Genomic DNA, 72089 nt, shown 5'->3' with positions numbered 1-72089 from the left:
CGTACTGGCAAATAGAGCTTTCCTGACCAAGAGAATACTGTTAGTATCAAATGTAGGTCTTAATTTGAGGAAGAAGTTTCTCAGAATGTACGTTTAGAGCACAGCATTCTATGGCAGTGAGATATGGACTGTGGGAAAACCGGAACAGAAAAGAGTCTAAGTATGTTAGATATGGTGCTACAGAAGAGTGTATAAAATTAGGTGGACTGACAAGGAATGAGGAAGCTCTCCGTAGAATCGGCGGTGAAAGGAATGTATGGAAAACACAGATAAGAAGAAGGAGCAGGATGATAGGACATCCGTAAAGACGTCAGAAAATAACTTCCATGGTACTAGGGGGAGTTGTAGAGGGTAAAACTGTAGGAGGAGACAGAGATTGGAATTCTTCCAGCAAATGATTGAAGACGCAGGTTCCAAGTGCTACGTTGAGATGAAAAGGCTGGCACAGGAGAAGAATTCGTGGCGGGCCGCATAAAAGGAGTCAGAAGACTGATGAGTTGAAATAAAACTATCATGCACTTTAAAAATATATATTCTGTATTTCAAATTTTCTTTACTGCCAGTAGAACTGAGGAGGTAAAAGTAGTAGCAAATTTGTGCATAGAGCCACAGTACTCAAATGAAATCACTTATGTCGTCGTTGAACGGGCGACTGGGTTACCTGACTTGGAGAATATAGAGGTGAAGTGGTCAAAGGTGATTGGCGGGCCGGTGATTCGGAATTGTTGAACAGAATTGTACTCAGAAGGGCGAAGTGCAACGTCTTCCCTATTTTTGTATGTGTTAATCATTATATTTCGGATTCCACAGTTCCAGTTGTTATCGGTACAGATCTATTAAGTTTCCTATTTTATGATGATCTACTCCAAATTCATCTTGAGATAGAATGTGAATTAATTTACATACCTCCTGTTGGTACACTACTGCCTCGTACTGCCTCGGTAGTGAGGAACCTCGTTCCGACAGAGCACACACGACTGAACCTTTTCCTTTGATGTACCAAAAGTTGGAACTTGTTCGTTGTTGCTGGGCAACAGGCAGAATGATGCGGTTTGTCTTCCGTACTGGAGGCACCGAACCTCTCTTTTTGGTTTTCCGTGGGGCAGAGCTGCTCGCACGGTGTAGACGGCTGAATGAAAACGTCATCATTTCTAGCATCAAAATCACTCCCCAGTCTCGCCGCAGCCACTAGAATTCTGTGTGGCGTACGGCGGCGCCACTTGTGTCAAAATGAGGATATGCCCATTTTATGCAAACCACATGTTTCTATCTGTTCCCTGTCTTGAGAAAGAGAACTGGAGATCGTAGAACTTGATTGCACCTTGTGCATCATAATGTAAAACAATGTGCATGTATTAACCAGAAAAACGAACTGGATGCCTAACCTGGATGACGGATGAGTTGTTTTTACACTCGAAATTCATGGGGAGATGGCAACACAGTATTCTTACAAATAAAGCGCTGTCACGTCTGTACGCCAATGACCTGCACAAAGCAACTAGTAAACGTTTTTCTTTAATATTATTCTCCGCCCATTTTGTCAATATTTATTCACAGTGCAATGCGTACCATAATACGTATCGTTTGAACAAACAACTGACTTACTTAATTTGCAAGTTTTATTTTTCGCAAAAAAAAAGGACGGTAGTCTTCTTCACTCTCATGACGACTCCTCTAGTCTGGCACTTTTTAAAACCAAATCTCTTAGAGAGAATAACTTTTCTCAGAGTTTCTTTTCTAACATTTAAGTCTTGCTCTGTGTTTCTGTGTGACAAAAGCTGTAAAGTGCTCACAATATTGATAATGCACAGAATTTTTCGCCAACTAACACATTCAACCACTCTGTCAGTGGGATATTTATTTGGTGTGCTTTCCTTCCAAACACTCGAATTGCGTTCCTCTCAGCATGGTGACCATGTTGCTATAATTTGCATTCCATCGACATACTAGACTTCAACAGTTTTCTTGCACGTTTCGTCACCTTCTCTGTCGGAACTGTCACATCGTTCTCCCTCTTACAATCAATATCAGCGATAAGGCATTGCGGCTACCCAGAAATGCATTTTCCTCTCACTCTTTCTACGCTTGTACGGCGAGGTAACGAGTACTGGGGTTTGGCTATACCTAATCATGTGACCGAGTTAGTTCTCGCTAGAGATGGGTTAAACAAGGATCGGCCACTGCGTGCAAAACTTCGCGCGTGCCCAACGTGCTGCACGCTTGGCTCGCTCCATCTCGGAAGTACTCGGCACAGCCGAACATTTCCTTTAGCAGTGCGATGCGACACTGTTTCTTCCGGCTTTGGCGGGGAGAGGGGGGTGGGGCATTTTGCGGTGGGAACCGCGGGCGGTGAAACTCATATAGGGACTTCCAGTAACATGAAATTGGTTCACTGCCACGCCACTTGGACCTCTGCACGTTTATCAGTCTATCATTTCAATTTCTTATTGGGTGGTCTAAAGTAAATGTATCGTAAGTGTATTGTTCATATTCTACTTTAGTTTGCACCAGTTTTTCGTACTTTCTCGCATTTCATTTAATGGAGAATTCCTTGTTAGCAGCTTAAGACAGAATTGTTATTCAATTTTTGTGCTCCTCATCACGGAATGATTCTGTATTTCTGCTTTGAACTGTGTTACTTCTTACAACTGAGTATGCTTTGTAGTATTGCCGTATGTAGTTATTGTGCCAAGTATTATTAGGCAGCAAAAGTGCACATGAGATTGTGTGATATAGTGTGAATGTACTTCCATCATACTGAATGCTGCTGCATTTAGTTAACTTTGGTTACTGGTTACCCAGAATTCACTAGTAGAACTAATGGTGAAAGCAAGACAGTATTTTCACTGGTCTGAGAGGATGACTGCAGCACTCTGATTTACGTTAAAATGCTTTGTTTTAGTACCTGTTAATAACGTGCGAACACGTTTAGATAACTGCTGTTATAGTCGTAGCATTTGTATGGAAGAATGCCTTAGTCACTAAGACTACACAGCACACCCAGCTGCAAGAAGCAACACTCAACCCATGACAAGATGTAATACAGTCTGCTAACATTTTCTCCATTACATTCGACAAAGTACGAAACAAAAGTGCGAAATAAAGCAGAATACGAGCAATGACTCATAACACAATTAAATCGATCAGTTCACATACGGGTTCGTGAGCACAAAACTATTCGACAAAACCATCTTCTGTTTTATGTGAAACAAAAACAAAATGGAATTATTTACTTCACCCAAAATTACGGATAGGTGCAAAAATAAAGCATAATACGAGCAAGATATTCACAACGCATACAATACACGCAAGAAGACTTTGTCAGGAACGCAATGATATAATGAGCTTTTGTGACCTGTTGTGTCATGTCAGATAGTTTTTACTTTTCGACATGTGCTAAAATGCAATTATTTCCACTTGATAATGGCCACACGGTCAAAACTGGGTTTTACAAATAAATAATTTTTCAGACAAATGGCGATCACGTGGTCTTTTACAAAATTTTACATGACTGAGAATCACAGCTACGGGAAGTTAATCTTAGTTTTTGATTCAGATTTCTTTTACTTTGCAAGGGTCACAAACACCTTTCGGATTTCAGGCACGCACTTGACTACCACCCACAAAGTATAAGTGAAAAATACTGGACTCTTAATTGCGCATTTCGAGTGAAATGAAATGTCGCGTGGCTAGCGTCTCCTGTCAGGTAGACCGGTCGCCTGGTGCAAATCTTTTTAGTTGACGCCACTTCGGTGACTTGTGTGTCGATGGCGATGTTATGGTAATGAATACAACACAGCACACATTCCCCGAGCGAAGAAAATCTCCACCCAGCCTGGAATCGAACGGGGTCCCTTGCATGGCATTCTGCAACGCTGACCCTTCAGCTATCGAGGTGGACATTTCGAATTTAAAAAAATAAGGATTTTCGCACCACATTTTGTCGTTTTCAGAGTTCACTGTCAGGCCACTAAGGAGCACTATTGTCGTTCTCTGTTTCCGTATCGCAACATGGGCCTCGTACTCCTGATACGTCGGTGCTGTGTCTTCGGCACAACTGTCTTCAGTTCCGCAGAACCGTAGAGCCAGCACTGTTAGTCATTTGCTATTTATTCGTCGTATAAAGGAAGGTCATAGGTTCAGTGGTTGAATGTTATTATGCTACTTTTAGTTGTTACTTGTGCCTTTTAGCACTCTTTGGAACAGTCGAAATAACATTATAACAATCTGTACTCGACTTAGTCACAAAAGAAGCTTAGAAGTACAAACTTATTCCAGCAGATGAATCATGGCGTTGTATGTAATAATACCGATTTTAGTTGTTACTTGTGACTTATACTATTCTTGAAAACATTACATAGTCGACGCCTGATAGAGCGCACAGTGTTTTTGCAAAGAAGTACGAAGTTCGGTCAATTGATGCGACATACGTTAAATGCTACTTTGAATTGTTATTTCTGAATGAAATCACAGCCGAATACTTAAAACTTATTATTATGAAAACTGTGATTCCTCAATCAGTTGTGATTTGTAACAGATACGTGATTCCTTGCCCACTGATAGTTGCAGCTGTGGTAGGTATACAGTTCGCTTTGTCGAGTAAGAAATGCCGTCTGCATACAGTCCTTCTGAGTTCATATTCTCAGTTTTTCCTCTCCTGAGCACGTTTTAAACTATCGTTTTTCCTCAGTTCCTCTCTATTTTTATCAATGAGGAACTCAAGATGCACGTTACGAGGCGGAAGGTGGGTCTTAAGCCCGTAGCAGAGGGGCGGGCGCCGTGAGACGAATGGCGCACTGGCCTCGCCGGCGGCCGGCCTTCACTGGTTCCGTTAATATTTACCGAGGACAGCGATACAAATAGCTTCCCCGCAGGTCACCTCATAAATTGCCAAGGAAAGCAATTTGAGGGCAGTCACGATCTATGACGTGATAGCCGCCTCATCCACGCATTTCTTATGTTTTTTTTCCTGAGACATAGACCTAAACAGGGAAAGCCCCACACGATAAGATTATGTAACATATATTTCTAATTTACATATTTGACGTTATTGAGAAAACTGACCCTTTAATCTAGTTTTCAGCCTTCGTTTAACTTAGTCCGTTACTGAAAGAAACGCAGAGATTCGAGGAGTTCAAGTTTCCAAGTCTGACGCACGAAAATCACGGAAGAGATAAACTACGTTCTGATTTTCAGCAGAAGTGGTTCTTTTCGTTTTCAACGATAATCTAAATATAAAGTTTGATACTTATTAAACACACGTTTATGCGGTTGCCGAAACAAGTACAGGATGGTCATAAATGTTTGAAAAGTTTGTAAGGGTACTGCAGATTAGGTTGTGTTGAGAAATAATCGTTAAAGGAAATTCGATACGTAGCACCAACTCCGACTTAGTTAGTACCGAAATTAGCCAGTCGGTCCGATGCGCGCCCAAATTCAAGCGGGGCAGCCAGATACAGTTAGTGTCAGTTGTTCTCACAGCGTAGATGACGTCTCACGAGACGGCTCAGACTTTGGCACGGGTTCGATGCTTACTAACGCCCCATGTCCAGTTTTTGTATTACTATCTTGTTCGGTTTTAGGAAATATTCGAAGACACATTTGGCGACATCATTTCTGACGGGCTGCCTGAATTTGGACGCAACGACATGATTTGTTAACTTCAGTGCTAATTAACTCGGAAACGACGCACCCTATCGAAATTTTTTCTTAACAGTTATTACTTACCAGGACCTAACCTGCAACACCCTTACAAGGTTTTTACACCTTTTATGATTACCATGTGCACAACAACCTAAATGATGTTGGAACATAGGAGTGAGTTGTATTGCCCCAAAAATGTAATCTATATTATTATTACTGACTCTAAGTGACACCCGGTTCTGGTACAGAGTTCATGGTTCACAGTCCCAGTTGCTGCTTGCCTATCTAACGGCTTCTAGGGACATAAAAAATTTGATTTTCAACATTTCATGTAATTATTGACCACAATCAAAAATTTTAAATGCTGTCTTGTCTACTCGTAAGATGTATAACTCTACTTTGAAGATGTAAAACAGCAAGTTAAGTATTAGAGTTAGAAACTTTTTATATGTCTCGAGGCACCATACCCCACTGTGCTCAAAAACTCAAAATGTATTCATCCATGTATTTGGGAGTGAGAGCACTTAAGGCCCTGCATAATTTTTTATACATATTTTCAAAACCTTACGAAACTTTTTTCTCGCTGAGACATCTCTCAAAATGATGAATGGAAAAAGTTTTATCATTTATATTTTAGTTGTTCACGCAGTAAAACTTCAGCATCAGCCATGACGTTTAATTTATCACTTCTTCACAACTAAACCTATTCGCAACACATTTTACAGACGGTTTCATGTATACCAATGAATATACCTGCAAAATTATATCACTGTACGATATATAATTCGGGAGATATAAACACTGAGGCGCGGGAAAACCAGCTTTTGCTTAAAACCGAACACAAATTACCCAGACCATATTCAGCTCGCGTTAGGTAAAGAGAGCACTTAGCAACTTCCAGCAAGCTTTGAACAAAATTTGGAAATTTTCTTAAACTTTTTCTCTCCTACGCACTTAATTTCAAATCTTTTACAAATTAGCTCATTTGTAAAGTAATCAGAAGTTTGAACCTGTTTTATACATGGGAGTTCCAGTTCTTCAAGAATCAGGGGTTTACTGGTATCTAAGGAAACAGAAACTGTCTTTTACAGTGGCAGAGAAAGCGCCGTAAACTGCTTGCAATAACATGAACTGCAGAATCCGTCCCCAATTTTAAGAGACCTAAAAATGTGGTTACTGGAAATAAATGGTCATCTTCAGTCCCGTCCTTAGCAGGGTGCGACAACGACGAACGACACGAATCCAAAATTTGTAATTATTTTATTCTTACTCTAAGGCCTTGTACTTTGCTTGAAATCACAGTCGTGCGCGCCATATCCTGTGACAAAATCTGAGGCAAAAAAATCACAGAACAGATGAAGTTCGTCCTGACTTTAAGTCAAAATGGAACACTCTGTTTTCAAAGAGAATGTAAGTAAAGTGCAGGATCTTATTTTCAACTGTTCGTATATCGTGATTTGCGATATGGGAACGAGGTACAAGTCCGTTATCTTCACATAATTTAGAAAACCACCATAAAACTACATTCAGGTTGGCCGGTTAACCAAACGAGTGGTCGTTAGCCCGGCGAGCGAATTCGAGAAGGTACTGCATCATCTCAGTAACTAGCGACGTAGCACTCTGTGGGCTCGTAACGCACAGCTCAACAAAAAATGAACTATTATTTATTTATTCGAGTCAGAAACAAATAAAGCACATGGTAATGACTATTAAAACAAAAGAGAGAATGAGTTACAAAGCTACACTACTGTTGCCCAAAATCTTGCAACATCAATTGCGCTCGGAGTCGCGACCAGAAGTCTTCTTCGATGCAAGATGGAGGGCATGGTTGGCACCCCAGTAGGTGTTCCATAATGTGTTCTCCTCCGCAGACACAACCGGTCGTATCCACAGGGAAGTGCCATTTCTGGAAGTTACTCCTAATCGAAGGCAGATGAGTGACCTCCACACGCTACGGTTCTCTTCATGCACAGGTGGGAAGGTTTCCGAATGGGGTGGACAATTCAACTTATTCCGATGTTGAGAGATCCATAATTGTTTCCTTGCTGTAACCGCTGTCCTTTGCAGCACTGAAGTAATCTTAATGAAACTTCTGCATCTCACCCTCTATTAGAAGAGACTTCCTAAGACAAATTTATACTACCTATTAACAAATTCCTCTCTTTCAAAAACGTTTTCCTTGCTATAGCCCGTCTGCACTTCATACCCTCTCTACTTCGACCAACATCAGTTATTTTGCTGCTCAAACAACAAAACCCGTATATGGCTTTCACTGTCTCATTTCCTAATTTCATTCATAAAAGATCGTCTGATTTAGTTCGACATCAATCTATTACACTTATTTACTTTTGTTGGCGTTCATCTCATAACTTCGTTTCAAGACTTATCCACTCCGTTAATTGCTTTCCAAGTCCTTGGATATTCCAATAGAATTACAGAGTCGTCAGAAAACTTCGAAATTTTTATTTTCCCAGCCTCAGCTTTAGTTCTTTTTCAAATTTCTCTTTCGTTTCCTTTATTGCTTGCTCAATGTGCAGATCGAATATCATCGGGAGGCTAAAACACTGTCTCACTTCCTTCTCAGCCACTGCTTCCCTTTCGTGTCTCAATGTCAAAGATTTTATTGGAGTCAACATTATGAAATGCTTTCTCTAATTCCAAAAATGCTATTAACTTGTGACTTCTTTTAACCTGTCGTCTCAGATAAATCATGATCTTCCTCGAGGTCTGCTTTACCAGTTGCTCCAATATTCTACAAATAATTCGTTTCAATGTTTTGCAATCACGACTTATTAAATTTATGGTTCGATTGTTTTCACACCTGACAGCACCTACCCTCTTTGGAATTGAGATTATTGCATTCTTCTTTAAGACTAGCGTATTTCATACAGATATATCTTACACGCCATTTCCTCTTCCAGTCACCTCACTAATTCCGAAGGAATGTAATAAAGTCCCGGGGTCTTGTTTTACTTAGGTCATTCAGCGCTCTGTCAAATTCGTCTCGTAGTATCATATCTCTAAGCTTGGTTTACTTCCTCTTCCTCACTATAATACAAGTATTATCCTTTCCTTTCTGTATATTCCTTCGTTTTTCAGCTTTCCCTTCTTCGCTTAGTACTGGCTTGCCATCTGAGGTCTTGATATACACGAATCTGTTTCTGTCTTCGAGAAAAGTCTTCATGCATGCTTCTACAACCTTGAATTTGTCCTCTAGCCATGCATAAGCCATTTTGTCCTATCTCTCAATGTAATTTTTAGATGTCTGTAATTACTTTCACCAAGTTCATTTGCAGAATTTTTATATTTTCTCCTTTCCTAAAATAACCTCATCATCTGCTATGTTATTCAAGGATTTATACTAGAACTTGACTTTTTACCTATTTGATCCTCTGCTATTTTCACTATTTCATCTCTCAAAATTACCTATTCGTTTTCAGTTGTATTGCTTTTCTATGATCCAGACATTGGAAAACCTGTTATTCTGAACAGGAAGTCATAGTTAGGGTAAAATTTTGTGTGACACGCTCCCTTACGTGAGAAGCGTGAAAGCAATAAAAATTTACTACTACTCTCCAATCTACTGATCAATGTCATTCTCAGTGCTAAGAGACTAACACTATGTACATGAGAGAAAAAAAAACATAAAGTAAATACCGACAGCGGAGCACGATTGGGGCGAAGGCCTTTTTTTCAAGATACGGCATTACTGTGTAGTCCCTTTGAAACTCTGATTTCGATATGGTGAACGTGGAGGGCATGAACTGCAGCTGTGAGTGGCACCCTTGACTATTTCAGAATATCTTAATGCCCACTTTTCTTCCGTTTCATTTACATGTCACGTCTCACGTTTTTAGGTGTTCACATACATTACTGTTAGCACCGCTAATATTTAGGTTGGCATCATGAGCTAGCGGTGTTACAGAGTACAACTGTTGCAATTAAAACCTACCCATCATAATCTAGCAAAATCTAACAACGCTAACGCAAATCACGGTACGTGGAACAAAATTCACGAATTGACCATATCATACCGACTTAACTGACGCTGTTTGTTGATACAAATACGCCCTTATTACATAAATATATTGCGAAATTATAACAAGATTTTCGATGAAAGATAAAGAAAATCACTAAACTATACCAGCTGCAAATTATGCTAATCTAAGAAATTAACTAGGCAGAACATCAAAGTATACCGAGACAAATCAATGGAATCATTGTCCTCACTGGAGCGATTTTTTAATAACTGCTTTAGTTATCAGTCCACCGACTGATCTGATGCGGCCCGCCATGAAATCCTTTCCTGTGCCAACCTCTTCATCTCAGAGTAGCACTTCCACCCTACGTCCTCAATTATTTGTTGGATGTATTCCAGCCTCTGTCTTCCCCTACAGTTTTTACCCTCTACACGATGAAGTTACCCCTGATGTCTTAGCACATGTTCCGCCCTGGTGTCCCCTCTCGTTCTCATTGCTTTCCATGTGTTCCATTCTTTGCCAGTTCTGCGCAGAACCACCTCATTCCTTACCTTATCCGTCCATGTAATTTTCAACATTCATCCGTAGCACCACATCTCAAACGCTTCAATTCTCTACTGTGGTTTTCTCACTATCCGTGATCCAGCACTACACACACTGCTTCAAACTTAGAAAGTTCTTTCTCAAATTAAAGTCTATGTTTTGTACGAATAGACTTCTCTTCACCAGGAATGCCCTTTTTGTCAGTACTTCTCTGCTTTTTATGCCCTCCATGCTTCATCTGTCATGGGTTACTTTGCCGCCTAGGTAGCAGTGTCCCTTAACTTCGTTTACTTCGTGATCCCCAGTTATGATATTACATTTCTCGCTATTCTCGTTTCTTCTACTTCTTATTCCTTTTCCATTTTTCCGGTTTACTCTCAATCCATATTCTGTTTTCACTATACTGTTCATTCCACTCAGTAGCTCCTATAATTCTTCTTCACTTTCACTGAAAAGAGCAATGTCATCAGCAAATCTTATCACCGACATCCTTTCACGATGAAATTTAATTCCATTCTTGAATCTGTCTGTTTATTTCCGTCATTGCTTCTTCAATGATCAGACTGAACAGTAGGCGCGAAAGAATTGTTTCTGTCTTATACCCTTTTTAATTCTAGCACTTCGTTTTTGGACTTCCAGTCATTTTTCGCTCTTGGTTCTTGTTCATATTGTATACTACCCGTCTTTCCCTACAGCTTACCCTAATTTTTCTGAGAATTTCGAACATCTGGCACCATTTTACATTGTGAACGATTTTTCTACATCGACAAATCCTATGAGCACCTTTTGATTTTTCTTCAGTCTTGCTTCCATTATTAACTGGAAGGCCAGAACTGCCATATCTGGTTCCTTTACCTTCCCTAAAGTCAAACTGATCGTCATGTAACAGATTCTCAATTTTATTTTCCATGCTTCCGCGTGTAATCCTTCTCGGCATCTTGGATGCATGTGCTGTTAAGATGACTGCACGATAATTCTCGCACTTACCTGCCCATGCTAGGAGGATGACATTTTTTCGAAAGGCTAATGGTACCTCGCGGGACTTACAAATTCTGCACATCAACATGAATAGTCGTTGGTTACCACATCCCCCAATGATATTAGAAGTTCCGAGGAAATATTATCTATCGCTTCTGCCTTATTTGATCTCAAGTCTTCCAGAACTCTTTAAAATTCTGCCTCTAATACTGGTTCCCCTATGTCTTCCACATCGATTCCAGTTTCTTCTTCTATAACTTCAACAGACGAATCCTCCCCCTTAAAGAGGCCTTAAATGTTCTCTTTCCACCTCTCTGCTCTCTCCTCTGCGTTTAAGAGTCGAATTCCAATTGCACTCTCAATGTTGACACCTTCGCTTTCAATTTCGTCGATGGTCTTTTGATTTTTCTATATGCTGAATCAGTTCTCTAGACGCTCATTTCTTTTTCGACGTCTTCACATCTTTCCTGCACCCATTTCGCCTTGGCTGCCATGCACTGAGTGTTGCTGTGTTTTTGAATTTCCCTGGACATTTTTGTATTCCCTTCTTTCATCAATCAAGTTATTTCTTCTGTTACCCAAGGCTTTTTTTCGGAACTGCCTTCCTTGTGCCCATGTTTGTCTGTCCAAAATCTGCAATTGCCGTTTTTAGAGATGTTCACTCTCCTTCAACTGAATTGCCTACTCTGGTATTCCTTACCGCAACATCCTTAGCAAACTTCAAACGCGTCGCGTCATTCTCAGAACTTTAGTATCTGATTTCCCTCCACGCTGATTCTTCCTGATTATTCTGTTAAACTTCAGCGTATCTTCATCATTACTAAGTTGCGAACTGAGTCTATATCTGCTCCTGGGTGCACCTTACAACCTAATTTCTGATTTCGGAATTTCTATCCGACCGTGACGTAATCCATCTGAAATCTTCCCTTGTCTCTGGTTCTTTTCCAAGTATACCTCCACTTCTTGTAATTCTCAAACAGAGTATTCACTGTTACAATCTAAAATTTATTGCAGTACTCATTTAGTCTTTCTCCTCTCTCATTAATACTTTCAAGCCCATATTCTCCAGTAATTCTATCTTCTGTTCCTTTCCCTACAATTTGAATCCAACTCCATGATGTTAGTTTTTATCCCCCTTTACGAACTGAATTGTATGTTCAATATCAATTTCCTTTCTCTATCTCTTCACCTTCTGCTTGAAACGTTGATATATATACCTTAACTATAGGTTTCGGCATTGGTTCGCTGTCGAATCTGATAGCAACAAATCTATCACTGAACTGTTCGCAGTAATTCACTCTCGGCCCAACTTTCCTATCAATAGCTAACTGCATTCCTCTTATACCTGAAGCGACAGAATTTCACAGTAGTTCAGATGAATACAAAATAAAAATGTTCTGTCTTAATTTTTACCAATCAATGAAACAGTTTTGAGCTTCTTAGATCAATCCTCAGGTAACTAATTGCTGGGAGAACATTAGACAATAGGTAACACAGAAGTTACAATGATTACGAATAAAATGTTGATCTCTCATACACATTTTTACAAAACAAAAAATAAATTTACAAAATGAGTAAATAAACTGTTTGAATTATCTAGTTTCTTCATTAGCGTAGAAATGTAATTATAGCTAAATTCACTTTAATTAGTTTCTAATAGGAGATCGAATTCTCTGTCAAATGGTTAAAGTGTTTTAATAGTTCTTTCTCTACTTCTCAACATTCGCTATTTTGGTAGGAGACTATTTATGAAGTCACCTTTCTTTGTCATTTTCTAGCAATATTATCATTACTGAATTTCTCCTTCACATGAATATCGTTCTAGTCGTTTTCTGTAGATTGCTTCGTTTTAGTTTTTTTGCACCAGCCCTTTACTTTACTTCTAAAAAATTGCGCTTCATTAGATGTGATTTTCTGCGTGTACATTTCATTCCTAAATAGGCACAATGTTTCTGATATGAACTGTGGAAAAAATAATGAAGTGTAAGTAAGTTAGTTAAATAGTTTCATGTTCCATGGATCATTTGCATGACAAATCGTAATGATTTAAAACGAGTCATTTTACAATCACATCGCAAATTAATTTATAAATAAGGCTACATGCTGAACATTTATAAGTTCTTTTTTAAAAAGTAAAAAAGAACGTAGACTGATGTTAGTAATTCCTTCCCAGCCTTTTACACAATGCACTAAACTGTTCTATGGAATAGAATTTTTTTCAGTTTGTTTTCAATCAGTTTGTTTTCAGATTTGTCTTTTAGACATTTTATGTCACTAGGCAAGTCATAAAAAATTTTAGTGGCAGCATCGTCCATTCTTTTTGGTGCTAAAACAACCTTATTGTAAAGTAGTGAACGTAATTTTTTCCTTCTGCTATTGTAATTGTGTATATCATTGTTCCTTTAGAAATGTCGTTGATTATTTACAACAAAATTCATGAGGAAAGAAATAAACTATGAAACAGTAGTCAGAATGCCCAATTCGTTAAACACAATCTACAAGATGATCATAGGTGAGCACCACATCTTATTCTTACAGGAAGTTTTTGAGCAAAGAATTTATTTATTAAAGTTGAGTCACCCCACAACACTGTTCCATAAGACATTATTGAATGAAAATATGCAAAATACATCAACTTACGGATTTGTCTTTCCTAAAGATTTGCTACGTTTTGGAAATTTTGTCTCTTGAATTCCTTTGTTGTAACATGGTTCACACCCGTTTAATTGCTGTTTTCACTTCTGTGAGATGTCTATGTGGTATCTCCCCCGCTCTCACTCTTCATCACATTTACTTGCGAAGGTAACGTATTCTTACGACATGGCCCATATTTTATATTCTATAACAAATGGACAGTATGACAACTGCTAATACTACAGAAAGAGAACAAACATTTCAATGACCGAATGGACAGTTCATAATGATGTAAAAAATAAATTAAAAATAATAAAAATAAATGGCATTAACGAACTATGAACATGAGTCGTCTGTTCAGCAGTCCAACACCATGACCACTTAACCACGGGGACGAAACTTTTCCAGTTTGCTCGATGTTCCACTTGTTAAGGTTCGACGGTTCACTACTTCTACTTTAATTTTTTTCATAGTTCAGTACACTTTCTTCCTGTCTTCGTGCTTGACCTGTGTTCAGGTTTTGTCGGGCTATGCACTGGGACATATTATCAATAAATCTGAGGGGGTGCAATGCGAAGTTTCCCTTGAAGTAGAGCAACTCTTCTGAAATCCAAACAGCCAGCCGCTGTACGAGCGGTTCTAAGGGCTTCAGTCCGGAACCGCGCTGCTGCTACGGTCGCAGGTTCGAATCCTGCCTCGGGCATGGATGTGTGTGATGTCCTTAGGTTATTTAGATTTAAGTAGTTCTAAGTCTAGGGGACTGATGACCTCAGATGTTAAGTCCCATAGTGCTTAGAGCTATCTGAACCATCTGAAATCCAAACTGCGATTTAGTCAGGATGTTACTGTTCCTCAGGTGAGATACTCTTCTGGAATACGTCACCTTTTCAAACATTTTGGAGAATGATAACAGCAGTGAAATAGGCCGTTAGTTATTGACATCTCTCCTACCACATTCCTTAAAAAGGTGTTTGGCAAAGGCATATTACAGTTTCTCTGGAAAAATGCCTTAAGTTAGTGATACATTATATATTTCAGGACTTACTACATGGGAACAAATGTTTAGACCCTACTGAAAAAACCATCAGATCCAGACGACCTTTTATTTTCGAGAGACTACATCACTTTATTTTCAGACGAAATTGGTGATACATTCATATTATTGAATTTTATGAGAGTTTATTTTTCAATGTGTCGATGTGATTCCTTTCGCAGACTGTCTCCATACTTTCAGCTTTATTCAAGGAACGATTGTTAAATGCATTTTCTACCTGTGACTCATCATTTACAGCGCTTCCAGAGTTCACTCGTTGCGTTGTTGTGTTCTGTGGATGGTTGTCCTGTCTCTACATTCCAAGTAGTCTTAAATCTGTTAGAAGAATTACTGGTATTTGACATAAAGTGCATGTTCCCTGATTTTTAATAACATTAATTGTTAGTAATTTTAAGTAGTTTTTGTAGTGTGCAACTACTGCAGGATGTCTACTTGTTCTTGGCAACACACACATTTCCGCTTTGCTTCCACGAGATGCTTTAACCCGTCTAGTGATCGATGATTTTTTGCATGGCTATTTAACGCCCTTTCTGATTAGTTTCTGTGGAAAGCTTTTTTTAAATCCTGATATGAATTTATCGCAGAATAGTTTAAATTTTGTGTTAGAGTCTGGTTCGTTGTGAATTTCATTCCAGGTCACGTCTTGTAAACTACTCTTAAAAACATTTGTCATGGAGTCATTAATTATTCAGATTTCCACTTAATAGTATCCATCCTGTAAGACACTACCTTATTGATCCTAATGTCATCGTGATCAGAGAGAAAATTTGTTACTGGCAAACAGCTATTTTCTTGCATTGAGCTACGCCAAATAAAAATTAGGGCCCTACTGTCTATTTACTCGTGTTGGAAAATTAATTGCTGAGATCATGTTAAGGCTTTGCTGCAGAATCCGAAACTTCAGTGAGAAGCATTAGAGCAATGGAGTATAAATAATGGTTGCCACTTAAACATTCATAACACCAGCAGCCCAGGCATCCAGCGGTAGGGCAACGGTTGCGCGACGAGAGCGAGGCGTCGCGCCGGTGCTGCCACCTGTCCGCCGCTTTTGATTACAGAAGGGCGGCGCCTGCGGAGGCGCGTGGGAGGCCACAGACCGCTGTTGACAGAGGCCTTGATTAAATCTGCACGCGGCCAATGCATTATTCCGCGGCAGATGAAGGCCTCCTGTCCAAAGCGACGCCATTCCCTGCCACCCGCTGCCTTCTCGTGCGCACGCGCTTTGCGAGACCCAGATAAACGGCCTTTGCACGAGGCGAGACAATTTACTGGCAAATGACTCCCTGTGCCAGTCTTTCTGTGTCCAACACCCTCCGTCCCTCTACTACCTCCCACACCTTCCCTCATACATGTATCACAACATTTACAAGCGACTGGACACCTTCGTTTACTTCCACACGCCACAACCCTACATAACCTCCTTTTCTAATTACTATAATTTCAAACTGTAGGTCCAACTACCACGAATGTACAGCGTTTATTCTCAAAATTTCGGAAACATTTTTCTTAATTTATTATTTTTTTAAATTTTAAAACGAGTAAAATTTGTTTTTAAATATTATATCATCAAAAAAAATCATGTTTTCAAATAATTCTAAAAAAACTGCATAATATGTAACCATTTCAAATATATTGCATTGATTTGTTCTTTGAAACCCAATACTCCAAATAAAGGGATATTTGTGCTGTCGATAGTCCATCCCCACCCGCATGGGGTGAAGGGAATGAAATAAAGACAGAAAAAAATATATGTTTAGTGGAAGCATCTACTGTGAAACTGAAGGGCTGCCAGAAACGTAAGAAAACTGCAGAAAGGACAAAAAACGTAAGTAAGTACAAGCCTTGCCCTCCACATCCTACGCAAGAAAACGATCGTCACGTAACGTCTGCGGTGTCTTTGCTACAGTCAAAATAGAACCTCATAATCTGATAGACAGCTGTCGAGATCTGAATAAGATTCCAAAAAATGAACTTTTAACCATTGCAAAACAATATTTACGCGAACTGATCTATTTTTTATAGATACGTTTATCAGTAGAAGTGAATTACAATCATAAAGAGTTGGATACTTCTACTGAATCACTTCTGTTAGGAACTGAAATGACTGAGTTGTGGTACTGAATGATTTTTAACTGAATTTCGTTATGAATCTTCACGCATTGTTATATTTTCACACTTTCACGGTAGGTCAGCAATGGTAATCCAGTATGACTGGTCTGAAAGTTAACACAGACGGTTTCACGGCCGAATACGCATAATATTTTGCTAATTTGTAACGATCTGGGGTACTTTGTCTTAAAACCGTTATGTTATCTCGATAAGCTTAAATTCATTTTTATTAGTACAGTTCATACTAATTAGCGTTTTTTCTTTCATTTATATCTTATATTTACGTGTTGTGTTTAACACACTAATCAGCATTAATATACTCTTACACATGACTGAAAAAGTCTGACAAGTTTCGGATAGTTTGTCAATTTCACGCCTGTGCGTAGTGTGTTGGTAGCACTTCATTGCCTTGCCTGTTATGCTGTGTAGCAGACTTTAAATCAGTGCGGCGAGCGATCTCGCTCGTTTTGTCCACAACTGTACATATAGCCTGCGGCCGCGAGCTCGGCTCCAGTTCACCACCGGCAATGGAGGGTAAAGCTTTGACAATGCCAGCCACTCGTGCTGGCGAAACGTCAGTGAAATCTTTAGATGAATGTCGGCCGAAGAACCCGAGATAGAAGCCAATAGGCAGTTTGTCATTTGAACAAGTCTTTTTAAATTCCAAGAAACGTTGTTTATTGACATCATGTAAAATAGTGGCAGCAGAAAAAACCCAACTCTGGAACTATCTCTCTGATTACGTCAGAGAACTGAATAACATCATATACGTAGGGTTAGTGGCACATCTACTATAATAACAAGATCTGTCTCTGACCTGTTTGGAGCCCTTATCTTATTACAACTAAGGACTCTTTCTTCCAACCACATCTTCCTCGTTTCCCAAAGCCTGTAGCTGACCCAAACGTCTCAATTTCTCGACCTCAGGCTCACTATATTAGAAAATACCACTCTTGTACACCTATAAAACATTTATCTGCTGCACTTGCTCTCATTCTTATTCTTATTATTGGTACTAGTAATAGTAGTACCATCGTTACTGACTTTATTAGTTCTTAGTCAATACTGTTATTTCTCTTATCATTAAAAGACGTTTAAATAATTTTTTATCCTGTTAATGTCATTTTAGACTATCCAGTCACATTAATGTGACCAACTGTTAAAAGCCTGAATACTCACCTTTTGCAGCCCTATCGAGGTGTCCCACAGATTCGCGACTGGATTTAAATCTGAAGAGTCTGGTGGTCAGTGGTGAACAGTAAACTCATGAGGGTGCTCTTCAAACCACGCATGTACACTGCGAGCTGCGTGTGATGGTGCTGTACGTCTGTGCTTACGTCTGTTGATCCAGAATGACGAGATGACTCCGGCCTGGGTCTTGGTAACAACTGCTGCAGGTTGTTTGCTTTCAGATGTTTCACACCGTATGTGCCAAAGGCTGTCTGTCCTATGGAGCATGAAACGTAACTCATCTAAAAAGGCCACCTGTCGTCAGTCAGTGAACATTTAGTTGAGGTACTGGCGTGCAATTTCCAGCCTCCATCGCGAATGAACAGCTGTCAGCGTGAGGCCATGAACCAGGAATCTACTGCGGTAGTCCATACGCGGCAATGTTTGCCAATCGGTTGTTGAGAAGACGCTGTTAGTAGCCCCTTGGTTCATCTGTGTGATCAGTTGCTCAACAGTCATACGTCTCGGCAGCAGCCGTTCACCCCTATCATCTATGGTCCGTGTTGCACCACGCCTTGATGCCAGTTTTGGACAGCATCATTTTGTCGTCACAGTATAATTTAACGACTGTGGCTCCCGAGCAGTTTACGAACTTAGCCGTTTCGGAAATGCTTCCACCCTTGGTCCAAAAATCAATGATCACGCCCTTTTGGACACCAAATAAATCGCTGCTTTTCCACAATATTTTCACTGCTTTCAGTATTCCTCGACATGCTTCATATACCTTCCATTGCTAGTGCTACCACTTGCCGTCTGTGAGTGCTTATTGCAGGTTGACGTCGAACATAGGTGGTGGTCACATTAATGTGACCCGACCGTGTATTACCATTTATCAAATGTCATTTCTGAAGCAACCGTGATCCAAAAAGTACTGAATTCTCGAAGCCCGCATCAGAAGGCCTTATATGCAAAAGCATGTATCAGCCAGGAAGTGAATGAACCATATACATTGTTAGTTATCAAAATTGTTTTACTCCTATTTACATGTTTTTACAAGTGTAACTACAGTTAACAAACTGTAAGGTACAATCATTTACAAAGTCTCTATAGAATTAAAATAAGATCAAACTTGACTCCAAACAAAATGTTTGAAGACGTTTCTCCATGTCTTGCGTGTAATGCTTTATTGATTTCTTTATTCATTTATTTAACCTCTCCATATTAGGGCCTTCAGAAAAGGTGTTATGTGTATAGTACTTTTTACATCACAGTTATTTAAAAAACGGCAATATTTTTAGTCTATTACAGACTAAACAATAAAATTGGATAATGTGAATAATGGCACTGAAAGAGAGAGAGAGAGAGAGAGAGATTATGTACAACCCGTCAAGGGGAAAAAGACACACCTAACGGGCAAAATGAGATGTGAATACTGTTCAGTTTGTCGGTCTTTCAGCATTAACCATTACTATGACTTAAGTTAATCATTTACGAAAATAGTAACTGAAAAACTGCTAATCAAGGAATTGCAAACTACTATTGATCTTTCACCCAGTGGATATATGAGGGTGATATACACTGCTTTATCTCTTTGTTGCCTCCCCAGCATGCAAAAAGTGTACTTCTATTAATGAGAACCTATTGACAGACTCCTGGTCTGACACATCTGATTTTTATTCCATAAATACCATTAATCTCAATTACAGTCATCTATCTACGACTTCATTTCTACTGGATGTTAACAACAGTAACGATGTCAGTGAATGTATTTATAAACCTTCTCTATTTTGAATTGTACGCGGGATAGTAAATTTCACTTGTGAGCCTTGGTCTGATGCTTCGGTTTTATGACACAGCAGAGGCTGCGGGCTGAGGATCCTGCAGAGACGGAGGTGACTTCTCAGACTGACGCCGTCTGGAACAAGGGCAACGCCTCTGGCCAGCTGGGGCGAGGTACTTCGCCGACCAATATTTTTCTTTACGGCACCGTTCATGTGGACTCACACACACATTTCTTCCATGAACAGTAGAAAGACAGTGCACAAGGCATGGTTTGGGCTAAAAACGAGAGGATAGTGAACAGTGGAGAGTGTCGCTCGTAGTAACCAAATGGCCGTTTCACAACTATGGCCCATGTTGGTGAAAAGATACTTCGTAGAGGCCACTGAACTAAGCACGGTGACTTCTCGGAAGACAGGTGGAATGGGAAACAGTTTCAATAGATTCCTATCTCATATTGCTCTGTGAGAACAACGCCATTCAGCTTTGTTTACTCCGTTTTCGGTCTTCAAGAGCAAATTTCGACAGCTTGACACTATCCATAGTGCTATGAGGATTTCTTCCTCCAAAAGGGGAAATATTTTCTTACTGGGCGCTCTTAAGACTCAAATATCTGAGATTAAGAGCTGAATTTCTGGAAATTTCCTATGCGGGAAAATCAGGGATTGGCGTAAGTTCATAGATGGATTGATGGGGTTTAAATGCCAAAACTACGAGAGGTCGTCAGTCCCTGAATCTTACGTGTGTCGAGCCGGGAATAATCCCCAGAGAGGAAGAACACAAAAGACAAATCAACAAAAGCAAGAGACAGAAGCAAGAATGGTGAGAGAGCGGGAGAGTTCGTTCAAATGCTTCAAATGGCTCTAAGCATTACGGGACTTAACATCGGAGGTCATCAGTCCCCTAGACAGAACTGCTTAACCTACCTAACACAAATCCATGCCCGAGGCGGGATTCGAACCTGCGACCGTAGCAGCCGTGTGGTTCCGGATTGAAGCGTCTAGAACGACTCTACCATTGGAGGGCCCCAGAAGACGTTGTGCATCGGAGGGCGCACCCTCTGCATCCGGCCAGTGCTTCTAACCCCTCCATTACCAAAATAAAACTAACTAAACGGACAAGTTGAAGAAGTCTCGAGAAGGAGAACAACGACGACGAGACAATAATCCAACGGCAGATGTAAAAGAGTAAGTGTAAATAAAAAGACGAAGAGCAGGTGCCAGGCCAGACCACCGAGCAAAGGCGACGGGGCACCCCTCCAATGTCTTAAGCGGCCAACTAGGCTAATGTGCCCCAGCCGCAGAGAAAAGTAAAAAAGAGTTTCACGAGTAAAGCATAAAACCAGAGCAGCTACTTCGTCATCATCTACCATCACCAGACGTAGCGTGTCAGTAAGTATACGTTTTCACCATAAGATGGCTAAAGTAGACCAGTCCTGCAGAACGTGGGCCACCATTCGATGGGCACTGGTGTGAATCCTTTCGTCGAAGGATATGGGCGTGGGTCAGCTGAGTGTGGCCAGTACGAAGCCCACAGGAAACAATAGAATGGTTCAAATGGCTCTGAGCACTATGGGACTCAACATCTGAGGTCATCAGTCCCCTAGAACTTAGAACTACTTAAACCTAACTAACCTAAGGACATCACACACATCCATGCCCGAGGCAGGATTCGAACCTGCGACCGTAGCAGTCACGCGGTTCCGGACTGAAGTGCCTAGAACCGCACGGCCACTGCGCCCGGCGGAACAATAGATTTTCTGTGAATATCACGAAAGGAAAACTGCCACATGATCGTGGTCTTCTTTATGGTCCGCACTTTATTCGGAGAAATCAGGGTACACCAATCCCATTCCAAGCTTACAACAACTGACGGCGTGGAGTCGACCGAAGGTCTCGTTTCAGTACCTTCATCTCCAAAGGCGGCATCCTGGTAGCCAACTTGGCCAACTGGTCAGCATGTTCATTCCCAGAGATCCCAAAGTGACCAGGGGTAAATAGAAAGCCATCTGTCGATTATGCAGCTTGATTGAGTTCATATAGGAGAACCTGGATAGTCACAACCAATGGGTGTCGAGGTAAGTACTGGTGGATAGCTTGAAGACTACTCAGGGAGTCACTGCCGATTAAGAACGTCTCGCCAGTGCAAGAACGAGGATCGCTGATCGCTCATGCAATGGTCACCAATTCTGCATGAGTACACTGCATCGTTTCGTCAGGGAGTGTCAGCAGCTCGTGGTCTAGTGGCTAGCCTTGCTGCCTCTGGATCACGGGGTCCCAGCTTCGATTCCCGGCCGAGTTGGAGACTTTCTCTGCCTGGGGAATGGGTGTTTGTGTTGTCCTCATCATTTCATCTTCATCTTCATCATTAGTGATAGTGGCTAGATTGGACTGTGTAAAACTGGGACTTTGCATGGGCGCTGATGACCGCACAGTTGAGCACCCTACAAACCAAACATCATCATCGGCAGGGAGTGTAGTTCACTGCACCTCGCATGTGTGTAGGCAAAGCTGTCCGTCCATTAGGTCTGGTGGACTAAGAAACAAATCGGTTACTTAGGATAGCTAGGTAGAATGCTCTTGAACGGCGTCGGCGGGAAGCTGGCTGGTGAAATCTTTAACCTGGTATTAAGTGAAGGAATATACAGGGCCTTAACAATTATCTCATTGGCCGGAATTCAGGGCATCTTTCTTCACTCAGTGAGTGTGATTTATGGCGAGTACGAGTACTTCGCTCAGAGTGGGGATAGGAGGTGGGTTGGGGAACACATCGGGCAAGGACTGCGAGGAGAAGACTCGATGCTAAAATTTCGAAGAATACACTCGTTCGGTGTTAACACTGGAGAATTTAGGGGCTTCAGTGACGAGATACAGCAGCGAGCAGAATTCCTGCTCTAAGAGACAGCCCGTGCATTGCCTGACGAGTGGTGGCGCAGCCATCTGGACCGTATGCTGCTCGCAGCTCTACACATCGATTACGGCGAGTTGTCTGGGGGCGTCGGCTGGGGGGCCGCGTTTCCCGCTATTAAGTTGTTAGGATGTTAACTATTTCTGAAATTCCCAGTACCTTTTCTGACAGCTTTTTTGAGATGATTGGTGATTGCTCTGTTTCATTAATTTGTCCTAATTAATTGTTGATTTTTTTTTGTGCCCAATAAAGAATCATGTTAATGTTACGTTTGAAGAATGTGCTCTGAGAATAGTTACAATAAACTCAGATTCACTTGGACCAAGACTTTAACTCAGTAGTTAGTGAACCCCTTTTTCTCGGCTGTGTACTCTTAACAAGCCCACCGCCCCTCATCTATCTACAAATCCGTTGCACGCAGTTATTAATCCAGAATGTGAATTGTTTGGAGAGCGATCTGACCTATCCGTACTCCAGCTGAAGTAGGCTCCTATAGCTATCGGAAGAGTCGCGTTCATAGATCCGTTGGCGCTTCTTGTCACTTAACCTACAAGTGTACAACGAAAATACAGAAACACATCCAATCATTTAAATTTGAATGTGATCTGCCTACGAGTTTGTCTCATTAGAATTTAGTGTTGATTATTCGAGGGTAAAGACGATTGAACAAATAGCAAACATACTTCGTATACATGGGATATAACGATGAAACAGTGGGTACTCAAGTGGGTAAAATACTAGAATATTTTACATTCTACACGAACAAACTTTGTTTTTGGCTAGTAGCACCATGTGCAAAAGGAAGAAGGAATACCATATTGGTGTCTCGTATAAATAAAACATAAAAAATTAGATTTTACATAAAAAGTAGTTTCTCAAGATAGAAACGATTGAGCTTCCCTAGTATACTGCACACAGTGTGTCTGTTGCGAACGCTAGGTGTTTTCTTTGATTTAACGAAGGCTTTTGACTGTGTTGACCACAAAATATTTTCCGCAGCTCGTGGTCGTGCGGTAGCGTTCTCGCTTCCCGCGCCCGGGTTCCCGGGTTCGATTCCCGGCGGGGTTAGGGATTTTCCCTGCCTCTTGATGACTGGGTGTTGTGTGATGTCCTTAGGTTAGTTAGGTTTAAGTAGTTCTAAGTTCTAGGGGACTGATGACCTCAGATGTTAAGTCCCATGGTGCTCAGAGCCATTTTGAACCACAAAATATTACTGCAGAAGTTGGACCATTATGGAGTAAGGGGAGTAGCTTACAATTGGTTCGCCTCTTACTTTAAGAACAGAAAGCAGAAGGTAATTCTCCGCAATATTGAGAGTGGTAGTGATGTTCAGTCCCAATGGGGCACTGTTAAGTGGGGCGTTCCCCAAGGGTCGGTGCTGGTGCTGCTGCTGTTTCTTATTTATATAAATGATATGCCTTCTAATATTACAGGTGATTCAAAAATACTTCTGTTTGCTGATGACACCAGCTTCGTAGTGAAGGATCTTGTGTGTAATATTGAAACATTATCAAATAATGAAGTTCATGAAATAAGTTCGTGGCTTGTGGAAAATAATTTGATGCTAAATCACAGTAAGACCAGTTTTTATAGTTCCTAACTCACAATTCAACAAGAACTGATATTTTGATCAGACAGAATGAACATATTATAAGCGAGGCGGGACAGTTCAAGTTCCTAGGCGTTCGGATAGAGATAGTAAGCTGTTGTGGAAAGCCCATGTTCAGGATCTTGTTCAGAAACTAAATGCTGCTTTATTTACCATTAGAACAATATTTGAAATAAGTGACAGTTCAACACGAAAAGTAGTCTACTTCGCATATTTTCATACGCTTATGTCATATGGTATTATTTTTTGGGGTAATTCTTCTGATTCAAAAAGGGTATTTTTGGCTCAAAAACGGGCTGTGTAAGTTCGAGAACCTCTTGTCGACCCCTATTCAATAGTCCGGGAATTCTGACATTGCCCTCACAGTACATATTTTCTTTAATGTCGTTTGTTGTTAACAATATTAGCTTATTCCAAAAAGTTAGCAGTTTTCACTCAGTTAATACTAGACAGGAATCAAATCTGCATGTGGAATGCACTTCCTTGACTCTTGTGCAGAAAGGAGTGCACTATTCTGCTGCATCCATTTTCAGTAAGCTACCACGAGAACTTAAAAATCTTAGCAGTAGCCCAAGCGCTTTTAAGTCGAAATTGAAGAGTTTCCTCATGGCTCACTCCTCCTATTCTGTCGAGGAGCTCCTGGAAGAGCTGAAAAATTAAGCAAATTCCAGTGTTACATTGTTGATTTTCTTTATTTAAACTTATGAATTGTCGCCTGAATACGTTTCTTGTATTTCATTTTATCTGTTTCTACTATCGTGTTATAATTTCATGTATTGACTCGTTCCGTGACCATGGAGACTTCTTAATTTGATCCCACGGAACAATAAATAAATAAAATGTTTTATTCTTGCGAGACACCAATACGGTATTCCTTCTTCCTTTTCCACATGGTGATATATATATTTCCTGTGATTTCCGTACCTCATTCGATAAAAAGGGAACCCTGTTAGGAGCCACTTTTCCTCAGAAACGGGTAAAGGCATCACGATTAACTTTATTTCAAATACTACGGTCTATGGAACTTTGGCGGTGTAAAACATTTTTAAGGCCCCAATTCAATGTAAAAAAAAAAAGATACGAACATTGATGACACGTATTTTGATAGTCGCGAACTCACTCATATAAACCTACGGACGAACTCCCTATATACATAATTAAGTATTTACGCAATCTTCAGAGCGTGAACCCTACCCACACTTGTCCAGTTTTTTTTTTTTAAATTGTCCACAACTGAAATTTGTTTCCAGTTCTACATAATAACATTCTTTGATAAAAATTGTTTTCCTCCAAGTTATTTCTTGTAGTTAGGGAATATACGAAGGTTGGAACTTTAATAGTGGCAACTATTTATTTACAGCTCGTACAAAATAAATACGTGTTTCAGAGTTTTACTGACCTTCAATGTAGTCGCCAGCATTGTGTATAACACTTTGCCAGCGATGTGGAAGTCGTAAGATATTCTTAGCAGTACCAGTTGTGTTGGTAGTTCGAGCGGCGCGGTCTATGCCCGACGAATTTGTAGCAGTTCTGAAGCGAATGCCGTGAAGTGTTTCCTTCAGTTTAGAAATCGAGTTGAACTCAGGAGGGCATAGGGTAGTACAGTAGGTGGGATAGCACCTAGCAGCCGCATCAGTCAAACAAATCAGCTTGCACTGTACGTGCTTGAGCATTGTCCTGCAAAATTATGGTCAAGTCCTGCAGAAAATGTCATCACTTCTGTATCTATGCTGTTCATTTTAGGAACACAACCTACGACCAGCTTAGAGACTCTGTCCTCATCAATTCCTCCTCTTTCCATACACATCTCTAGTGCATTCCTTGCATCACCTTTGGCTCCCATGCATCTCTGACTCCTTTCTTTACATCCTTCCTTCCTCATCAGCCCCAACCTCCTCGTCGTCCGTCAAACCTCACTGCTGTGATCACAAAACTCAGCCCTGTGATCATGGAGAAGGAGGTTTTGGCAGAACTGAACGCCTACCACGTCCTGGAAATCTGCTCGACCTCCCATATTTACAACTCCTCTGGCCCTACCTTCCTCATGCGCGTCTTTACTGAGTCCGTCTCCTCCATAGATCACCTCCTCGCACAGGGACCCCAGATTTTCACTCACCTCCACTCCGTTGACCTGTCCCATTCCCCTTCTCAATCCTACCGTTGCCAGAGCTGTCTCCTGTACAAAACCTTACCCAAAACTGTAAGAACTCCTCCCCCAATCTGCCCCCATTGTAAAGTCTCACACTTCCCTAAACAGTTTCCTAACCTCGCCTCTCCCCCTTCCTGCAACACTTGCAACGAACCTCACCCCCACTTACTCCTCCAAATGCAAAGCCAAACACCATCCCACCAACCCTGAGCTCACTGTCCCTGTTCGACGCATCGACCAGCCCATACACCCCAACAATTCCTTCCACTCTCCTCCTATGGCTGAAGACATCAACCGATTCCTGACCATCATCCTGCAGAACATCCACCCCTTCCAACATCCCCACACCCTCCAGCAAATTTCCCTTGCTGCCTGCTGTTTTCCATTTGAATACCTACATCACCTATTCCCACAACCAGACCCACTTTACTTTCACTCACCTAGACACCCTCAGTTAAGCCCCTCTCTCCTCCCCCAACTTCCTCCCCACTCCCACCTCCTAGTGTGTCAACAGTATTGTCTCCTCTACCACAACATTTGCTCCCTCGCTGCGAATAAATACCTCTTCATGCATACCCTATCCCAGCACCAGGTCGACTCCTTCATCCTTAATGAAACCTTCCTCCAAACTCACCATGTTGTCCAAACCTCTCTCTATCTCCTTCACTGCACTGGCAATCCCCTTCCTCTCGCCTGAGGTGGGGTCGCTATTGGCCACCTCAAGCATCTCCCTGTCCGGCAACAACCTCAACTCAGTGACCCAACTGAACACCATCTCCTCAGCATCTTTTTTCCCTCCCTCACCACACCTGTGCCACTATCTATATCCGTCCCGCAGCTTCCCTCTCCTATGACTTCATTTACCATGTGGACCATACCTTCTCCACCTCTGTAAATGCCACCTGTCTCAACATCCACAGCCATGAACCTGCCACCCTTTGGCGGTGGCATAAGTTCCTTGCCACCCTCCATGGTGACCTTGTTCCTCCCCCAAAACACATCCATCCTGAAAGCAACTCCACCATGGATGTTATCCTTGCTTCCCCCAACCTCCTCGGTCATATTTCTGTGGACATTGGTAGTGACCACCCGCCCATCCTCACTATCTCCTCCACCAGGGACCCCCCTCCAGCCCCATGCTCAGCTGCCCTCCAAACTCTGTCCATGACCACTGCCACATCAGTTGGGATGCCTCTGAGGAATCCATTGCCTCACAAATTGACAGCCGTCCCCTCACCTTTCACTGTCCCACTGACATCATCCATGCCTCTTCCTTCCTTCAGAAGATCATCACTGTTGCTGTGGAGGCCCATGTTCCTACCAAACTCATCCACCCTCACAGCCCTATGCTTCCTCCACAGGCCGTCCTTCTTTGTGAATCCTGCAGGCTCTACCACTCCTTCCTCCGCACCTGTGACCCGGATACACTCATCCACCACCGGTAGTTACAGCAACGCATCTGGAACCTCCTTACAGCAGAGAAACGCCGGGACTGGCGCCAGACAAGCACATGTCTCAACTCCACACTCCCTGTCAACTCCTCCAAGCACTAGTAAGCCTTCCACCACCTTACTGGAAGCCATCCCACCCCACATTACCCTATTCTCCATGACAATCGTCCCTTCCCTGACAACCTCAGTAAGGCTAACCATTTTGCTTACCACCTATCTGAGGTCTTCTCCATTCCTGACGATCCCCATTTTGATTACTCCCTCTTCCCCACCATACTTGAATGTACCGATATCTCTGTCCCACCACTCGCCCCTAGTTTCCAGTACTTGGATCAGTTACCCCCTAAGAAATCAACACTCCCATCACTGCACATGACATCATACTCATCCTCTGCTCCAAACGCAACACCATCCCTGTATATATAAGTATATATAAGTATATATACTTGAATATTTCTTGTATCTCAACTGCAGATTTTTCAGCGCTCATTTAGCTTTAGGACTCTGTATCTCAGAATGAGCAGAAATGAACTTGTACCATTATTGAAATAAACCCTTCATATATATACTGAAACACTACCTTACAAATCCGACAGCAGTAAAGCAGCAGTACTGACAATAACAACAGTTACATATTTCTCCACGCAACATTTCGGTAAGCCTGCCATAGAAAAATTTCCAACAATACCCACCTGTGTGACAGGACATGTCATGCGCTATATAATATGGTGGCCTTCGTCTTATCCACATTGCAAACCAGATTATCATTTCACATCTACTGGCTGTAACCACATCGTAAAACATAAAAATCTTTAAACTACATACCGTGCTGTTCTCAGCTCACGTTTTAAAACATTAAAGCCTTTTGTTCTGCATTAATCTCCAAAAAAGGCAAATTCTTATTTACCACTTACTGTGTGAGCCTAAGATAGCAGATGATAGGGCTTGAATCTTACAAAATTTTGAAATTTTCAGTGGATGTTGACACGTTGCTACGAGTGTGATAGACGCAAGTCGTATTGTGGCATTGCTTTGGTTTTATTATATTGCGTGGTGTAGTATAATTATGCGTGTGAAAATAGATATATGACTGTAATGCAATGTAATTTTTAACGAAGATTTGTGCTGTCAAAAGTGGTCTGGTACTACTGATTAAAAATGCAAGTACAGTTGTAATTACGTATGAGGCTGTCGCATATCAATACTCTACGGAGGTTATAAGAAGACCAATGTGGCACAGTTTTTCGGTTTGCTACGTTCGGGTGGAAAGAACTCGTCCTGTATACTTGTATGTCTACCTTTTTGTATTCATGTAATGGTTTCTAACGATGAATATGAACATTTGCTACTCACAGGTACATGGTGGACTGTATGATTACACTTACATTTAAAGTATGTAAAATGCGTATTACACAAATAAAATATTTTGTAATGCTTTACGTTACGTTCAGTTTATATGTACAAGTGTGGAAGTACATTGTAATTTCACCTTTGTTAACACCATGAAATCTTTTGTGTGCTATGGTTTGAAAATGGACACGATGGTCCGAAATTAGTCACCACAAAGAGATGATTATTATCGCAACTGTGACGGATATTTGGAAAAAATAAAAATATTTCGGGCCGTTGTTGCTGGTCCTACCCTCCATTATGTTGGAACTTCATTATGTAGCTTACCTTATTGTTCATATTATAAACCGTATAAGTTCTTACCTAGACAGTCTTGGAACTAGAATGACCACGTCAAGACAGCGTCTGACACAATAAGCGTCTAAGCTTAACCGTGTTTAACCTGTATAAAGAGAGGTAACATAGTATTGCAGATATACCAGCTGTGTTTACAAACCTATAAAAATAATAAAAACAATACTGCAGCTATTTAACATAAATCAGTAACTATCAACAGACGTTATAAAGTAAATAAAAACAGTGATATATTATGCGAAAAACGGATCACTGAACGTTCTGTGTGGGAAAATAGGTGGGTAATGTGGTACTAATTAAGATTACATTAACTGTACGCAGTTGTGCAGATCACACCAATCTCAAGAAAGGAAATAGGAATAATCAGCTGAATTAATGTCCCATATCACTGATGTCGGTTTTCAGTAGAATTCTTGAATATATACTGTGTTAGAACATTATAAATTACCTCGAAGAAAATGATCTGTTGTCAAGCAGTCAGCGCGGATTAAGAAAATGTTTCTCTGAAATACAACTTCATTCAGACAAAGTAATGACTACTGTCGAAGAGTATGTCAAACTAATCCTATATTTGTAGATTTCCAGGAGGCTTTTGACATCGTTTATCACAAATGACTCCAGATCAAATCCATGCCTATGGAGTATGTCAGTTGTGCGACTGGATTCGTGATTTCCTGTCAGAAAGGTCACAGTTCGTAGTAACTAACTGAATATCATAGAGTAAAACAGCAGTAATAAGTGGCCTTCCCCGAGGAAGTATTATGGGCTCTCTGTTGTTCCTAGTATATATAAACTCTCTGGGATACAATCTGAGAAGCCCTCTTATATTTTTGCAGATGATTTTGTCGTTTCGCGTTTAGTAAAGTAATTAGAAAATCAAAACAAATTGCAAAATTATTTAGACTAGGTACCTGCATGGTGTGAAAGGTTGCAACTGAATCTAAACAATAAAAAGTGTGAGGTCATCTGCATTAGTAATACAAGAAACCTGTTAAATTTCGGTTACACGGTAAATCACACAAACCTAAAGGCCGTCAATTCAACTAAATACCTAAGGATTAAAAAACGAACAATTTAAATTGGAACAATCACACAGATAATGTTTTAGGAAAGGCAAATCAAATACTATGTTTCATTGCCAGAACTCTTAGAAGACGCAACACATCTAGTAAACAAACTGCCTGCATTGCGCTTGTCTGTTCCTTCCTGGACTACTAATGTGCCATATGAGGTCCTTACCATATAACGGAGAACATCTAAAAAGTTCAAAGAAGAGCAGCTCGTTTTCAATTATCGTAGGGGGGGGGGGGTGGAGCATCACGGATATAGTACATGATTTGGGGTGACGATAGTTAAAACAAAGGCGTATTTCGTCCTGGCGAGATCTTTTTACGAAATATGAATCACCAATGCGAAAACATTTTGTTGACGTCCACATACATAGGGAGAAATTATCATAGCAATAAAATAAGAAAAATCTGAGCTGACACGGAAAATTTAATTGTTCGTTTTCCCCGAGCGCTGGTCGAGAGTGGAACGGTAGAGAAATAGTCTCTTACTGTTTCGATGAACCCTCTTCCAGGTACTTAAATGTGTATTGCAGACTAGTCATATAGATGCAGACGTTCTCGAGTCCGAAGTCGCAACAGTATAGTTTTCGAAACAAGTGGCAACATGTGTGTTTTTTCCACATGAAAGAGTTGCATTTTAACTTCAGTTAGCAAGCAGTCTTTACAATTATACGAACTCATCTGTAAACGGCCAGCAAGCAGTCGTACTTAAATGCGAAGTGGTCTAAACTACATTGTTCCACATAATTTCAGTAGATTATCTAAATGGGTTATAGGACAGTTCACTAAATACGAATACTATACTCTTGCATTTTACTTCTTAAGAATGGCCAACTTCCGGTATTGTGCACGCTAATTTTATGGTCTAATTGCAGCCAGTGTCCACAAAAGGAATACGGTTGGAAGTGCTTGCAACGAAACAAGTCACAAACGAATACAGTATCGCGCACGCGGGCCAGCTTTTATCCGATTTGTCGGCAAACAAGCATCATGAAAGCCTCTGTATTTTCAGAGCAATTCAATACCGAGTACTTCAACTAAGAAATTATATGCGTATTCCCGCAATAGTGGCTCCAATTGGTCATACATACGCGTGCAGTGTGTGTGCGTGTGTGTGTATGTGTGTGTTTGGGCCACACGCATTAGCAGCTGGTACGAAATTAACGGTAAGCGATGCAGACAGAGAGACAGAAAGAGCGTTCATTGTTTTACTCACCACCACGGACACATTCAGAAGTGCATCTGACCACATAGACTGCGTTGCGTAAAGTAAGAATAAACGTGCAACCAGCCGGTCAGTAGTTACCACCGATCTAAGTTGTTAATTTTTTTCATAAGAAAGTGGGGAGTGGAACGGTAGAGAAATAGCTCGAAAGTGGGTCGATGAACCTCCTGCCAGGCACTTAATTGTGATTTGCAGAGTAATAATGTATATGTAGATGTAGGAGTTAGATGAATTGATGTAGAGAAAGAAAACCTTACGCGGAAGGCGAAGAGGATTGCTTGTCCCTCGGGAATTTCAAAAAACTTGTAAAATTTTGGAGAGTTAGAGATCGAGATTACCATTGGTGAGGATGAGACAGATTAGGAATTTTTGTCTGAATACAATTATATATGTAACCCCAGGTATAGCCAGCTATTAGCTAGTAGTTTCTGTAGTTCTAATCGGTTACGGCTCTTCGATGGAAGTTTCTATCAAAGGCGAGTCCTAGTTAGTGTTATTAATAGAAACGGATCGACTGACGATGGAGAAAAGCAATCTGGATTATGTAGGACCTGGGCGAATATATGTGCGCGACACTTGTAGTTCGGGCTTCGACGCTGCCAGATCCATTGCGTTTAATTATTATGGAGATTCAGCGCCGTCGTCGGTTGTCAGAAAGACGTGACTGATGACGCGCGACGAACACATCAGTATCGTGAGACACTGCTGTATACTGTCTTGCAATTAAGGTTTAATCTGCTTCATAATTTTTCTTGGGCTTGTTTAAGGAATATGTTAACTTTACTGGCTTCGTTCCAAATTTTCGACAGCAGTGTTAAATCAATTCTTTGAAAATTCGACGCTATTCAAAAGCTGATGTTACTTTCGTTATAACTTGTCTGTAAGACAGTCTCTAACGATATAACGCCTACTATTTTTCATAACTGCAGGCATAGCGGACTGTTAAAGAGACGGTAAGAACTGAAGACAATGACAGTGTCAACGTGATAAAAACCTAAATCAATCCAAACTACTTGGGAACGTCTTGGTAGGTTGGGAGGAAATATAAAGTAAATTTAGTAAAAACGTCACCTGAAAACAAAAATAGTACGAATAAACCCATTATGTCTATTCTTGCCAAACCTAAGACCTTTAATGACAAAACCCATCTGGTGTCTTGATCGTCGCAGAAAAGAATCAGAAGAATTTAATTATCAAGGTTTCCAATGTTGAGACAGGTAACCACGTGAAAAATGTGTACCTGTCAGTCTCTTCTCCGGCCGGCCGTTGTGGCCGAGCTGTTCTCGGCGCTTTAGTGCGGAACCGCGCTGCTGCTACGGTCGCAGGTTCGAATCCTGCCTCGGGCATGGATGTGTGTGCTGTCCTTAGGTTTGTTAGGTTTAAGTAGTTCTAAGTCTAGGGGACTGATGACCTCTGATGTTAAGTCCCATAGTGCTCAGAGCCATTTGAACCATTTTTTCAGCCTCTTCTCCACACAGGAGAAGCAAAAGAATCAGAAAACAATGTAGCATCGTGAAGGACAGGAATAATCTCATATCAGAAGAGCAAATAAGACAACAAAAGATGTGAAAGTCGTGATTTAAACTAAGAACGGATTGTTGTGTATGAATTATCACTTCCCCTGGCATTCACTGACTTTCAGCAACATTTTATTTCAATTTATACAAATTCTGCAGTAGCAGTTCTTGAGATCCTCGAGGAACAAGGCATTGGCTGAACCTAGTAAGTTAGTACTCTGAAGGATATATACATCAGTGCTATAGCCATCCTTAAAGTTACATGGGATAGTGGAATACTCAAAGTTGAAACACAGCTCAAGTAAGAAGACTTCACATCACTAAAACTGTTACTGAGAGCCATACAAAAACTAACACACTTTAAAGGAAAACATCGGCATCGCCTCTGATTTACAGGTTACATTATAATGTACTACTGAAAATAACGAAATGAATAACTTAACAGAGCAATTCGAAAAATCATCAGTAGTGCAAATCGACAGTTAAGTCACAGAACCAGTTGACAAGTTGTCATATTCAGGCAACTAGAGACAACGACTAGATCGAACGTAAAGAGATAAACAGAGTAGTAAAAATGGTCCAGTGTTTCTGGTAAACTAACACAATTTTTAAAAACATGGCTTTTGGTTTGGCTGAAACTGAAAATTTACAATGAGTGTGTATCAAACTGCTTTCACTTACAGCAGTGAGTCATGGACTTTCAATACGAATATTATGATAAACTGATACAGTTGTGTGTGGCTGTTACACATATTAAGACAGAACAAAAAATCTAAAAAAATGAGACAAGTATAGCTTTTAGTGATCAGTATACGGAAGTATGTGCACGTGAATTAATACTGAAAAATAATTTACTTTTAACTGCAACTGTATATACATTCTCACTGTGAAATTTTGAACTCTTTATGACTAATCTGGATTCCTTACTTTGCTGTATATCAGACAGCAGCAAGCAGTTAGTAGCCTGTGGCGACCTCAGTGTAGATATTCTAAAGGATTCTGATAGGAAAAATGATTTGAAAAAGTTATTTGGACCCTCCAACTTGATCTCAGTAAACAAGTTTCCAACACAGGTGGTTTAAGACAGTAGGACCCTAACTCATAATATTTTCTTTAGTGCAGTTCAAAGAAAGAAAATAACCGTATACCGACTACCGAATGCTGTCTCTGATACTGGTACACAGTTAGTTAGAAAAAACAGCATTAGTACTCCTCAGTGGAAGTCTGACAGGCAACTACGTAAAATTAAAAAACTGAAAATTTTCTCCCTGACAGCTCCTCCTATTCCATAGAAGAATGTCTATTATTAGACTGCGTAATAGGTGTAGGAAGGAATTACTAACCCATATTTGTAACTATATTTAATATAAAAATGTATAAATATTCAGCATATACCCATACCCACAAAATAATTTGCAGTTTCAATGACTCGAGCCGCATCATTATGATTTGCAAATGATCCATGGGACACGAAAGTAAATCGTAACTAACTGGTAAGAATTATTAGAAGGGTCAGTTGCCACGGTATCCTACGTTTACTGTTAGTGTAGTTGCTCTTCCAAACAGTATCCCATATGAGCAATCCAGTCGTGCCTTTACCTGTGGTCAATCGTACTTTACCTACTCTGGGCTATACACGGCTCTTTTTAAAAAGAATAGCTCGACGGAGTCATAGGATCGAGGCGCATACGTCTGCTTTTATGTCCACAGCTAATTCGCTGCAACTATTAACCTGTAGCTGTGATCCTTCAGTCTAATAGTCTACTCCTTGGCTAGAAATGCGAGCTATTATACAGAAATACAAAATAAAAGGGAAATTATGTTTTAACATCCATAATTCATGCAGATAGTAGAGAATTATGTTGAATAACGTTTATTCAAGATATGACCTCTCAAATAAATGGGAAGTAGCCCTATGGTAATCGTTAAAATACAGACAGGAAATATTCTTATCATATGCAATAAAGTTGCATTGAGAGCGTTACGAGAATGATAGAAAAATCTCCAAGCTATATAGTCATGAAACATATGCATGAACTAAGTCCAGTTCGTAGTCACAATACACGAACATTTACCAGCTCAGAATCTGTCAGGCTCCATCAAGGACCTCACAATATCACAGGCAGGCCTGCCTCCTTCCAGAACGAACGTCCATGTCCAGAATCCCTCCCTTGACCTCCTCATTCGAAAAGTCCCAGTTTCCACTTGACTCCCGTAGTGTTCCGCTACTGTCTGCTTTTCCACTGGCTGACGGCCGTCTCCACGAAAAATACACCTTTCCTCAGCTCTACAGACATTATTTGGTTCAAATGGCTCTGAGCACAATGGGACTTAACATCTGAGGTCATCAGTTCCCTAGAACTTAGAACTACTTAAACCTAACAAACCTAAGGACATGACACACATCCATGCCCGAGGCAGGATTCGAACCTGCGACCGTAGTGGTCGCACGGTTCCAGACTGGAGCGCCTAGAACCGCTCGGCCACATCGACCGGCACAGACATTATTTAATTTATTTAGCGTATGGCTAGTATCACGTCACACAAGGAACCTTTTTTTTTTTTCTTGACAAGACGTATATAGATATTTAACACATAGAAAGGAAGTCATGATTATAAGCTGATTAAATCAACAAAGCACCGACGGCCACAGGCTTATGTCCAACTGCTAAAAATGCCTCAGTTGCTAACGGAAACTCCTTCGGATCTCCAGGAAAGGTTAGAACTTGGCAAGTATGTATGATATACTGAACAGTTCGTTGTTCTGCACCGCTGTCACAGCTGAACGATATGGTTAATCCACATTTGTACATTGAGTCAGCATATTTTCCACTATTTGTCCTTATTCTATTGAGTGCAGACCAGATCCTGCGATATTCTTCAAACCATGGAGGCCTGGTCGAGGTGCAAGGCATCTTCGCGTGTTCTGGGGTAGCCTTGTTCTGTTCATCGATCTGTTGTTGCTCCGCTGTCCACCAGAGATTTTGCGCTTTGTGGAGATGGGTCACAGGACCGAAGTCTGTTTTTACTGAGTATAGGGAGGTAAGGATCATCCACTATTTTTGTTAACTCCCACTTGAGAGTAGCTTCACATTGGAAAAATGGGGGGGGGGGGGGGGAATAGGTAACCAGAAAGTTGAGGCATTTCTGATTGTTCCTGTGATGATGCACGGAGTTTGGTTGAGCTGCATATTGACGAGTCTGGTTTCTGGACTGTTGTTCCAGACTGCAGCACAATATTCCGCCACACTGTACATGAATCCAAAAGCAGACGTCCTCAATGTTTGTGACGGTGATCAGCATGTTGTGCCACAGAGTTTCTGCACGTTGTTGTTTCTTGACTACATCTTAACGATAGTTTTCAGCATGTGCTTTTGAAGCTGAGCGACCTGTCAAGTGTGACCCCCACATAATGTCGATTTTTGTTATGGCACAGCTGTTTCCCTTCTAAATATGCCTTTACTTTCTTGTTTGCGAGCTTGTTGTTAAGGTGGATCTGGTAACTTCTGTTTTGGCAGAATTTGTTTATAACTTCCAATTACGGAAGTATTTATGAACAATTAGTAGGTCTTCAGTCAAGATAGGCTCAGTAAAGCCCAGGTCTTTGTTGGTCGCAGCAAGAGCCCAGTCGTCAGCGTATCGAAATGTCCTTTATGTTGTCTTAGGCATGTGTGCTACATACAGGGGAAACAGAAGAGAGGATAGCACTCATTCTTGTGGAAAGTCGTTATTAAGGTTCATTAGAGTGCTCACCTTAAAACTCGGAAGCCTCTATTAGTTAACATAGCACTGAAGAAGTTTCCAATTTCAAGACGTGGTATGACTCTTAGAAGTTTGAATACAACACCTTGCCTCTACGCAGTATCATAGGCCGCTGTTAGATCTACAAACACAGTTGAAGTCTTACGTTTTTTTTGAAATTCTGCTTCAATAAAAGTTGTCAATGAGAAAAAATGGTGGGTGTACTTACGGTTTGGGCGGAATCCTGCTTAACATAACAGATATTTCAAAATTTTGTGGCTGGCTCTGTTATACAGTATTCTTTCCAAAAATTTAAATACTATGCTAAGTAGAGCAATGGCTCGGTAGCTTCTCGGCTTGTCATTCGGTTTACCTGGCTTTAGGATGGCTATGATTTTTGCTCTTTTAAAACCATGGGGTAATTTTTTCGTGTTTCCCACTATGGATTAGGAATTCTGAACGGATGCCATCAATACCAGTTGCCTTCCCTGTTTTCATTTGTTTGAGAGCTTTCGTTATTTCCTCACTGCTGGATGATCTAAAGTCGTCTGGTTTACAGGCTAGTTTGAGAGCCTTCAATTCTTGTTTGACTTTAAATGTTTGAGATAGAATGTTAGAGGTTCTAGAGGTAGTCACAATGTTGTTTGCTACTTGCTTCGGAGTGACAGCCTCCTTCGTGTGGGTTCGCACCTGCAAGTTTTCTCAGCAGGAACCAGGCTTTTCTACTTGAAGTGCGGAAGTCTACGGCCTCAACAGTTTCAGTCCACTCCATACGACGAGTTGCGTCGATACTGTGCAGAAGTTCATCGGCCTTTTCATAGTCATTGTTGTCGAAGACCTGTGCAACACGTTTCTCTGTCCATCCAGGTATACGTTCCTTTCGGAAGCCCCTTGGGTTAAGTTTCATTGCTGTGAACAGTATACCTCCAATGAACCTCCTATAGCTTGTGCTTGGATCCCACACATTTGTCCAGATTTTCAGAAAATGCAGACCAGTCGGCTCTTTAAAGCTCTATCTGAGTCTGGGAAATGATCTTATGACAGGTGTACTTGTACCTAACTCGAGAAACACTGGCCGATGTTGCCTTTCCCGATGTTGGCTTTCCAGGAAACCATCCAGTACTTATCTTGAAACTGGTAACAGCAGGCCAGAGGACACAAAACATAAATCCGTTCTCCAGGCACCGGAACAGAATGTACACTGATCTTTACCGTCAGAAACAAGATGGAGGTTTTATACTTCAGACCATTAAACCAGCATGAATTAGGAAAAAGATTGTAGTTGTTGTTGTGGTCTTCAGTCCTGAGACTGGTTTGATGCAGCTCTCCATGCTACTCTATCCTGTGCAAGCTTTTTCATCTCCCAGTACCTACTGCAACCTACATCCTTCTGAATCTGCTTAGTGTATTCATCTCTTGGTCTCCCTCTACGATTTTTACCCTCCACGCTGCCCTCCAATACTAAATTGGTGATCCCTTGATGCCTCAGAACATGTCCTACCAACCGATCCCTTCTTCTGGTCAAGTTATGCCACAAACTTCTCTTCTCCCCAATCCTATTCAATACTTCCTCATTAGTTATGTGATCTACCCATCTAATCTTCAGCATTCTTCGGTAGCACCACATTTCGAAAGCTTCTATTCTCTTCTTGTCCAAACTATTTATCGTCCATGTTTCACTTCCATACATGGCTACACTCCATACAAATGCTTTCAGAAATGACTTCCTGACACTTAAATCTATACTCGATGTTAACAAATTTCTCTTCTTCAGAAACGCTTTCCTTGCCATTGCCAGTCTACATTTTATATACTCTCTACTTCGACCATCATCAGTTATTTTGCTCCCCAAATAGCAAAACTCCTTTACTACTTTAAGTGTCTCATTTCCTAATCTAATTCCCTCAGCATCACCCGACTTAATTAGACTACATTCCATTATCCTTGTTTTACTTTTGTTGATGTTCATCTTATATCCTCCATTCAAGACACTGTCCATTCCATTCAACTGCTCTTCCAAGTCCTTTGCTGTCTCTGACAGAATTACAATGTCATCGGCGAACCTCAAAGTTTTTACTTCTTCTCCACCCATACAGGGTGGTCCATTGATTGTGACTGGGCCAAATATCTCACGAAAAAAAGCATCGAACGAAAAAACTACAAAGAACGAAACTCGTCTACCTTGAAGGGGAAACCAGATGGCGCTATGGTTGGCCCGCTAGATGGCGCTGTCATAGGTCAAACATATCAACTGCGTTTTTTTAAAATAGGAACCCTCATTCTTTTATTACATATTCATGTAGAAAGTAAAGAAATATGAATGTTTTGGTTGGACCACTTTTTTCGCTTTATGATAGATGGCGCTATAATAGTCACAAGCGTATAAGTATATGGTATCTAGTAACATTCCGCCACTGCGGACGGTATTTGCTTCGTGATACATTACCCGTGTTAAAATGGACCGTTTACCAATTGTGGAAAAGATCGATATCGTGTTGATGTAAGGCTATTGTGGTCAAAATGCCTAACAGGCGTGTGCTATGTATGCTGTTCGGTATGCTGGACGACATCGTCCAAGTGCCCGGACCGTCCGCAGGACAGTTACGTTATTTAAGGAAACAGGAAGTATTCAGCCACATGTTAAACGTCAACCACGACCTGCAATAAATTATGATGCCCAAGTATGTGTTTTAGCTGCTGTCGCGGCTAATCCGCACATCACTAGCAGACAAATTGCGCGAGAATCGGGAATCTCAATAAGGTCGGTGTTGAGAATGCTACATCAACATCTATTGCACCTGTACCATATTTCTATGCACCAGGAATTCGATGGCGACGACTTTGAACGTCGAGTACAGTTCTGCCACTGGGCACAAGAGAAATTATGGGACGATGACAAATTTTTTGCACGCCTTCTATGTAGCGACGAAGCGTCATTCACCAACAGCGGTAACGTAAACCGGCATATATGCACTATTGGGCAACGGAAAATCCACGCAGTTGATATCCGTTTGACCTATGGCAGCGCCATCTAGCGGGCCAACCATAGCGCCATCTGGTTTCCCCCTTCATGTTAGACAAGTTTCGTCTTTGTAGTTTCGTCGTTTGACGTTTATTTCGTGAGATATTTGGCCCGATCACAACCAATGGACCACCCCGGTGGTCCTATCCTCCCCAGAATAAAGTTGGTTTAATGAATTACTTACGTTTCTAGTCCATGTATTTATAAATACCGACAGACACTCAAGCTATCAAATGATTTGAATAGTGGCTAATGTCTTTTCCCGCTGCTGTGTTCTCCTTTCCTGTTCTTTTTCCAGTGCTGGTCTCCCAATTTGAGATAGAAGCTAACGGCCCCTATAAATTCGCGGGCACGCCTCCTGCATGTGTAGCGCCCCCTTCCGCGAGGTTATGAGCAGTTCATTTGGCTAGAGGGCGGGGCCGTGCCAGGGTACGTAATCCGCAGAGATCAAAGCGCACCGTACGTCATGGTTATCCTAATTAGGCTCACGCCAGCACAGATATAGATCAAGAAGAGGGGCGCTGGCCAATCCGATTAGCCCACGGCACCCGCGCTGAGTTAGAACAACGCATCAAACTGTATTCCGCCGCAGCTGTTTATTGCTGCCGACAATTAACTGCCCACAGATGCCTCATTCCCAGAGCGCGAGAGCGTCATTGGTTCTGGCCAGTAGGTGCACTTTATTGCTTAACTGTGGCCCACGATTTACCTGTGCCACCGAACATTCATTGGCTGCTTTTACACTCATAATTCGCAGAGACAAAATAAAAGGTAATGCAACCTGCCCCACATAAATTAGTAGTTACTTCGGACTCACGTTCAATAGATTGAAAGCCAAAATCAAAAATATGATATATCAATTTGGCAAGATGTTGGAAAAGTCTTTTATCTTTACAGACTTACATTACAATCGCACCTGTCAGCGAAAGTGAGTCAACTACATTCTGCGAGCGTGTAGAATTTATGCGAGCCTTGAAAACAGTTGCTGTTCACTCTGGCGTTGACTGAAAATCGTTAATGAGTTACTGCGTGTTCGCTTTCCCTGATATATTACCGACGTGCTCCTCAGTCATAGAGAATGGGTTTCAAATTCCATAAATTTGTGGACCTGTCCAAATGTCTGATTGGTCTTAAATTTTTCATATTCGAAGCGGTCGCAACTGTGGCTCGGTATGCGCACAAATTAAAATCCTGGACGGTACGGTCCAGTTAAATAGAAGTAACGTGGTTCTCTGCCCCCCTCGACGTAACTGTTCTATTACAAGGTAACAGTCAACTCCTCCAAAAAACTCATTTTCAAGTGATTCAGATGCCCCACACAATTACACAGGGAGAAATGTCATTCGAAAACATGCGGGGTGTCCCAGAACGAACATTCGAAGCAAAACAGCCTAGTAACTTTCGGATCTAAAATTCCTACTTATGATCTATGAATACATCTCCATCTTCGATAGTGTGATCAATTCTCTTCAACTGCAAGCTCTCCGCTTTCCATATTGCGGGAGGAGGTACCAACGAACAAAAAAAGAAAGAAAAGTGAAGTAAATATGGACTGTAAAACGCATTCCTTACGTGCTATGAGCACTTGTTCAGTAGAAGAGATGTGTTTAACAACATGGAAGTGTTTAATGGCCATTTTTTCTTGTTTTGGTCCATACTACCACCTCTCAACTTATGGAAACAAAGAACATGCAGTGAAAGAGATTTGTTTCACAGGATCGAAGATGAAGTGCTCATAGCTCTTAAGTAAGCTTTTTAGGGCCCTTGTTTACTAAACATTTTGCTTCGAATGATCGTTCTTGCCACATTTCTGAATACTGACTATTCCTCCTGCGACACCTTGTGTGTTTCAAAGTCTTATCCTCGAACGTTTATGGGTGACAGATCTCGTCATTGAAAACAACTTTTGTTAGAGACAAAATATTCGATGATGCTTCACAGTGGCCTTTAAGACTGGCTATGCTCCTAGAGGCGGCAGGATGTAGGCAGTCTTCGGCGTTGGTGTTGCCAGCATTCAGTTATCTGCTTTGCGTAAAAGGCGGTAGGCCGAGCAAAATCAGTTTCTGATTCTCTTATAAAATATCTTTCTCCAGTTAGAGACACCCATTCGTGTTGAAAATCACTCTGTCAACATACTACGATAAGAAGTATGCTGTACACCTAGTTAATAGACCTTGCTAGTTCAGTGATATCTCCTCGTCTCAGGCCCGGCAAACACTGAAGTTCAGCTAACATTCTAACACAAGTTGTTACTCATGAAGTGATCCATCAGCAATAGACTTTTAAAACTCTAGTTGTAAAAAAAAAAAAGCCTTCCATATTTTGAGTGGTCGTAGTACAGAGCAAAAAAAAAAAAGAAAAATATGTCCAGAATATGTGAGCTCGAAAAGGTATACCTTAAGAGCTCTGAGTACTTTCTTATCTTCGCTACTGTGGAACATATCTCTTCTACTACAAGCTCTTCACTGTTACGAACGACCTACAGAAAGCAGTAAACAAATGAGTAAACAATTAAGAAAACATTATTCTGTTCCTGTGAAACAGCAGAACTTCAAATTTAATCAGCATGGTATTACATATAGTGAGCCATCGCTAAAGCAGGTTCTCAAGTGGTCTCCCCTTATAGTTAGGCATGCCTCTCTCCGCTTCCATACGCCAAAGATTTCAACAAAAAATCCAAGGGATGAAAATCGAAGGAACAAGCTGGCCAGAGTACTATACCTCTCAGACCCATTCATCGAACATTAAATGTCTCTGTGGAGTGTTTTCGGACATTTCGGAAAAAACTGGCTTGTGCCCCGTCATGCATAAACCGCACGTTCAGCCGCTATCGGAATGGCAACTCTTCTAGAATGACAGGCAAGTTGTTTGATACGAACGGACGATAGCTCGCATCAACCACGCTGTTTGGTAGTATGTGAGGTCCGATTGGTCTACCGCCAATAATCCCTACTCACTCATTAATTGAAAATCGACACTGTTGCCTTGCTTATTCAATTGTGCGTGGATTCGCATCAGAGGACACATGTTGCTTACGAAAACTGACAATCCCATCTCGCGTGGAACCAGCCTAGTCTGAGAACAATATCTTTGTCGTGAAAAGTTGATCCTCACCACATCTTTGCAACAACCATTGGCAGAACTGCACTCTGACAGGTTGATCTGTCCTTGCGGGTTTCCCCGACTAGAGATTGACTAACCCCTATACGTGCTGAAGCTCTGTGTCCACTAATTCAAGGATCTTCTTCCAGTCGTTGCATTACCCGCTCCTCCACAACAGGATTAGGAACAGTGCGAGGTCTGCCACGATGCGCCGTTGTTGGATCTACAGACACTGAATCTGCTGGCCGCTGAAAAGGACAGCTTATTCAGCTGTACAGATGATGCCTAGCGCTCTGGATGGTTTTCATCGTTCAGGACGGTTGCTTTCATTTGCCAGACCAGGACAGAAGATCATACCTCCATTTTCAGTGAGTAATAATAAGCTTCCATTATGCCGATACGTACAAAGATAAAACTACAGTGAGCCGGCCGCAGTGGCCGTACGGTTCTAGGCGCTGCAGTCTGGAACCGCGAGACCGCTACGGTCGCAGGTTCGAATCCAGCCTCGGGCATGCATGTGTGTGATGTCCTTAGGTTAGTTAGGTTTAACTAGTTCTAAGTTCTAGGGGACTGATGATCTCAGAAGTTGAGTCCCATAGTGCTCAGAGCCATTTGAACCATTAAAACTACAGTGAAAAAGCATTTCGCAAACTTATCACAACACAAACCATTTCCATTATGATTAACGTACGCGCTGGACTTACCCAGAATTGAGTATACGGTTTACATTAACGTCAGTAACAGATGTTTACTGCACGTTGTATCCACGGACAATAAGAGAGGAATGTCCTCACTCGTTTGCTACGTTCTGTAAGTCGTATGTAATAACGAAGAGCTTGCAGTAGAAGGGATGTGTTTCACAGAGGCGAAAATAAGCAAATGTTCATACGTATTACGGTATGCATTTTAGAGCCCATGTTTACTGGGCATTATTTTCTTACTTTGGTCCACAGTAATACATCTTTAAGTATGGAATTCTTTTTTTAACGTCCTTCAACATAAAGCAAGAAGTTCTTAGTTAGCGGATCATTAGTATTATTTGTGATCAAAGCAAAGACGTGTGTACTTCGGAAACTGAAGTGTTTTTTCTGTTTTAAAGCCGTTCTCATGGGTCAAAGAGTGTGTTTTCGTTGGTCTTGTTTAGAACTTGGGCCTTATTTATGGCCGGCCGGAGTGGCCGAGCGGTTAAAGGCGCTACAGTCTGGAACCGCACGACCGCTACGGTCGCAGGGTCGAATCCTGCCTCGGGCATGGATGTGTGTGATGTCCTTAGGTTAGTTAGTTTTAAGTAGTTCTAAGTTCTAGGGGACTGATGACCACAGCAGTTGAGTCCCATAGTGCTCAGAGCCATTTGAACCATTTGAACCTTATTTATGTTAATCAGAATTTAGACGTTCTTCGATGTCGTAAATGCGGCTGAATTATACGAAATGCTGCCTCTAAAGACATGTATAACAGTTGGCTTATTATAAGGCCGGTATTACCAGCAGGCCATCCATAATTGTTAGTTGTTGTGTCGCATCGATGTTGAGTGAGGCCGTCCGCAAGTTGCACAGAATTATCAGGTATCATATCGGCGATAGAGCGCATTAGCACGCGCATATTGGGTCGACAAGGTATTACTACAATTGCTGCTGCAATAACGTCATGGGATACCCGCTTATGGTGACAGAGATGGGAATTGTGATCGCCTATACTGCAAGCTTACTGTTCTCTAATTCCTGTGTACTGGTTCTGAATACTTTAAGCCTTAGTGTAACACGTTTTGATACCAACAAGAGATTTCAACGTCTATGATTTGCCCATATCTGTTTTGTTGTTTAACAGAGCATTCATTTACAGGTAGAAAGTATAATGGTAATGTGTGTCTCTGTTTTCCTATATTATCGTTACCCGCTGGATCTTTCCTCTTCCTTCCGAAGATGTCAGCCATATAATCAATATTTCGTACTACTTCGCTTCTCTTTTTATAAAAGGAAGGCGTATTAAAGTTTCGGCGATTCTCATTGCGGAAGGATCAAATAATGGTAGGGCAGCAAATCGGCCGTGTACTTTCCGAATAAACTAAACGAGTATTTGCCTTACTTGATTTTGGGATACACCATAAAATTTTAATCTAGGCGACCAGATCGGAATGTAAGCCTCACTGCTCCCGTGTTCCATGCCTTAGTTCGGTGTTGTTTTGCTACTATTGCAGCGTATAACATTTGGGAAACGCATAGGCAACAGAGTTTCTGTGAGGCTTGAAAAACAAGAGAAAAGTACCTGTAGAACTGAGGTTGTGGGAGTGGGTAGTCAGTCGTGCTTCGAGAGCTCGGTAAGAGCATTTACTGCGGGAGAGAAGGTTCCGATTTCGAATCTCAGTTCGGTACATAGTTTCAATCTCCCACGAAGATTAAAAACAGCGCACACTCCGATACACACTGCAAGAGTAATTCTTAGTGTCACAGCACATTTGCACATACCGACCAATCACGACATTGCTTTCCGGTCTCTCAGCGAGGTCACACACACGTCCTTGTGATCAGAGGGTCAAAATAGGACAAAAAATACGTAAAAACGGTGATACTGCATATGGATGAATCCTTTTATCACTGACCTCTGTAGTGAATTGTTATGGTGTCTTTGAAGTAGCCGAGCAGATGGTCTGACAGAACGATTTACAGCTTGTCGGTGCCTTTCAGTTCGCTTGTGAAGCCCACAAGAGCGATGATGAGGTTTAGATCTTCCCTCAAGTTTCCGAACAAGGAATGTTGCCGGTGTATCCCAAGCGAAATATTTTTGACTAAATAGTCGATCGAGCCGCATCCTGAAATAGTGTTCCCATTCTAATTCACTGACCTTCCTACCTTAACTCGTTGTGACAGACAACATGTGTATGACGTTCGTTCATTCCCAGAGATGACACATGTATGATGTTGACTTTTTGATGGATAATATACGTGAAATTCTGACTAAAGCTGATGATAACAATTCCCATGACGCTGACATGCCGACAGATAACACGTTGCAAAGAAGACTGTTGTTGGCTCTTTCGTTTTCTCACTACATGTTTCACCTTTTTCAAACTTTCTAATATACCGTAATTATCTTTAGGATATTATGCTAACCAGCTTCATTACCCATCGATTCTGGTACGTTTGTATAATTTTTGAATAAGCAATACATCGGTATTCTTGACTTTGATGAGCGATTGGCCATCAATCAGTCACAGGCCTTGGCGGTAGAGTTTTGCCATGTTCTTCGAGTTCGAAAAGGAAGTCACGCCAATATTCTTCTTTCCTTCTTCGTTACGGAGAGACGTATTCTGTATCTTGGAGTGATGAGATGTGCTTTGTACTGGAGCCCTATTTGGAGAACAGATTGCTCTGATTAAATACTTTACCATTTGATGTAGAAGTACTGTACTACGCATCAGATTACCGGTAAAACAGCCCCATATTAATTTATTGTGGTGAATTCTGTGTCATTGGGTGAGATTTAGTATCCTTCCGAGCACCGGTTCTCGTATTTATGCGCAGCGGTGTAGGCACTGAGAGAGTTAGAACTGTCAGGTATCGAGAGGTTAGTTACTGCACCATTTTTCACGTTTATTTCAGTCGATTGTACAATTCGGCGATCCTTCTTTATGTGGTAAGGGACAGGTTACTTTTGCGCGTGATATCAGGTTGTTAATAATTTTTACTTCGTGGGGTACCACAGTCATGCAGAACGTTTGGAAAGAAGCTTCCGCCATTTGACTGTAAATTACTGTCATTTGTTTCCCAAAATCATGATTTCGGCATTATAGCCATTTTCAAGTACATGTCGAAATGTTACAAAACACGATAACATATCACGTAGACAGCTCAGATATTTTGTAACATTTTAACATTCACTTGAGAGTGGCTATAAAGCCGAAACCACGATTTTAGGAAACAAATGACAGTAATTTACAGTCAAATGGCTGAAGTTCCTTTCAAGAAAATCAGGTTGTGGTTCCACTTAGTAAGATTGTTTTGTAAAGTTAAATATCATCATAATTCTCACTGTGAAACTGTCATCTAGTGTTTTCATTTTTGCTGACGATCAGTATATTAATTTCAACCACACGTGGTGAGCAGTCATTTCGAATTCTGTCACTACCTTTACTCAGATTTTGCTTAAATACACATCATATTGGCTGTAGCCGTCTTGTAGAACTTTGACGAATCGTACCATTTACGAATAACATTAGAAGGTTAGAAAAACGTTCCACGAGATGACGGACGTAGATGAACAGGCAAGTATTACGGAGATACTTCGGGAACTCAAATGGGAATCTCTGGAAGGAAGGGAATACGACGTTCATTTCGAGGACTGCTATTGAGCAAATTTAGAGAACTGACATCTGAACCTTCTGCAGAAGGATCCCACGACACCAACGTCCTTTTCACGTAAGGAATACGAAGATAAGGGAAATTAGGACTCACACGGAGGCATATAGACATTCGTTCCCTCGTTCTAGGTGCGAGTGGACCAGTAAAGAAAATGACTAGTGTTGGTAAAAGTACCCCCCGACACGTATCATACGGTGGTTTACGGAGTATGTATGCGAATACAGGTGTAGATAATATACTGTGACGGAAACCATTTGCATGGTAGTTAGTTTTCCTGCATCAGACGAGGTAAGGCTATGATTGTGGCTGTTGGCGAACAAAGGACTGCTGCATGTGAGAGCACTGGCTCACATTATCACATTCATATTATGTACGAACAATGTGGAAATGAGAATCAATGATTCTTATGCACCTGCTTAATTACTCTATCCACTGTGAATAGATGAATACAAACTCGAGGAGAGAGTCCCACTGCAACGTGGATTGTTATGAGAGTGAAGCAAATACAAACTAGAGGCACCTGTTGCTTTCATGTTATTCCGTCCCCAGTGAAATACTAAGAAAAGACTTAAAAATTACTTATAAAGAAGAAACATTTAAAAATTTAGTAATAAGTGGACACTAGCCGCTCAGGCGAACATGTATTTTTCTCATGTATCCGTATTATAATAATTTCTCTGTGTACGTTTCGAGGGCAAAGAATATAACAAAATGATCTAAAGAGACGACAAGATACGCTCTTTTGTTAATTTTTTAGTCGTCTTAACTTCTTCTCCTGTCTTGGTTGCGTGTAGACTGACATCTTGCGAGTGCTGGCAAATGCAAGCCTAATTGTTCTAATTAAGCAGATAATAATTTGATTTAATATTATTGTTCACTTTTAATTTGTAAGAGGTGATCCCGATTTCATGTCCTCCTTCCTTGAATTAACCTGCATTCGAGTAATTAACAGTGGAACAATCGCAGCGGCAGATGCAGCCAACGACGCCATTGCGTGGTGATATTAACTTAGAAAAATTAGCGGAAGCGAAAAACTCGCCCGCTATTAACATAATATACATTTTTCTCCACAGCCGCCCGACGTTGCAGAAAATATGTAGCTTTAAGATTCTTATTTTCAGTACAACAGCCGAGAGCCAGAGCCAGGACTCCGAGTACAATGCAATGGTTAACGGAGGTAAGAAAAAATACTCTGGCGCGTGTGTGGGTCGCAATTGTAATTAATAACTAAAGATTTTTTGCTTTAAAGTGAACTGACTACCCGAGGAAATTAATATGAAAAGTTTATTCCATTGTTCAAGTTATATGCTCATGTTTTAAGATTCAGCGAGTCTAACGTTCATTAACGTAACAAATAATTTCCACTGAAGATTAATATTGTTAAAAAAAAGAGAACTTCACAAAAGCATTTAATTGTAAATTAAAATTGACTGTAATATCATTTTGATTAAGGCCCACCACGTAAGTCGGCAACAATCACCAATACCAATCAATTTCTGTAGTAAATAATAAATGAAATTACGACGGCCGACGGACGGGAGAATGTATCAGTTATTATATTTTATGTGGGGATATGCTGGACCTTAATCAACCGTTACACTAAACCATATGAAAGTGTGTGCTGTGGAATTGCTCTTAAAGCTTTAGTTCGAGTTAGAGAGCGTTAATAATCTTTTAATGGCTATTATTTCTTGGCACATATAACTATAATATCATAGCTCACTGTATACTACTTCTGATGCTTAAAAACAAACACACATGACATTGACCTATCCTTACAGATAACACGTGAATGATTTTGATTCATTCTCATACATAACACACGCGTGGCGTTGACCCATTTTGATAGATGTATTCTACCGACACATTCTTGCAGATAACGTGTGTATGATGTTGACTTGTTCTGACAGATATTGACTCATTCCGACAAAAGCAGGTGTATCCCCTTCTGACAGCATGTTCATGATGCTGCCCATTGTGCACTGATCTCCGCAACGTCGGATATGCAGGGTTCTTCACGTCTACCATCACATACGGCCATGCCTGGACGCTAATAGAAAACGAACAAACTCAAGTTCACTATTTCAGATGGGAAATGGATAAGAAATAGCACCGTTGAAAAGTACACTCAAAACTGAATATTTCTGTCAAAATATAAAAAAGGATATTACAAACAAAAATTCCCAGTTTTGAGAGTCCTTTTCAACGGTACTGTTTTTTCCATCTTCCTATTTGAAGATACGCGGTTAGTTTTCTCCATTTTCCAGCATCTTCTAAAATGTGAGGTTCTTCATCTAGTGCCAGTATCGTTTTGTCTATAACACATTTTCCCTAGAAAAATCGAAAGAGTCGTTTCCGGGAAAAATTGTAGACCTAAAGAACCCTGAACAGCTGGAAGGCATTCACAGCTCGTTCCGTTGAGAGTGTGGAGGTTTTCTGTCACTTAATTACACTGAAGCGCCAAATAAACTGGTATAGCAAGCGTACTCAAATAATATGAAAACAGGCAGTATTCGGCGCTGCGGTCGGCAACGCCTGTATAAGACAAGTGTCTGCCGCAGCTGTTAGATCGCTTACTGCTGCTACAATGGCAGATTATCAAGACTTAAGTGAGTTTGAACGTGCTGTTACAGTCGGCGTACGAGCGAAGGGACAAAGCATCTCCGAGGTAGCGATGGAGTGGGGATTTTCCCGTACAACCATTTCACGAGTGTACCGTAAATATCAGGAATCCGGTAAAACATCTACTCTCCAACATTGCAGCGGTCGGAAAAAATCCTACAAGAACGGGGACAATGATGCCTGAAGAGACAGAAGTGTAACCCTTCCGCAAATTGCTGCAGATTCCAGTGCTGGGTCATCAACACGTGTCAGCGTGCGAACCGTTCAACGAAACATCATAAATATTGGCGTGTACCCCTGATGACTGCACGACACAAAGCTTTACGCCTCGCCCTGAGCCCATCAACACCGACATTGGACTGTTGATAACTGGAAACATGTTTCGTGGTCGGACGAGTCTCGTTTCAAATTGTATCGAGCGGGTGGGCGTGTACGGGTATGCAGACAACCTCATCTATCCATGGACCCTGCATGTCAGCAGGGGACTGTTCAAGCTGGTGGAGGCTCTGTAATGGTGTGGGGCCTGTGCACTTGGAGAGGTATGGGACGCTTGATACGTGTAGTACATACGACTCTGACAGGTGACAAGTTCGTAAGCATCCTGTCTGATCACCTGCAGCCGGCCGTGGTGGCCGAGGGGTTCTAGGCACTACAGTCTGGAACCGTGTGACCGCTACGGTCGCAGGTTCGAATCCTGCCTCGGGCATGGATGTGTGTCATGCCCTTAGGTTAGTTAGGTTTAAGTAGTTCTAAGTTCTAGGGGACTAATGACCTCCGATGTTAAGTCCCATAGTGCTCAGAGCCGTTTGTTTGATCACTTGCATCCATTCATGTCCATTGTGTATTTCGACGGACTTGGGCAATTCCAGCAGGACAATGCGACACTCCACACGTACAGAATTGCTACAGAGTGGCTCCAGGAACACTCTTCTGAGTTTAAACACTTCCGCTGGCCTCCAAACTCCCCAGACATGAACATTATTGAGCATATCTGGGATGCCTTGCAACATGCTGTACAGAAGAGATCTCCACCCCTTCATACTCTTACCGATTTATGGAACAGCCCTGCAGGATTCATGGTGTCAGTTCCCTCCAGCACTGCTTCAGACGTTAGTGGAGTCCACGCCACGTCGTGTTGCGACAATTCTACGTGCTCGCGGGGGCCCTACGCGATATTAGTCAGGTGTACCAGTTTCTTTGGGTCTTCAGTGTATAATATTTTGCAATGTTAGTAGCGTCTCCTAATTACGAGCTTATTTAGTTTAACAAAAAAGAATGCTAATGTTAATCATTTCCTTTATAACATTCCACTCGAAATTAACCTTTGCGGCAGACGGTTTGGAAGTACTTCAGTACTATAGAAAGGCGGCAATTTTTCTTAGCAGGAGTCAGAGATTGGTTTTTTTTCTTCAGTTTAATGAAACACTCTAGGCCACGTTTTATTACCTCATTAGCACTTTTGGCCAAATTGTGCGTAGTAGTAACACCACCAAAGTTTAGTTGTAAAGAAGGAGACCAGCTGGCGCCGATTTTAAATGCGAAGATGGCCTAATTTAGTTGAAGTCGGTAATAGTAATTATAAAATATTTTTTGAGTGTTTTGTTTATCAACTATTTCAGTATATTCGTGACAGTGTTCCACAACGCTAGAATTATCAATTTAATCGATGTATATTTCTATGTACGAGAGCGTGCTGAAAAAAATGCTATGAATTTTTTATGTGAAAACTATTAAAGCTTTTTAAATAAAACAAACGTTAGCAACATTCTACATCATTATTCTCCATGTCTATATATTTTCCGCCCTCTGCCGCTAGAGGGTTCCGAATAGTGAAGTGTAACACGGCGGTGTGTAACGTAATTATGTCGGTGAGTGAGAAACAGCGTGTTGTAACCGAGTTTCGAGGTCGATGACATTGCCAGGCCACACATGGAGCACGATCCCTTTTATCGTGACAGTGCCAGGCCACACACGAGCGCCGCGACACCTGCAACAATCCGACGCCTTTGGTTCACTCTCATCAATCACCCTCCATACAGCGTCAACTTGCCCTAACGAATTTTCATCTGTTGAGGGGGGTAGGACGTCAAACGGGCCGACTTGGAGCAGGAGAGGCATCACAGGACATTATAATTTCCACTGTTTATACTTTTACAAATAAATTCATAAAACTTTGTCAGCAACACCAGGAAGGATTCAGGATTCACACTCATTGCAGTGGAAGATCGAAAACATAACAAAATAATTTTTTTACGTGTGAAATTTCATCATTCTTTCACTTACTAATGCTGAATTTGTTGCTATAGGTACACTTTTCTTCATAAGTTAGAGAGGTTCTTCGATGAATTTTGCACAGCATACAAACCATATGAGCTGTTATATTTTAAACTCCATGTTTAGAAAAAACACAAATTTTCTAGTTAATTACCTCAATTTTTACCACAGTTTTTAATAGATTTATAAAATTCTAGAGTTTCATAAACCTTTGAGTATGGTTTGTATGCTGTGCAAAATTCATCGAAGAATCTCTCTTACTTATGAAGAAAAGTGTACATATAGCAACAAATGCTGACATTAGTAAGTGAAAAAAATGATGAAATTACACATGTAAAAAAATTTATTTTCTTATGTTTTCGAACTTCCACTGCTGTGAGTGCAAATTCTGAATCCTTCCTGGTCATGCTGACAAAGTTTTATGAATTTATTTGTAAAAGTACAGACCGTGGAAATTAAAATGTCCTGTGTCGCCTCTCCTGCTCCAAGTCGCCCCATTTGACGTCCTACCTCCCTTAACATAACTTCAAGGAAACCTTTGAGGATTTTATTTTGTTAGTGATGAAGCTGTCCAAAAACAGGGAAGGGGCTCTATCAACAAAATCAAACATTCTGCAGTGACGGCACGAACAAACTTGTGTATCTTTGGGAGAAATTTCATCACCAGAGTGATAATGTTGAGAAATAAATGCGTAAACATGGAGAATAAGATGTAGAGTCTCATTAATGTTTGTTTTATTTAAACATCCTTAACAGTTTTCACATAAAAAATTCGGACATTACCTTTCATCACGCTCTCGTAGTTCCATGTAATATAAAGGGTGATTCTGCTGCTCCTACCCACGGATTTTATGCAACCTGCAATGCATTCAAATACCACGTGCAAGATTTTCATATTCTCCCGCTCCCTACGTGCAAACTATTAGTTGTATAGAAAAATGGTAAATATCTTTTTGTACGAAATTTAACGCAGTTAAACACGTTTTTCTTGTATAACTCAGGAACTGTAGGCTCCAGCAAAAACGTATCCCAGCACAAAATTTAACTATATTAAATTTCCTACGAAGAAGTATTGTTCATTTTTATCTGTAGGATAAATAGTTGCACATAGCGAAAGAGAGACTATGAAAATCTTGTGTGTAGTTTTTGAAGGTGTTGTGGGTTGCATAAAACCTACGATGAATCACCCTGTGTTTACTAATGGTCTGCCTACAGTAAAGTGCTGTGAATGTAGATGCTTATAGTGAACAAGCTTCTAACTTTTCCGTTGGCATTATCACTTAAGTCTGTTCTTAGTCAGAGTCCGTCGTCTACAGGCAATGCAGTCGGCTCCAACAAGTGTGGTTGATGGAATAGTTAGTAACAGTAACGACCAACTCCCAATCTTCAAAGAATCGATCTCCCATGTGTAAAACAACTTCAAACGTCTGATTACAAAAGAGTTAATGTGTTAAATATTTGACTTTAAGCATGTAAAATATTTATCGTTGAAGATGCAAAACCATAATTTTGTTGGTTTTACAAGATTGGGATTATTTACCCACAGGCTAACAAAAAAGTTAAAACCAAAACTAGAAGCCATCAAGTACTCTAATTATCAAGCACTGGAATAGCGTAGCTGGGTAATTTGCGTCTCGTTTTAAGAAAAGCTGGTTTTTGGCGGATCTGTTTGTGTATGACGTCAGAGCTCCTGAACTGTGTGTCGCAGAATGATATAATTTCACAGGTACATTCAGAGGCATATTTGGATACTGTCTGCAAAATGTCTTGCTAAAAGAGAGCAGTAAAGAAGTAATTAACTAATACGTCCCGCCTGATGCTGAAGATTTACTACACGAACAGTGGAAATGAAGTAGACGACAAGCTTTTTCCCTTTCATTTTTTTTGAGGGGACTGTCAGCAAGAAAAGTTTCGAAAAAGTTTGACATTACATGTAAAGTTTGTTGGAAGTCGCTCGTGCTCTCGTCTCAAATACTTGACGTATAAAGTCTGAGTAATTCGCGCACGCCTCGAGGTTCGCCGCCTCAAGATACGTATACATTTTACAACTTCAACCCTTGACTTATTGTGTCGAATTACTGACGTAAGATCAAACCTCTCAATGAGTAGATTATTACAGGATTTTAAATTCGGTCTATAATTATATAAAACCTCGAAAATAAAATTTGTGCTGCCTCTTCAAGCAATCAGTAAAGAATCTGCAGCTGCGGGTTGATGACAGGGTGACCATTTTAGCTGTCCATGTATATAGACCAACTGGTGAGTGTTAACAGACGATACGGCACAAGAAACTCAGCGCTCCGATAAAATGAGTTAAACGCACTTGGCCGCACGTACGTCGGCAGGCTGCCCCGTTGCAGGCTATAAATTCCCTCTTTACTTAATTAAAAAGATGTCGTGGAAACACCCCGGTTCGTGGGCAGCATGTCGTCGTGGGAATGCTGGAATCGTAATTAAAGTGGCAGCCACGCTGCAATGCACTATCTTCGCGCAGAATTTCATTTCGCCATGTCTTCACGTGAGACATGTCAATCCTAAGCTATCCACAATACAGCTGGCCTTTCTGCAGGCCAGACGTAAAATGCCACACCGTATATTAGAAATGGTCAGTAACGTCAGAACAGTACCAAGTTAGTCGACATTTTTCATTGCACCTGTGACGTACTGTACATAAACTATACTCGAATCTGTACGAACTAAAATGAACATCCCGTAATAATAGCGTATTTTTTTGCTTGAGTCTGGCTTCAACTAACAAAAAATATCCATGCCCCCTTTGTCGGTGCATATGCGGCTAGAGTTGTTCGCTGTAGGAATAATTTCCAATGACTGCCTCTGGACCGCGAAGGCTTGTTTATTTTGCTTATGCTCATCCTTTGGGACAAATCTGATAACTCACCACGAATATTCTCATTCCAGAAAAGGTCAGTCAGGTAAATCTGCTGTGTCAGTCTGCGAATTCCATTGTGTCATTTGTTGTTGATTATACTGACATTCCCACAGAAGAAACTGTAAAATTAATTGAGTGAATACTAGGCAGGAAAACGATTTGAACTTGGATAATTGTAAGCATTGCTGAGAAATCTTTATGCTATTCAGTGTATCTCATTTCCAGGGATCCGTGCCTCAAGCTGTAAAAACGGAACCCTTATACGGTCGCTCTGGGCCCGTCTGTCTGTCTGTTCGCCTGTTAAGAAACCTTTTTCTCAACAACGAGTAGACATATCAAGATCAAATTTATGTCACATGGTACGGACTATTGTCCCTTGGCGGTGTAAAAATTATAAGCTTCTAAACTAATTCAGTCAAAAGATACGGCCATTTACGTAACATTTCATAATACTCGAAAACTCACTCATTAAAAACCTATATGGTGCTTCCCGTTGACCTACACGCATGAAATTTGGCAAAAAAACAAGGTTTCTCAGTACAAGAAAAGGAAAATTCCGAAACTGTTAATTTTTAATTACATCTCACACAAAATATACACATCAAATAAAGTTTTATTACCTCGGTTCCGAGCGTTCCGGAACCTGTACAGAAAATTGGAATAGAGATCAACATGAACTTTATTTCCGCCCTTTTTATTGCTCATGACAATCGCACATTGTATGTTGCACCACCATACAGCGATACCTTCACAGGTGGTGATCCAGATTGCTGTACACACCGGTACGTCTAATACCCAGTAGCACGTCCTCTTGCACTGATGCATGCCTGTATTCGTTGTGGCATACTATCCAAAAGTTCATCAAGGCACTGTTGGTCCAGATTGTCCAACTCCTCAACGGAGATTCGGCGCTGATCCCTCAGAGTGGTTGGAGGATCACGTCGTCCGTAAACAGCCCTTTTCAATCTCTCCCATGCATATTCGGTAGAGTTCATGTCTGGAGAACATACTGCCCACTCTACTCGAGCGATGTTGTTATCCTGAAGGAAGTCATTCACAAGATATGTACGATGGGCAAGAGAATTGTTGTCCATGAAACGAATGCCTCGCCAATATGCTGTCGATTGGTTGCGCTATCAGTCGTAGGCGCCAATATGCTGTCGATTGGTTGCGCTATCAGTCGTAGGATGGCATTCATATATCGTATACTATTGCTGATAACTGATGATGGCGACAATTCATATGATCAATGAACATGTGCAGAGTTTCGACCCCGCGTGGCCAGGTCATAAAGGTGTCATTACCATAGCAAAAAAAACAAGATGGACGAATAAGAGCTGAATTTAACGCCAAGGAAGACGTCGAAAGCTTGAGACTGAATACAAATTTGACGCAGCGTTAGCTCCTCGAAGCATTCATTCAAGAATGTCGTCGCGGAAACCTACGTCGTCACATTAGTTTTGTGCCTGTCAACACGTGAACACGGTACGTGTTGGTGGCCGTGCGGGAAACACGACTCTTTTTAATTCATTCCGCAACGGTGGAGTGTTTGCGCTTGTGTTTTATTGATTACTATAATCCTACCGAGAAATGGAGCTTTTAAAGGAGAATGGCGGATCACCTGCAGTGAGTGAAATTCGAGGTATGAATAATGATTGCCGGCCGGAGTGGCCGAGCGGTTCTAGGCGCTACAGTCTGGAACCGCGCGACCGCTGCGGTCGCAGGTTCGAATCCTGCATCGGGCATGGATGTGTGTGATGTCCTTAGGTTAGTTAGGTTTAGGTAGTTCTAAGTTCTAGGGGACTGATGACCACAGCAGTTAAGTCCCATAGTGCTCAGAGCCATTTGAACCAATACTGACTAGCCTTTCTTTGTGGCTAATACAGGGTGTCCCACTCAAACCTTCCTGATTTCAATGTCCCAGGAGAGAAAAACCACAGTAATATGACAATGAAAAATGCACCACATTGTAGAGCATCTCAAAGAATTTATATTCCGGCGTCAGAAGTGCCAAGTATGGTCGCCAAAGTGTAGCACGGTCGCATGAAGTGAAAATGGCGACTCCACAGCAGCGTGCGTAAGCAATGGTGTGGTTTGCAGAAACAAAATCGCCGATTACTGTGAAGAGAAATTATCGTCGTGTGTATGAATGTGATCCATCTGAAGTGAAAACAATTAAGGAGTGGTATAGGAAGTTTCTGGCAACAGGAAGTGTTTTGAAACATTCTGGCAGTGGACATTACGGAGTTTCAGAAGAGACAGTGGAGTACATCAGACAAACATTTCTCAGAAGCCCATGTAAGTCAATTCGTCAAGCATCTAGGCAACTTGATGTACCTCGATCAACATTGCATCGTGTAGTTCACCAGCGTCTTCGTATGTGTGCTTACAAAGTGCAAATTCTGGATCATTTGAGGCCGAACTACAAACCACGCCGACAACAATTTGGAGCGGATATGCTGTAGTGTATTGATATGGATGCCAGCTTTCTGGAAAGATGTTTATTCTCAGATGAGGCAACCTTTCATCTATCAGGGAGGGTTAATAGGCATAATGTTCGGATTTGGGGCTCGCAAAAGTCCGCACGTTGTCACTGAACATGTTCGTGATAGCCCTAAACTAAACGTCTCGTATGGGCGAATGCACGACAAGCTTGTTGAACCGTTCTTCTTTGCGGAACAAACAGCGAATGGGTCGATGTATATGGACATGGTGGAGCAGTTTATGTACTCTCAGATACAAGACTTGCAACCTAACATCGTTTTTCAACAAGATGGAGCTTCGCCGCGTTGGTCAATGACTGTTCCCAAGCTCCTGGATAGGAAATTTCCCAATCGTTGGATCGGACGCGGAGGAACCATTGCCTGGCCACCACGTTCAGCCGACATTACGCCGCTTGATTTCTTCATGTGGGGATTCGTGAAGGATCGCGTGTATGCGACCAAAGTGGACGATATTTCTACGTTGCGACATCGTATCACTAATGAGATTGCAACAATAACCGAGAAATGTTACAAAGAACTTGGCAAGAAATTGAATATAGACTCGATATTCTTCGTGCTACAAATGGTTCACATGTAGAAGTGTATTGATAAATAAATAAATTCTTTGAGATGCTCTACAATGCGGTGCATTTTTCATTGTCGTATCTACTGTGGTTTTTTCCTGGGTCTTTTAAATCTGAGAGGTTTGAGTGGTACACCCACTATTTTTGCTTCTATGTTGTTTAGAAGTTTTTTCGACGGCATACTGGGAACATAGAACGTATTTATGAATTCTGTTTTTTTTATTTCTAGAGTTGTAATCTCACTGAATTACTCTTTGTTTACTTAATTTCTGTCCATAATCGGATAGACTTTTTCGAGTTATTCCTCTGTTTGCACAACTCGTCCGTTAAGACGATTTTGCCGGTGAGCGGGTCAGTGCAATATGTGCAGTTTCAAAGAACCTTCCAGAATATTCGACAATATTCGTTAACATATGGGAATATTCCTTAAAGCTCGAGAATATTAAAGAACAATCTCGAACTTCTTCCCCTGAAAGGTTGAAATGCACACTGATGTGAAAGACAGTCGAGTCTACAACCACAAGAGCTGCCAGAGAACATTCACCATATTGTATAACAGGAGAAGCAAGCATTGCACCAAATACAGAACCAATGATTGGGAAAGATTTTGGTAATATCGCCAGCATCACCCACAAAAATTGACTATGATATAACAAGCTTTCCAACTTTCCGTGTTAACTTCGTTTCACATTCTCACAGTCAGTAAGGCTATCAGCCCAGAGGCTTTAAGAGACAACGCTGAATCACTATCGGATGACTTTAGGCCACAGTATATGTGCATATAGGTATATATTAAATCGATCGTTTCTGCATAAAAGTGTTAGAAGGCTAAGTTCTTAATTAGGCACTAACAATTTTAATTCGTAACGGACCTGCAGTTATTACCAAGATTTTTCAAAGGTATCCATGCTTATAGTTAAAGCTCCTTCCTGATTTTACACACATATCACCTATTTGATCTGCAACACATGGGAATAAGAAAAATAATAAGTTATATACGATTAAGCTTGTAGAGCTTTCTCTATTCTGTCTGTAGATCGACTTAAAAGCATAAAAGTAGAAGCCAGTTAATAATTTGACATTATGTTATCGCTGATATCCGTTGTGTATAATGTCGTTAGTACCCAGTACTATCAACCACATTATTACACAGAAAATTAAAAAAAAAATGTACAAGACCTGTTTCAGGTATAGAGTACCCACCATCAAGTGTTCCATTTTATATAGCTAACTGGCGTCTGACTCAGTTTCTCTGCATACCGATGTGGGCAACGTGCGGAGCGTATTGGCGGTACAGGATACCAGGCATCTGAGCGCTCTTGGCTGAACGGTGCCCACCTCCATCTCATGATGCCACAGCCAGCGCGCAAGTGACGGGCACCCCTACGCCAGGGGTTCACAGGTAAGATGTGGCGCAGTGCATCCCCCGCCGCCCCTTGGCTGGGGTACACCGTCCGCGCCACCAATTGTTTGAAGCATGTGCGTGGCGGCGAGGGCACCACTAAGCTTTGTCGCTGTTTCAAAGGGATAAGGGAGGACTCGTTCCTGCAAGTCAGAAAAAATGCAAAGGGAATGCTATTGTGACCGTATAGTTTCACACCCCTTCCCTCTTCTGATGAAAAATAAATAAAGATCAAAGATGCTGGCGGCGAACTGCAACGCCAGTAGCTTCAAAATGAACCTTTGTCATTCGAGGCATTTATTTGCTTTGACCGGCCATGCCGGCATTGTATTTACATACAGGAACCACGTTGGGGAGCAGACATAGACAATCTGAACAAAAATATTTGTAGACCTTCTAACGGATATTAATATGGGTTGTGTCAGCCATTGGCCTTATGTTGCCTTTGATGCGGATACTTTCAATAAGGTACCTCAACGTATGTCGAGGAATGGCAGCCCAATATTCCTCTAGAATACACGTGTGGAAACATGATCTCTGCTATGCTGAAAATCCACCCTTACAGCCTCGGAAATCATGGTTCATGTGCAACCTCCGACATATTATGGATCCATTCGTGTTGCACCAATAATCACCACACGTTCGGAGCCGGTTAACTCACGATGTGCTGCCATGTTCAATAATCACCTATCGATATCGACTGCTCAGACATCCTGTCTACACTCGCACCGTACGCCACGTCCAACTAAAGCATTCTGTCGTCTTTCACGGCACTTCTTCAAAAGGGAAAAGCCTTCCCGTGACTTTTGAATAGTCGGTTTTTATCTACATATCGATTTCATACGTCAGGGCGTGGCAGGGGCCACAGTACCTATTAGTGATTCCTTCTCATGTTCCGTTTCCTAGAGTCTAAGGAAAACATAAGAGATATAATACTTTGTATGAAATAATTTTTGCTGATTCAGTCACTTTTTATTAATATTTATCAGCACGACTCGTTTCGGCAGCATCAAGTGCATTATACAGGGCGTCATGGGTGTAAGTGTAAATATTATTACCATTGCTACCGTAATATGTAGCCATTTCAGTGTGTCACTTGTTTGTTTTTTTTTTTCTCTGTGTCTAACAATCTTACCGGATACATATTACATAATTTACTACCTGATGGTTTCTGTTTGGTCGTAACTGCACCGCTAAGTGAAGCTACACCAGACAGTAGACTAACCGTTTTGTGCCCTTCATACACCACGCGTAAGATTTTCATTCTCGCTCGTTACAGGTAAATTATTAGTCCCACAGAAAAAAATGAAGAGGACGTTTTCGTAGGACATTTAATGTAGTTAAATTTTGCATTGTGATACCTGTTCACTAGAGGCGGAGTTTTCGAGTTATTCAGGAATAATGCACGAAACATACCTCAAACGCACCCTCACTCCCACAATCAGCTGCCATCAGTCAGGTTTGTAGTATGCTGTTCGTGGCACTCCTTCCTACTACTGTACAAGTATATGCGAATGTACGAATTATTTCTCACATTCGACCTATTTATGTCTTTCATAAATGGTCCTATTACGTCACCGACTTAGTCGAGCACTTCCAAATAGTAAAATTGACGTTTCAGTAAATTTTACCTAACAATTTTGTGAACTAAAAGCGACGTTTCGCCCGAATTGCAACGGCCTTCCTCGTGCCCTGAGGAAGGCCGTTGCAATTCGGCCGAAACGTCGGTTTTAGTTTATTAGTGTTGTTAGTTTTTAGCAATAACGCGGCATAATACCCAGAAGAAATTTAATCACTATGACACCGGCCGCAGAAGCCTACGTTCTTATAATTTTGTGAACTTTAGCAGCATAAAATAAATAATTAAATCGTTGTTTTTGTCAGGCTTTCTGACTACTAAACTACTGCGCTTGTGAGTGTTAAGTTTGGATCGAAATGTCAACGTAACTCCTTTTATCATAATATTTTCAAAAGTCCCTTTTCGTTCATTACCCTCATGGCACATTTAAATTATTAATGTTTACGAAGTAGTCGGCTTTGCTGGTTGCGTAAGAGTCCAATTAATACAGATAAAAAAAAGTTGAATATCAGGAATAGTTCATATGGTGAGTGTAGGGGTGGAACTACCTTTGAAGTCACTTTGGCACGTTGTTCTGGTATGTTTTCTATAAATAAGTCGAAAACCGTAGCCTCCAGCGAAAACGAATCCTAGTACAAAATTTAATTACATTAAATTTCCTACGAGAAGGTCCTACTCATTTTAGTTTGCACATAGCGAGCGGGAGAATATACAAATATCGCTTGTGGTTTTTGAGGGCCAGCTGTAACATTGCGAGTTGCATAAAACGACAGCGGTAGGGGCAGCTGAGTTATCCTGTACATGCAGAGAGAGATAATTTAATAAATTATTTTCATTTACTCAACGAAACATGACTAAAACTTACATTTTATATTTCCATGCAATAATGTTTTCGTATTATACTTTTAACAGACTATGAATGCAATGTAAATATCTTTAGGTGAAGTATTACAAATTAACAACAGTCGGCCTTTTTCTTCACTTGCGCTGAGAAACTTTGGTTATTGGCAAATTTCATGATACTAGGTCCATGGGACGTACCCTATAAGTTTTAATGAGTGAGTTTATGAGTATCAAAACATGTGACATAAATGACCATTTATTATAACTGCCTTGACTTGGAAGCAAGAAATCGTAGATCTTAGGATGTGAAATAAATCCGAACCTGCTTGACAGTTCCCGAGAAAAACGGGTTTTAGCAGACGGACAGACAGATAATAAAAATTATAACAATATTTTTTCGTGTGATACAATTACAAATAATCATTTTTCGGATTTTTTTTCCTTTACTTTTGCCATGAAACCTTGTTGCTTGCCGAATTTCACTATTATAGGTCAACGGGAAGTATTTTATAGTGAACTACTACATTTGTCTACCAGAATTTGCACATATGAATTATTCATACAGTAAATATGTAAACGATGCACATGTGCAGATACTCTGAGTTAACTCACTTAGTTTGCTGTATCGATCCTTAAAACCTCAAGTCTACAAGATAAATGTAAACACTGAGCTAATATCGTTCATCCGCTATTTTTGTTCTTCCCATGTTTCGAATAATCTTGGTAAATTCGTCTTCTGTGAGTTATCTTGGCAAGAAACCGCAGCCATTCTGCTGCACTCTTGTAAAGATCCCTATGAAAATCTTTTCTTTATACTGTACAATGTCAAAATCGTTGTGACTTTCAGTCATATTCTAAATCTCTTCATTTCTCTCTGTTTTTTTAATTATGTAATTTGTTCTCAGAGAAATGTGGCTGGAACAGGGGAGTCGACGGCACATTGTTAGTGGACGTTCATGGCCGAACACTCATCTTGTTCTGTCATTGCTTTTCATTGCTTACTACACAGTAAGTCCCTGAGATATTGTAACACTCCACCCATCACTTAGCTGGTTTTGGCGTGTGTTCACCCCAACTAATTGACTAACAGATCAACAGAAAGTGCAATACTGCTGCAATATCGGATAACGCAGAAAGTAATATGGCCCTGTGACTCCTGAATGAGCTGCGGTGGCAGTGTTGACATTAATTTATTCAGAATTGATCACTTTTAATTAAAAAGGGGTGCACATTGATGTTATATTCAGCTATTGAACACTAGATGCAAATGTTGAACATAAAATTAATTAAGAAAGTGACTTGGGATTTCAACTACTTGATTGAAAACAGATGCAGTCGATTAGCACAAATTTATTTTAGCTCCCGACCTTCAATCATCACATTACAAGACTCTCCTATCAGGCAGTGGTAATAAATTGCGTTTGCGTGGAGTAAAGAGCGATAACTCAAAAGTAATTCCTATCGACTGACCCAGGTGTAATGCGAAGTGCGAGAAGAATTCTACAATACACGGCCCCTGAAACCCTCCTCGAAACTTTGCCGACGTGATCTAAAAAATTAACCAGTGGCCGGAGCGGGCGCAATATCACCGAATACAGCCTGGTGGAGCGTCGTCGTTATGTGGACGTCGGCCGACCTCGTGGTGCTGCAAGGCTGCGCTCATCTATTCACTCCTAGCTATCTTGCTCAGTACATAGCTGAACCAAAACTTTCTATCTACAAGCTCAATCGTTCCATTTGCTAAGTCCTAAACTGCAGAGATACTCACTCTTTCTCAGGCAAACTGAGTAAAGAACGCCACGTCCGCACTCTAGGCAAGCTGGGAACGGAAAACCTCTACTGAGACTTCTGAAAGTCTGGTCTTTGCCTCGGTTTCCCCTTCAGCAAAATCACTTATGCCAATTGCAGCGCAAGTCACATTAATTATTTGTCGCTTCCCAGCGCCGACCAATGCCTGCTCTGGGAAGTGAACAAATTCCCACAAAATTTCCCTTCCTCTCAACTTCTTCTATTTAGCTCCCCCCAGGCCACCCATCAAGGTTAGCATCTGCACAAACACCAAGTTTCCCGGAATTCTGACTCCCAGGAGAGTACTTCAAATTCCTTGGTCCTACGTTCCCATCGGAGGCCGGCGTATTTCATGCTGTCGCTCTTCACCTGATTTACTTCAGACTCTGGGGACCATGAATTCAGCATGAAGTTGCTGTAGTCACGAACACGCATATTTTGACCTCTGTTGACCGCTCCACTGCAGCTTTGCACGGCTTTCTCGCATGTTTCACTGAAAATGGGACGACGGACATTTATAAACAGTCGTACAAGTTCCCGGTACACCAGCATGGGGTCAACCACCTACTCACTGTCACTCATCTTAAGGCAGCTGGAGGCCGTGCCGCGTTACTGCTTTCTCAAGAGTTTGAGCTGCCCTAAGCTGCCTATTGTCGCTTCCCTTCGCCGCTCCCCAGCCACGCACCTCGGTCAGCTCTGTATACTTCCCTGGGCTAAACTAACCTCCAGTAAATCGACACGTTTCCACAAAGCTTTTCATGTCACGTGAATTACTTTAAAACCATCACCCAACATTAATTACTCCATTATGTCCATACTATACCCTCTACAAGATGCATTGTGCCTTGTCAGTCAATTTTGTTCAGCGCTACTGTTCGCTCAACGTGCGTTAGGTCATCTTTAATGACTTCATGTAAGGAGCATAGTTCTTGCCATCTTACAATATCTGCACCGGTCATTTCTTCTATTTTGTGGAATTTTTTTGTTCAAGCCATATATTGGATAATTCGGTCATTTGTCCTCTAACAATGATGTTATCTTACTGCCTATACCAGTCGGACACAGGCTCCCACACAATTAATACCCTACTTAATCCGCTTCTCGCTGAACTGGGCACGAAGCGTGAACTGATTTTCTTCTCTTTTTTGCGCTGTGTCGTACGTATTGCGGACGACAACACGCGCGCATCTACAATCTGGTGACGCCAAGAACGATTACCATTTTTTTCCAATTTGTATCAGATCTCAGAAATTTCAGTTTTAAAATCCATTTATCGGGTAGTAACGTGTCATCCTGGAGCCCAACGTGGGGCAAGACAAAATACTTGTAATTTATATTGTACTAATACGTGCTTTGTTCTATGTTTCATGTATCACGAGCGAAGAAAGTAAAAACAAAACTACTGTAATTGTCAAGAACCTGACCATTGATGAGAAATTGGTTGGCCGGCGAGAAAAGAAAATGTTTTAATAATTCTGGTCTCTCGCTGATACGGCGCTGAACGACATATGTGCACAAAAGGTAAAAGACATCAACGAGGTGGCCGAGCGCTTCTAGGCGCTACAGTCTGGAACCGCGCGACCGCTGCGGTTGCAGGCTCGAATCCTGCCTCGGGCATGGATGTGTGTGATGTCCTTAGGTTAGTGAGGTTTAAGCAGTTCTAAGTTCTAGGGAACTGGTGACCTCAGAAGTTAAGTCCCATAGTGCTCAGAGCCATTTGAACATCAACGTGCTCTGCCTGCTATGGTTTTTGGCTACTCTAAGCCGTTGCTTAATAATTCATGTTTCGGCACTTTTCAAGTAAGTGTGTTAACTTCCTTTATAAATTTAATATTCATTGTTGTACTGTGTTGTCAAGCATGTCCGCCTTTGCGCTGTGTCACGACAAGATGGCATTTATTCATTCTAATATTTTGTTTTGCCCTTCAGGCATCCATCTTCTCTTTTTCGCCTAACATTATTACAGTTACGCGTAATTTTCAGTCATCCTCACTTTGTCATTACGCAGTTCAAGTTCATTTGGATTTATGATAAAATATTAAAGTCTTTTTTTCGTAAATGACGAAATACGGTAGATTTCCAAACATGGATACCGGTGATGAAACAGTAAGACAAGTGCATGTCGAAGAGGGAATGCTGCCGTCCCACCAATTGCGCGCAAGGATTCAGTAACGGGCGTTTCCGGAACTGGAGTAGGAAACGTTACCAATATTTTTGACTCACAGGAGGTGCAACCGGAAACGAGATATGAAACAGGTCAAATTGAGCAACCGATTGCAATGATTTATACCAGAGGCTAGCCTCTATGTTGACTGTTGGTATTATAAAACAAAGTGCCGATTTGACCGTAAATGTGTCAAGAAACATAGGTGAAAAATTTGATGAACAAGGCATGAATCAGACGCAGAATTTGAGAACTTATCTAAAAATATGCTCGAGAAGTTTCCTAATGTAGTGACAAATCTGAACGATCAGTTAAATGCTAGTCTCTCCCAAATCGCGAGTCCCACGGTGGCTTACCGAGAGACTCCTCAACGAGTTAAAACGTTATCTGAGGACGTAAAAGAATTAAAAGAAACTCACACAGCTATTGAGTCAAGAGAATCAAATTTGTCGCAACAGTGTAACGATCTCTCCCTTGAGTGAGATAATAAGAAACAGGAAAATCTCACTGCTCAAAGTGAAAAATTTAATAGAGTGTTTGACGAGTGGATTGCAGAACGCAACACTGATACACCTCAGAAAGCGGAGAAGGAAATACGGGCCCCAGCGCAAGCTGCCGATGCGGAAGTACTGTCAGAACCAGGAACATCAGGTGCACCACTTCGTAACGCACTCGGTCAGATACAAAATATATTAACAAATGAGTTGCCTGACTGGCGGCAACAAGTCGTCGAGTTAAAGCGTGAACTCCGATTAATACTAGGTTCGCCGCGGGTGGAAACATTTCCACCGCCATTTTAGTCTGATAATTTGGCGGGGGCAAATCAAAATAATGCAACGTTATCGCAACATACTAGACTTTGCTGTCAGTATGGAAATAACCCACTGCAACCCGTAGGAACGGCAACAAATTTAACCGCGATGTTGTTACCCAAAGGGCTTCTGAAACACAGCCATTTCATACTTTTATTTCGGAAAATTCACACACCCCGTCGTGTTCATATGAAGTTTTAGGGGAGTTTTGCCTGCATCCTAGCCAGATCGTCAAAAGACAGTTTACAGCAGCTACATGCAAGATGAATCTGCGATGTCGGCCACAGCAACAGCCGAACTGTGTTCTGCTTACGAACAGCTCGAGCAAGAAACTTCCTGGCAGATTAAAACTGTGTGCCGGACCGAGACTCGAACTCGGCACACAGTTTTAATCTGCCAGGAAGTTTCATATCAGCGCACACTCCGCTGCAGAGTGAGAATCTCCGTTCGAGCAAGCTTTCTTGGCCAAGTATTGGTCGGCGCACGTACAAGCACGCCTGCGACGGAAAGTGTTTAATCCTCAGTCTTACCACCCTAAATAAGGAAGCCTAGGGAAATATTTCGAAAACTACATTAACAAAACGCGATATTGGTACTACCTCATCACACCAAAGGATGTTATTGGTATACTTAAAGGAAAATTACCGGTGAATATTCGTGAAGTACTGATTCACTCGCCGGAAGATAACACTGACCGTTTTTATCTGTCGCTGATGCATGTGGCACACTAACGATAATGGTAGCGCAACCACCTGCATTCCGGCAACCGCAACAACAATGGAAGTATTCGCCCCCACTTTCCGCGTAGAACGTAAATTAAAATCAACAAGCGCATAATGGCGCAGGAACAACAACAATCGATTACAACCTGGTTATCAGAATGGTCGGATTGGATTGCATGCAGGACAGTGGTCACCCGAAAAGAACCACAATATCCAGAAGCGATAGAGTTGTCCTCGGCTTAATAATACTCCACACAGGAACAACGGCTGAATAGGTCTGTTTCCTATCCGAGACCACGGATAGAACAGTCGCAGCCTCTGCGGAATGAGGCAATACAGGCGGTGAAGTGCGTAGAAGAGGATTTCCACAATCTAACAATACGTCAAACTGTGGTCTCACCGCGCTCCCTAATTGTGGCCGTGGGAAATTATGAGTACAGCTATTCTAGTGACCCGATGAACATACTTCGTTATAATGATAGTAAGATATTCATGAGGAACTTTGCAGTGATCCGATATCACGGTATAAAATTTGAGTAAATAACGTACAAGCGGCAGTACATGTTGTAGTCGGAAGTATTCCGATCACCATAGTGATTGACTCTGGTGCTTGTATGAGTGTGATGGCCACACATTTCCTGAAAAGAATTTCAAAGAAAACAAGGGTTCCGATGTTATCGGTAAAAAATTGTGCTGTGTCAGCAGCTATGGGTGCCCACACACAAAGAGTAGAGAAGCAGGTATAGGCTTTAATTGAATTTGAGAACAGGGACGATGACAACACTTTTTTACTAGTTATGTGTCTAACTGTACCTTGCTTGGTGGGGATGGAGTTCCTAAGACGGAGGAATGCCAGTATCAACCTCCAACACCGATCGTGCACCCTACTTATTGAAGAGAAGGAGGTAGAATTAAAGTTGATCTGTACCAAGGCACCTCAGGGCAGATTCAAGACCCGACAATCAAATTAGTTGGTGTAAATGTGCTGGAGGCAGACAGTCGTTTGACCAATTACGTTTCAGAACCAGTGTCAGTCGATGTGAATAGATATCTATCCCATATAAAGAAAATTCACTCCAATGCTTAAGAGTCTGAGGGACTTGACAAACAGCAAAAGGATGAACTAATGCATTTACTGATGAGGTATGTACTAGTTTTCTCCAAGAACCCTGGCATTGTGAAAGGTAACGTTTATCACATGTATGTTGCCCCCCATGACAATACAATCAGACTTACTCCATCCTGTGGGCCAGAAAGGGAACGCTGAAACAGGACTTGCACAGGATCCTCGCATGGGATATTACTGAGACTTCGTTTTCTCCCTATTCTAGTCCGTTATTAGCTACAGTAAAGCCAGGAGGTGGTGTGCGTTTAGTCCTGGACGCCCTAAACATAAACAAACTTATCGCGCCTGTCCAAACCCTTCCTGTAGATTCGAACAAAAGTTTTCTGGGAAGAAATTCCTAACGACACTCGATGTGCGATCATCGTACTGGCAGATACCGTTGCCAAAGGATTCTAGAAAGTATCCTGCTTTTGTCTTCGCTGGACGCTTGTATCAGTTGAAGGTACTTCCGTTCAGCCTGAACGTTAGCTCTGGCGTGTTTATTCCATCCCTTGTCACTGTCCTCGGGTCAGGTTTGTTGGAAAGAGTTACAGTCTACGTAGACGATATGTTAATAGCCACACCTTCCTGGGAAGAGGACATACAACTACTGGGGGAACAGCTGCAACAATTTTCAGATTCAGGAGTGACTGCTAATTTGGAGAAGTCGGAATCTGGCAAACAACAGATCAAGTTTTTAGGACATACCACATCTCCAGCAGATACTGAGCCTGATGCAGATAAGATACAAACAATAGCCAAATGTCAAGTTCCAGGAAAGAGTTGAATATTGTTTCTGGGTATGATTTCATTCTTTAGACGGTTCATTTCAAATCAATTTCGAAACAACCCATATCTACTGACTTTGTTAAAGAAAAAAGTTCCCTGGTCCTGGTCTCCCCACTGCCAGGAAGCTTTTGACAGTATTAAAGATGCGCTGGTCCATGCTGAGATCCTGCACCATCCTGGTATACAGAAGGATTTTTGCAGTGCCACAGCTCCGTCCTACGTATGACTCGGATTCTGTTTGTTTCAGGAGGAAGATGGCGTCATCAGTTTCGCTGGCAAGGTTTTGACAGAGTGTGAGAGGTCACACTCCGAGACGGAACTGGAGGTCCTCTCTGTGGTGTGGTCATGTAAGAAGTTTAATTATTTTATCTGCAGTCGGCATGTCAAAGTTTTCTGTGTCCACAAACCTTTAAGATTTCTTTTAAGTTGCCGGGTACACCACCAGAAATTAACGCATTAACGCGGTGTGTGTTGTTCCTGCAAGCATATGATTTTGAAATTGTCTATATCAAAGGAAGTGAAAATCCTGTTGCTTTTGCATTACGCATGTTACCCTATGATCTGCCTTAGTTTAGTAAACTTGTGGAGCACGAAACAAATTAGAAAGTGTTGGCAATGAAGGACCTTGTTCACAGATGTTACTATTTGAAGTGTGTAAGAACATGCAAGAATTACAGGATGTGGATGTTCTAAGGTTAAGTGATTCAACCAAATCACAAGCTGAACCAGTACATTATTAGGCTTTGCATAACGATGTATTGTTCAATCGGAGCAATACTGACAATGAGTTATGGTGCGTGTGTATACCTTGTGTTTACCAGGGTTACCTGATCTGGTTTACCCAAATAGCCCAGGAACGTGGTTGAATTGAAAAACATAAACAGAAAATTGCCACCTACTGCTGCTTGCGCATCTGCACAGACGCATGAAACATTTGTTGCAAGAGTGCGTTGTCTGTCAGAAAACTAAATCCATGAACCTTCCTAGTAAAATTTCTTTGGATACGATTCTTATAACTAAACATAGACAAAGCTGGATCATACCCTTAAAGAAGGGGAGTGTATAAATACCTGGTTGTGGTAGGTGACTTATTCTCAAAAAATGTACGAGTCTGTCTGTATCTCAAACCACACATACGCCACAACACTAGTCAAGGAGTTTAAGAATGACTAATTCCCCCGCTCCGGAAAGCCGGATGCAGTATTGTCCGATAATGCTGCAAATTTTACTGAGCGAGTTTGGCGATCGTTTCTTCATGAGCATAACATAATGAAGATTTTAATTTCACCTTTCCATCCGGAAAGTAATGGTACAGAAAGGATTTACAACTAATTGCACCGGTTTATTCGAACTCATGCTCCGCATGAACAAACAAAGTATTTAGACTTCGTCACTCTCTTTGAGGGAATCGTGAATGATCTTCCAGATCTTTACGCAGTGCACACACCAAACGAGATTACGTCAAACAATGTAGAGAGAAACGAATGGGTGGCTCCTCTTCCACTCGCCCCGAGACGTGACATCTCGTGGGAAGAAAAAACACGCCAAGCGTTTGTGTCTTTGAATGTCAGCGCTGTGACACGAATGAGAGCGCATGATAAAAAGCTAGGCCGAAGGAGTCGTTTGACCTAGATGAAGTGGTGCTACTTAGGTGTCACTCTAAACCATCTCTTCTCAAGCAACGGAAACATTAGCGGCAGTTATAATATACTGACGGTGTCCGTATTGCGAAAAGTCCCCACAATGTATGTTTTCTCTTAGGGAATCCGAACTCGTGTAAAGTCAAGGGGCTTTATCACCACAGACATCTAAGGAAATTTATAAAGCAGAGATGTGTTTTACGCTTGCATGTAATTATTTCTGTACTCGTTTTTCTTTGCGATGCAATGTATACTGTATTTGTATATCTTTAAGCCAATGTAAATATTTAAGAGGGCTTGACATCTTGTGAATTAATCCTTGACTGACAGAGCTTTTTGCTCAAATATACTGAATGTAAATGAGGCTTGTGCAAAGCCGTGAATTACTTGCTTAAACGATGCCAGACTTTATGTCAATTTAACAGAATTTCTGATTCACATTTTGAGGATTGGGTCCTCTACACACTAGTTAGTGCCTCCTGCTCTACGAAATTTTGTAGTGTAAGTGTGTGTCACCTAATAGTTAATATTTCTGTCTTGTCACATGGGCTAGTATTTTCTTTTTTGAAATGTAATTAGTAAACTGAAATTCAATGACTGAGGGTGTGGATCCTCTCTTTAACTGTATCATTAGTCAGTGAAATTTC

The sequence above is a fragment of the Schistocerca piceifrons genome, chromosome 3 (genome assembly GCF_021461385.2).
Source record: "Schistocerca piceifrons isolate TAMUIC-IGC-003096 chromosome 3, iqSchPice1.1, whole genome shotgun sequence".
Lineage (NCBI taxonomy): Eukaryota > Metazoa > Arthropoda > Insecta > Orthoptera > Acrididae > Schistocerca > Schistocerca piceifrons.
This window is presented reverse-complemented; position numbering follows the sequence as displayed.